This window comes from Silene latifolia, chromosome 4, assembly GCF_048544455.1.
Source record: "Silene latifolia isolate original U9 population chromosome 4, ASM4854445v1, whole genome shotgun sequence".
Taxonomy (NCBI): domain Eukaryota; kingdom Viridiplantae; phylum Streptophyta; class Magnoliopsida; order Caryophyllales; family Caryophyllaceae; genus Silene; species Silene latifolia.
This window is the reverse complement of record NC_133529.1, coordinates 63082097-63154185: the sequence shown is the minus strand read 5'-3', so window position 1 is coordinate 63154185 and position 72089 is coordinate 63082097. Positions and strand designations below refer to the sequence as shown.

The following is a 72089-nucleotide window of genomic DNA, read 5'->3' as shown; positions in this document are numbered from 1 at the left end:
TTGTTGAAGGCTCGTTTGATACGCGCCTGATACGTTTGCACATTATGTAATGCACGTAACCTTCGTTCATCCAGGAGGATGAGTTCTTCATATCTATCCCTCTTCCACTCGGCTTCTGGGATTTGGCTTTCGAGTAAAATACGCAAGGATGGTATTTCTAGCTCGACTGGTTGTACGGCCTCCATGTCGTAGGTCAAATAGAAAGGAGTGGCCCCAGTGGGCGTCCTAACAGACGTACGGTATCCCCATAAAGCAAAGGGTATCTTGCTTGGCCAATCTCTATAGTTGTCAATCATTTTCTTGAGAATCGTGACAACATTTTTGTTTGCTGCCTCTACCGCACCATTGGTTTGTGGTCTATATGGCGAGGAGTGGTGATGCTTGATTTTGTACTTGGCTAGCAATTGTTCAGTCTCAGCTTGGAAATGTGACCCATTGTCACTGATAATCTCATGTGGGCAACCATATCGACAGATAATGTTGGTTTGTATGAACTTTGCCACGTTCTTGGCTGTAAGACTGGTGTAGAAAGCCGCTTCTACCCACTTGGTGAAATAGTCGATTGCTACCAGGATAAAACAGTGACCTCCTGTTTCGGCAGGAGTGATCTTGCCGATGATTTCGATTCCCCGTGCAGAAAATGGCTAGGGAGATGTCATGGTGTAAAGCAACGAAGGAGGAACATGTTGCATGTTCCCGAAGATTTGGCAGTTGTGGCAATGTCTTACATATTTGATGCAATCAGATTCCATCGTGGTCCAATAATACCCTAAACGTGTGATTTTCTTTGCCATCATGGGTCCACTCATGTGAGGGCCACATTCTCCATCATGGACTTCTTCCATCACTTTTCGTGCCTGTGAATGATCAAGACAACGTAGGATTACACCAAGAGATGTTCTTTTGTATAGCTCCCCTTGCATGAGAACGTATTGGGAAGCTAGCAAGCGGATAGCGCGTTGTCCCCTTTTGTCCATTTCTGGTGGATAGGTGCCATTGAGTTTGAAGTTTAAGATTGCTTGGAACCAAGGTTCCTCCGCAATTTCCTCTTCATCGGTGATTTGGTGCACATAAGCTGGTTCTGATCGTCGTTCGATACATAAAGGCATTTCTACCATGCTATCCGGCATATTAATCAAAGATGCGAGTTTTGCAATAGCATCTGCAAATTGATTTTCTTCTCGAGGTAGATGTAGGTAGATCACTTGATCGAAGAATCGGGCAACTTGGTCTATCCTGGCTTGATAAGGTGCCAAGCTTTCGCTTCGGATTTTCCAAGATCCCGTAATTTGGTTGATGATCAAAGATGAATCCCCATGTACTCGAAGATTCTTGATGCCTAAACTTACTGCCGCTTGCAATCCAATGAGACAAAGCCAGATTCTCGCACGTTATTTGTCACCTCGAAGTCGAGTTTGACAGAGATTGGTGTATGCTCGCCTTCAGGAGAAATGAGCAATACTTCTATTCCAAATTCTCTTAAATTCGATGCTCCATCAAAATAGAGGTCCCAGGAGTCTACATCCATTTGGAGTATATCCTCATCCGGAAACGACTAGGTGTCTATCGTTTGTGTATCATTGATGGGATTTTATGCGAAGAATTCGGCAACGGCGCGCCTCTTTATAACTTTCAGAGGCACATACTTGAGATCGAACTCTGAGAGCATCAAAGTCCATCTTGCTAGACGTCCATTTAGGACGGGTTTCTCGAAGAGGTATTTGACAGGATCCATTTTGGAGAATATTTTGACGGAGTAGCTAAGCATGTAATGGCGTAGCTTCTTCGTTGCCCACACAAGAGCGAGGCATGTCTTCTCGAGTGGTGTGTATTTGCACTCGTACTCCAAGAACTTCTTACTGAGGTAGTAGATAGCTCTTTCTTCTATTCCTACGGTTTGAGCTAGCATGGCGCCCATGGCCGTTTCAGTTACCGTGAGATATAAACCAAGAGGTTGATCTCATTGAGGTGGCATGAGCACTGGCGGTTTGGCTAGTATTTCTTTGATTCGATCGAAAGCCTTCTGACAGTCATCATCCCACATGGTGTGATCTGTTTTCTTTAACTTTTTGAAGATAGGTTCGCAGATCATGGTGAGTTTCGATATGAATCGACTTATGTATTGCACCTTGCCTAGGAATCCTCTAACCTCCTTCTCTGTTTGAGGTTGCGGCATTTCGATTAGAGCTTTGATCTTTGAAGGGTCTATTTATATACCTCGTTGGCTAACAAAAAATCCCAGGAGTTTGCCAGATGTTACCCCGAATGCGCATTTCTGAGGATTGAGCCTCATGTTATACTTCCGTAGCCTTGAGAAGAATTTGCGAAGGTTCGCAATGTGTCCCTCTCTTTCCTTGGACTTGACAATCATGTCGTCTACGTATACCTCAACTTCCATATGCATCATGTCATGTAAGAGCGTAGTTGCGGTGCGTTGGTATGTAGCTCCGGCGTTGATTAACCCAAACGGTATAACCGTGTAGCAATAGGTTCCCCATTGAGTGACAAAATCGGTCTTATGCATGTCTTCTAAGGCCATTTTGATCTGGTTATATCCTGCGTACCCATCCATGAAGGACAGTAACGCGTGATCTGCTGTGTTATCCACCAATAATTCGATATGTGGTAGAGGAAAGTCATCCTTAGGACTTGGTTTGTTTAAGTCTCTAAAGTCAACACAAACACGGATTCTCCCATCCTTTTTGGGTACGGGTACTATGTTAGCTACCCAGTCTGAGTACTCGGAAACTTTGATGAACCCGGCTTTGAATTGTTTATCGACTTCTTCTTTGATCTTGAGAGCCCATTCTGTCCTCATTCGACGAAACTTCTGTTTCACGGGTTTGAAACCTGGTTTGATTGGGATTCTATGCTCTGCGATGTCCCTGTCGATCCCTGGCATATCTTTGTAGGACCAAGAAAAAACGTCTTTGAACTCGTGTAGGAGGTCTATGAAATTGGCCCTTTCGGTGGGGCTCAAGGTTGTCCATATCCTAAGTTCTTGGGGTTCTAATTCAGTTCCTACGTTGATGGGTTCAGTATTCTCTATCACTGGTCCCCCTTCCCCCTCTTGTAGTATTTCTTTGGCTATGTAGGGAGGTATTTCGATTGAGTCCGGTCTCTGGTCATCCTCATTATCATCGTAAATAGAATTGCATTCAAGATAACACGAAGAGTAAGTAGAACCCGATTTATTCATATTAAGATTTGAGAAAAGTTGAAAACAAAGAAGCCATCCGATCCGTAGTCGTCGGTGGCGGTAAAGGGACAAATGTTGGGACATTTCCCGAACTACTGTTGCTACTTGACACTAAGCTAGGAGAAACAAGGGGAGTGGGAATGACGACAGAGGAGACTCTCTAGAACTTCTCTAGACTCCGACTCGACTCCGACTCGACTCGACTCGAATTCATCGTCTTCTGGTTCTCCTTTGAACATTTCTCCTTCTCCAGTAGTGAGCTTGAAGAGTCTTCCTTGATTGTTTGTCCACTTGATTGATTTTCTCCATCCTTTCTGCTGATTGGTGTTGGTTTCTGTGTCCAGTGTGGTAATGATCTCATCTATTATGCCTTCGGCGCTCTTGATTAAGGGAAGATCTTGGAGGTAGACATCTTCCTCGCTACCTGTCCATATCCCATTGATCACCTCTTCTTTTGGGGAGATAGGATGTGAGCAATCTAAGGTAGATTCATCACTTGTAATCATCAGAACTCCCAGAGGACTCTGAGTGTTGTTAGGCTTACCTCCAGGTGGTATTGGTAGGCGACCGTCTTCAATCATATCCTGAAGTACATTTTTCAGTTTGTAGCATTTCTCTGTATCATGACCCTTACCTCTATGGTATTCGCAGTACGAATTCTCATCCCAGAACTTGGATTTCTTTTCTGGTTCGGGTGTAGGGCCTATGGGTTGAAGTTACCCAGTTTCATCAATCTTTTCAGAGCGTTGGAATACGTGTCCCCTAGATTTGTGAATTTCCTTGGAGGGGTACTCTTCTTAGATGGCTCGAGGAGGTTAACTTCATCAGTTTTGCTAGTAGAGCCGTAAGAACGACTTGTTGAGCCTTGATATCCACGACCTATTGTTTTGGACAAGAGCCCTTTACGAATGTCATCTTCGATCCTCGTCCCTAGTACGGTTAAATCTTTGAAGGTCTTGATGTTTTGATACCTCAAATGATTTGCATAGATGGGTTTTAGGTTGTCCACGAATTTCTCCACAAGGGTAGCCTCATCCGGACGTTAAACAAGTTGAGTACTAGTCTTCCTCCACCGACTTAGGAAGTCGGTGAAACCTTCTTTGTCATTTTGAGTAAGAATCTCTAAAGTGCGCATATTGACCTGGATTTCAGCATTATCCGCATATTGTTTAGCAAACTCGATTGCGGCATCATTCCAGGTAGCGATTTTCTTGTGCTCTAGCGAATAGAACCATTGTTTTGGGATGGTGTCAAGAGATGAAGGAAAGATCCTTAAGAACATCTCGGGTTTAATGCCTTTGATAGACATGTAATCCTTGAAAGCACGGATATGGTTCAAAGGGTTTTCATGCCCCTTGAATTTAGGGATATCCGTCTTGTTGAAGTTGGTTGGCAACTTGGAACTCACGGCCTCATATTTGCGATTGTTCTCCCTATAAATGTCATCCCCTTTGAGATACATCAATTGCTCCTCCAAGTATTGGAGTCGTTCTCACCGCATCATATACCTATGGGAGGGTTTTCGTCCTCGAAGTTGTTCACAAATCCATCAGCCACTTCGCTTTCTCGAGGAGGCATCCTTGTTTCCACGGCATATATTCGGCCCTCAATGGTGTCAAGGCGATCATACACTTGGTCTTGAGTAACTTGGAGACGAGCTAGCGCGGTTAGGATTTGATCATTACCATTCTGGAGTTGGTTGAAGTTCGTGTCGCTTATTTCAGGCATCTTGGAAACTGGATAAGAGATCGACGACGAATCAAAACACGATCGACCATTCTAGCACACTTACTCGAAAAGAAATGTTTTGACTCGTGAAGTGGGAGTGTGCCACTTGTGTCAAGTGAGTTTTGAAGAAATGACAAAGTTTGAAAAATGTTGGTCCTAGTCAACTTTAGTGCAGTTGTAGGAGTGGACTCGAAGTGAGGTGTTGAAATGGGTTTTAAAGCCCGAATTTTGACTCGACAATTGGACAAAGTTTCGACTGACTTTGCGCTAATATTAGGCCCAAATTTCGAAATTTTACACTTTGAAGAAGGATTTTGATTTTACAAAAAATCGCCATGGTTTGTTTTAGAAATGGTGATCACGTATGGTACAAACAATTATAAGCATTATAACGGGATGCTGAGTGCATTTAAATGGGTTTTGGTTTAAAGGGTGGGTTGCCATACCGAACAATCAAACCCGAAGTCTGTGGAGAGGTTCGTACCAAACAAGAGTAAGTCCGATTCCTAGTCCATTTCCTCAAGTAGTGAAAGTCCTTGATACAAACAAGAGTAAGTACCATGGTATGGATGACGTCAATCGCTATCCATCCTTAGGCCCAAATAAGAATTAGGACCGTTTAGAAGGGAGGATTGGTCGAATGGGTTGGGTTGGGCCTAGGAAGGCCGAATAAAACGATCTAGGAAGACCGAGTTATGAAAACCGACAATTGTCTTGTACAAACTATTCCCTAACCTTGTTCAAGTTTCACCCTTTTGGCTACACATAAGTGTATTATCCCCAGCAGAGTCGCCAAACTGTAGACATGGGCCACGGGGGCGCTTGGGAACAAGCGTTTGCATTTGTGGAGTCGCCACCAATTTATTGTGGAAAATTGGAAACCGTTCGAATACCTCGTGTCATGTCAAGACACAAAGTAGTGACATGAACACCAAGAACTCGTTACCCTTAGCATTCTATGTCTAGAATGACTCTCGTGGATGCCAATAAACATGGATGTTCACAGAGATATGGAGTAAGGGGTGAGGGTACGTATTAGGAAGCTCTTTTGATCGAACACCTAATCCCGCCCGCCTCGATAGCGGCCTCTACTAATTATTAGGGAAAATCGTTTATACTCGATATATTGTCGATTATATGCATGCAATGCAACATCCATTAGATTGATCCTAGCATGTGAGAATTAGACTAAGTCGGTGAACAAGTAATTTAACATACAATTGGGTCGAAGTGGAAATTTAAGATCGATTACATGTGAAGGCATACAAGTGATACAAGAAATACAATAATGAAATTACAATAAAGAAAATACAACAATTACATTGGATTAATGAATTATGTCGAAAATACATTTAAAACGGATAATTTGAGAAAGAATAAACAAATAAATTAACGAACAGGAATTAAGGTGATAATACGAATAATAGTTAATTAAATACGTAATTAATAAACTAGGTCAAAGCAACAACGGAATTCAGAGACAGAAATCGATCAGAACAAAGCAGCAGAGTCAAGTCCCCTTTGAAGAGGCGCAAGACTTGTCGCGTCCATTCCTTGGCTCGATTAAATCCGTGAAGTTTAATTGCGAACCGTTAATATTCGTTGGTGAATTTAATGATCAATTAATATTATTTGACTCGGATGAAAGTGATTAACAGATTATTTACATGCGATTAATGGTCATAAAAGCAATAAACATGGATGAAAACGAATTAGAACGGATTATATACAAGATTAATGGATTATTAATAAATTAAACAAACTAAATTATATTATTTAGGTTAAACAGATTATTAGCGACGAATGAACGATGGTGACGATGAATAACAGATGCAACTATGTCAAAGATCAAATTCCAGAGACTCAATATCAATGAATCGAATCTCTAAATCCCGGATTGACTTTAATGACGAAAACCCGCAAATATTGGTTATAAGGGATTTAAGCCGAATTAATTAGCAATGGATTATGAATAGCATATTACATGTTAGAATTATTATGCTATTATATCAAAGAACCGAAGAACGAACGAATTAAAAGAAACGAATTGACAAAAGACGAAGGAAGAAGAAAGGAAGCAGGAACTGCGGCAGCCTCACGAAGAGGCGCAGCAGTTGCTGCGTCCTTTCTCGACGGTCATCTTCTGGTAGTTCGCAAAAAGGATTTAAAGCATGGTTTTATAAATCGGTTTTAGAAATACTTTCGACATAAACCTTACATTATGATTACAAAAATAAAGAACAATAAATAAAATAGGGATTAAACACCCTCAGACTTACATGTTTGACGAAACGAGATGAACTAAGTTAACGTTTAGTGATGCTCGACTCGAATGTAGACGAAAGTGCCCTCGTAAAAGGAAAACGAATAAGATTGATTAAAGTTGATTATGGTGGAGTTGGTCAAATTGGTCAGTCATGCAAAACGAGGTTGGTACTCAGAAGGATCCGAGCTTACGTGGTCGAAAGTTCAAGCACGTAGACGCCAAAAAGTAAGAACGTGGTCTTAGAATGCAAAGGGAGAAGAGAAGGGCGGACACTCGCGTGAGAAATATGTGAGACCGAAGGTCTCTATTTATACTAATCACGTGGAGGAAATTAGAGTTTTCGGAGAAACTTTGGAAGTGAATCTCGAAAAGATATGAAAAGATACGAAAAATACGCAAAAAAGGACTTGGGAAGAGGCGCAGCAGGCACTGCGTCTCTTGGAAGAGGCGCAGACTGGGCCGCGTCCTTTCCCAAGTGGTTTCCTCCTGCGGAAGAAAGATTTCCGTGTTTTGGTTATGGAATAACGGATTAATCTTGTTTTCCTTAATATTTTGTGTGAATATTACGGGAAATTATTTACCAAAGATTAAAAGATTGCAAAATATGGAATATAAATATACGGAACATTCCAGAACATTCTGACTCGGTTTTAGAAAATGAAGACGGTTTTTTGACCCGGACTCCAAATGTACTCTAATTACTGTCAAAACGACCGTATTGGCGCGTAGATGACAATTAAGAGGTAGACACAAGTGTTTGAGCGATCACTTGACGATAAACTTACGAACTGCCACAAATCGTTCCGCGTACCAAACATGCGGCCCAATCATCACCGGGTGGTTTGCGGGATGTGCAGAAATGAGGTATCTACATAAACATGTACCCAGCAGCCCAGTTCTTGTCATGGCCACTATCCAGATTGCTGAGAAGAGGAGTAGTAGAAGGCCTGACCTTGAAACTTATGCGGCCAGGACTATTGGTCTTGACAAATGAAAGGTGCTTTCAAGTCTTCAAGAGAAAAGGAGATATTATGTTTTTTGCAGAGATATTCAACAGAGCAGACTACTTTCCACACCATAGGCATCAGCTGATAAGAAGGCACACCAATTTCTTTGATGACGTCCACCATAAGTGGAGAGAAAGGAAGCTTGCAACCAGCCCTGAAGGCCCAGTCTGAATACATAACCAACCAGGACATGCCCAGTCAGCCCTGATAGGAGAGTTTTCAGGAATCCAAACTTCAGAATCAACAGGAATAATTCCCTTATCTTTCAACACCTTTTCAAATTCAGGTTTCAGACGATTTGAAAGAGACTGATCTTCTTTCAAAGCTTTTGTGGGTTTGAATTCAAATTCACCATGGAAAATTGAAATCATCTCGAGAGGAGAATCAATCGCTTTTTCAACCACAAGAGGTTGAGCAGCAGAAGATGAAGGGAGATTTTCAGAGGTGGTTTCTTTAGGGTTCTTAACGAATGGAGTTCCAGGAGACATCACTCCTCTGGAAGATTTCTTTTTTGCGGCCATTGTTGGAAGATTATTGAAGAATTATTAAAAATTAAATCAAGGAATTAAGAGAACTCGAAAAAGAAGATTAAATTAGAAGGAAGTGGATTTTGGTGAAGATCAAATCAATGAAGTGAAAGAGTATTTATATTCGGTTAAATTAGGGTTTCAACCGCAACTTGCAAAGATAAATATTAAGGGAGTTGCAGTAATTGCAACACGCGTCATTAAACAAATTACTAGCCGATTCTGAAGCCAATCACCATAATTCAACCGTTGAGCGCTTTACAAAAATTAGAAGTTATCTCCTTATTTCTGCCCGACCCGGCAAGATAAGGAGATAAGGGGCAATTGTTAGGCCTGGAAATCCGCTGACATCCCTGGAAGATATACTACCTCGACCTGACCATCAGGGTGTCAAGACGTCAAGCTACCAGGACACATAAAGACAGGCGCCAGGCCATGGAGAGGACAACGGTCAAAATATCAGGACGATATTTGACCAAGAAGTCATATTATAGAAGAATATACGCACAATAATTAGGAGCATTAACTGGAAAGATTCTGCCATTAAAGACAACAATTAAGGGCGAAATAAAGAGCATTAGTCCGGGTAATTAAGACAGAATATTTGGTATTAATGACGAGATTATTCAGCCGTTCAGCATTGCTATATAAGGAACACTTGGAAATCATTTGAAGTAGAACAAGCCATATACAAGCATACGACACTCTCTTACAATACTCAAGCTAATAACGATCAATTGTGCTGAATATTCAATATTATAGTGAAATCCTCTCCTGGCTTGGTACCCGTGGTTTTTTCCCATTTAAGGGTTTTCCACGTACAAAATTCCTTGTCTTATTGTTATTCTTTCATCGTACTTTATTCTTCAAGTTTTATGCCCTGTCATACTTACCCACAGATTGATTCGAGCTAGTTAACCCTGCCTAGACCTACCCTGACCCGATTTCGCCTTGCGCAAAATCCATACAAAACAATATGTATTCCTTGATGTAACTTTTTATAATATTAATGAAAGCTCACATGTTACCAAAAAAAAACTAAGAGTTTTCTAGGGTTTTTTAGAAGTAAATAAAGCGTAAATTATAATAGGGCACTAATTAGGTATTTATAGTAAACATAAACCGACTTTAGGAAATTCCCCGGAAACTGCCAAATCGATGTATACTTCATCGAGTCCAAGTGCACTCGATCGAGTACACACCCACTCGATCGAGTGTACTCAGACTTGATCGAGTATTCTCCTATTTCAGCTCTTTTTGTAACAGCCTTGAAATTTCATAACCAAAACGATGATACCAGAGATGAAAAATTCACGACTGTCACTCCACACTTAGCTGAAAATGCCAAGTGCAAGATAAATACAGAGTCAACCTTTAAAAACAAAGTACATGTCTCAAAACTTTATCAAATAATTAAAACGTTGCAGCGGAAGACTTAAATCTTACAAAATCTAAAACAATAAATAAAATTCAAATCCAACGATATTATAAAGTTATAAATATATTAAGACGGAGTCTTTATCGAAAATCCTTCCACGCTCGTACTAATCCCCGGATCCAGTATGCACCCATGCAGCATCTCAAGCATTTCAATTGTACCTATCAACTGTACCCAAAACATAAATAGGTACAGTTCCAAAGGGGGGAACGACCCAAAACATAAGGACGTCAGCAAAAGCTGAGTTTTGAGAAAATAAGGAGAAATGATAAATTCATAGAACAATATTATTATAAACTTTACAAGCTCCAAAAACCAGTAAGAAAGAATTATATTTCCAAAACCAACATTATCGTAAATCTAATAACAATTATTAAATCGTTCGAAATCCATAACTTTCACAACCTGTGTGCCAAGTTCCTACCCTTGACACGGTCTAGAGGCACCACCTATGCTTCGTTAGACTCATAAAAGTGCGCACCTCTCACATTTGGACAGTCAGTAGGATGGAACCGCCAAAAGAGAAAGTCTAACTACCTAGCGAGTGGGGGCCGGACAATCCCCACCCAAATGAACTCGGGCCAAGAGTTAAATTTTCGGGACAGAATGCCAGGAGCGTCAAAGACGACCTTAAACCTTCTAGACCAGAAGAAAACCAAATTTTCAAAAGCGGCCTGAATCGAAACCATTCCAATGTGTAATATTCAAAATTTAGAAGTGCAAGTAGAAATTCATGGATGTTAAAATATTATAGATACAGCTTAAAAGTTAATCCGAACATGCTCTTAATTTTAAAAAGGGTAAAAGTCCTTACCTCTTGAGACGGTCAATCCAGCCTAGCTTAATCCAAAAATTCTTTACCTCGAAACCACAAGCTACAAGTATAGAAATTATCCGATTACTACTCCATTCAATATGAAAATAACCCCAACTTTCTACATAGACTCACTATTCTGTAAACTAGCTTAAACACTCATAATGTAGACAGCCCATCTCGAAATCAAGGTAACACAATAATTATTAAATTCCAGCCAAGTCATTTTGCCTCTAGTCTCAACCAAACCCAATGTAAACTACTATGACTTAATGACCACCATTATCTCTTGATTAATATCAATTATCAATTTCCCATTACGCAACTTGATACTCACCAGCCGAAACAAGATATATTAACCCATAGACTTTTCTTGATTAACCAAGTGCATTAGCAATTTCATTAGCATGCCAGCCTAGTAGTTTGTGTGTAACTTTCCATAGTGAATTATATAGTCACTCACCAATGATCACTGAATTCTTTTATGACTAACACCATACTCTGACCGTTGTGACCCCCTGCTAAACGACCCGTTTCAAAGGAGAAAACGGACATACAAACGAAAATATATATAATTACTTCCATAAAGACTAGCACAGCCTTTAATAAAATCAGCACATGTACCCCAAAACCAACAAACACTCCACTCTTACAACCCCGATCAATATTTAGGTAATAGGGGTAGACGATATGTAACTTTTAAAACGAAATTAGGTTATAAAATCAGCCAAACGAATTTTTATGAAACATTTACATGTATGAAAGAGGGAAGACAGAAGTCCGATGGTGAGATATGAGGTCGATAAGCCTTACTCTTCACGGGCAAGACCGATTGTCGAGCAAGAAAGCAAAGGCAAAACAGGAGGTTTATATGTGAGGATGAGGAAGACCAAATTAAGGAAAAGTGTACAATGAATATGAAAGAGTCGTGTATTTGTTTGATTAATAGGGTTTGTAGAATTTTAGGTTTGTATGTTAATTTATTTATTTTTTTCTTGACTTAAAAATTGAGTCAAAGTCGAGTTCAAAATCGAAACAACCGAAACAGGGCTTTTAAAAATAATTTCACTTTCGAAACTAGCCAAACAAATTTTATTTCGCAAAGCTCAAAATGATTTGTTCCATAAAGGTAAGAATAATAATTATTATTTCCAACTCGAAAGCCAAATTTAATAAAGAGTGAGGAAGTAACTCCATATCAATAACTCTAAATATAACGGGGTGTTACAGACTTTCCTCCTTAAAACAAAGCTTCGTCCTCGAAGCTTAAACCCTTCAATAAAACAAAATGACTCCAAATTCACTTATTTCACAATCTCAGGATTTCACCAAGTTTCACTAAAAACGGACCATCTCACTTACTTTACTTATACCAATTTTACAATCATGATGCAACAATATCTCTATGAACTCTCCTCTTCTCTCAAAAGTGGAAATTGTCACTAAGAAAGCTATGAGCATGTCAAATTGTTGGAAAAACCAAGTTTATAAATGAAGTTGGAGAAGTATCATTTTTATTTTTAATTTCAAAACACGTGTTTAAATTGTGATTTTCACGTTTGCAACAAGCACGAGTAAACCAACCACAACTCCATGCGTAAGTGTTCATCATGCACAAAAGTAAGCCAATAACCAACCAATCACCAATACTTGTGCGTTACGACCATATATGTAATGAAAACCAAGATATTAAAAATAAGTATATCCATTCATAAGTATAACCAAGAATTTACCAATAGCATGTGATTAGAGAAGACAGGAAGATACAAAAGGGGTCAATAACACATAATAGATAGTAAAAGTGCAATCTTGTCTACCTCTAAAAGAAACAAGGTTCGTCCTCGAACCTTCGCAAACAAAAGCTCGACCAAACTCAAGGGAGGAATGATGCTTCAATCATTATCTAATAATTTTTTTTTAGTGCACTACAACATTTCATCAATTAGGTACTCACATCCTTATTTAACACATGATTTATCCTTATTTAACACATGATTTATAGATAGTTGATAGTATATATTGTGTAGATAATTTATGTCATGTATACCCATGTATCCTTGCTATGATCGTATCGGCATCAAATCCTTGTATTCCTGTTTAATTGAAACAATTGCTTTGAACCATTAAAAGCAGTCACTATTTTTTTTTATTCACCCAACCCTTATATCATCAATAAAATACTTTTATATAAACATTTCACTACATGATGCACTTAACTTCCACGCAACATTAAACATGAACCATGAACCTGAGCGATTTACCTTAGGATCGTGCTTACTTATAGTCAACCTTCACCTCCACACATACACTAATATTTATACTTGTTCTCTTTTATTCTGTGCATTCTTAACCCACAATTCATTTGACAACCATGCTCTTCATGAAAACAATAGTTTAAAACTTATACTTACTCCTTTTACCTCTTATTAACCCACCGCTAATCGAATTCCACAAGTTGTTCCTATGAAAGACATGTCCGAATCTCACACTTTAACATTATACCTTGAGAGCTTTGCTATAACCGTTGTCATTTTATACACTTCTTCCCTTTGAAAGTTTCACATCCTCACTCTCCTTATCACAATACCCTTTTGACCACTATCTCCGAAATAATTCCACATAACTCTCCACCACAAGTGGTCCTTACAACCTAAAGTTTGCGTTAATTTCTCCCAATTCTCTATACTTTGGAAAAACCTAAAGTTATCATGTACATCTATACTAGTACAAAAATTTCAAAACTTGTCACCCAATATACCAATATATACCTGAAGCATAGTATCATTTTCTTATACTACATAGCAACGAATTAAATCCTTGACCCTTAATATAGTATCTCCCGAAACAACCATAACTCACACCTAAAACCACAGTTCACGGGTAACAAAAAGTTGATGATGCTTCTATTTAGTAAAATAATGCACAGGTGTCCCGTTACCTAGCCTTTTATATCTTTGTATAATCAATATCGTCACAAACGAACTCCGTCACACCTTCCTTGAAAAACCTTAATAATCAAATGTTACCAATTGCTAAACTTTGGATTTACAGAGATTTAGTGTCCTACGATATCGATATTAGTTCTTACTCATATTTCCATTTTCAACTTATGATCTCACCTTGAGTACGTCCTAACATTTCTTTTAGTCAGTAGTCCCATATCTCTATACTACTCTCCAAGTACGCCTGAAGATAATACTTGTTTCATTCCACTCTTCTGTTCTAACTTATATTTATTGTCCGTTTTAATATCTGAACCCTTACGAATGCCTAACGGATTCTTAATTGTACTCATATTGTATTCCTCCGGTTCAGAAATAAGATCGGATGTTAGTCCATCAGATTATACATCAAATTTATTATCCCTGGATTAAAAAGAGTGTGCTTGCAATTTGCATAACCACTCCCATATAAGCTTTAATGACCCGTAAACTCTTTTTAATATGTACACATCTAGAATATATCACTTAATAGCCTCATCCCCTTATCATATTAAGGTCCAAACATTATATATTTTTTTTGTCACATTCCATTCCAAGTGGGGATGCGTACCACAAACACATATAACTTGTACTAGCTCAAAAACTACATTCCTCATTCACTAAGGACCCCTAAATTGGCTAATGTAATACCATAACTTTTCTCACTTAATATAGAATCACATCCAACAGTTAGTAGTGTGTTCTAATGTTCCACCCAGCATAAATGGGATTAAAATGTATGATAGACCTAACCAACACTATTGTTATTGTTATCATCAGTATTTTAAGTATTTTCGGACTTTCCAACTTTGGCCTCATCTCTAATCATAAAATGCGCAGTATGTGTGTTTGGTCTTATATTGCTCGCTCTAACTCATCAAATGTTCCCTTATTTCACGTATCTCAAGGTTATTCTTTACCACATTTCTCTTATAACCCCAAAAGTGTATGTTAGGTTCATCTATACACTAAAGTCTTGTAGCTTGATGTATACATTATGCACTCTTGAGAGAATTGAACTCCTTAAATACCTTGAAGATACTTCATTACTTCTCACTTACTCTAATTTAATTGAAATAAGCGTTTGAGCTTCCTGGCTCAGTTGAATTAGAAGTCCCTAGGTATCCGACTCTAGATATGATACCATATCCATTGCGATGATTTTAAGAGGTGTCCAATATCAACTCACTTCATCTAACATTATACTATAAATTTTATAGTCTTGTCCCAATGTGCCTAATCCTTTTTATAACTCGTTGTCATCAGTCAAGTATGATACATCCCTTTTTTTCTGTTTTTTTTTTTCCTAAAGGTTTTTCCACAAAATCATTCTAGCATTCACTGGTTTATGGTCCCTAAAACTATTCTTGTCCCAATATTTCTATCTCAATATCATTTCTAAACTCATAATATATAACTCAATAACCTTGGCCACTCTGAACCGTACTAAGATAACTTGGCACACCAATATCCACCTCAATATCAATATCATATTGTCAAATGTTCTTTAAAGAACTACTTAATGCTTGGAGTACAAGACTGGCTCTAAACTACTCACCCACTTACCCAGGTCGAAGGGAAAGAGTATTCGATAACAATACTAACCAACTTTCAAAGTAAATAACACAAGCAATGTCAATGCGTAAAACGTGATTCTATTTTCTACGTTACATCTCTCATTTTTACACCACAATTTCCAACTGTCAACCATGATGATATCAACCTAATGAATGCAATCCCTTTTTTTTCCACCATAACACTACCCGTATCATCTCACTTGTCGTTTTATGTTGGCGTAATTCAATGAACACCCCATGTACTCTCAAGTATCACCAACAATCAATTTCTTTTATAACTAACAACCAATCTAGCATAGTGCTATCCTATCAGCTTCACAACCATGATTTATCATTGCCCTAATTGTATAAGCAAACTCATTCGTACCCCATCTTTTACTCATACCACAACTAACATGATTTTCCAGCCATTGTTACATTACAATAAGCCTCACCACAATGTCACAGTGCAATGCATAAAATAATTCATAATCCAATTACTCATCAAAAGAGTAGACAAAACGAGTCATATTCACTATCTCGTGTGGATGGGGTCATTCAGTGGCAAAAATATAACTTGTAAGACTTCGTCTTAACAATAGCTGAACACTTAAATAGTAAAGCAAGCTGATCAACCCACTTTCAGAGAGCATGAACCATATAGGTGCATACTAAAAACAAATTATTTATACCTTACATGACAACATCAGGATTACAATCCAAATTCAATGCCAATTTATTGAAAAACAAACTGAACCTATATTGATCAACCAAAAAAAAAAAAAAATTCAAAAAATTCTTTACCATGATTCATCAATATATAACATTTTTTTTATATAGTATCTTATCAAACATACCAGATGGAACGATCAACGAAATAGCTGACACTCATGAGACAACCCAAACGACATCAAAGTACCATAATCTTTTAGTTTAGTTTAGTCACCATACATTGTTGTATATCATTCTTATCGCATGTATGTTCTCGTGCTCCACATCACTAACTTATACTCCACATCGCTTATCTCATTCTATTTTCCATCAAGCTCGGCTAAAACCTATACTCAAGTTGAGTATTCAAAGTAAAATATAGGAAAAGCTCTTATAACTTGTTTATTGCCTCCATAAGGTCCAAAATAATTACAGCTCCCGTATACATCTACACCCTTTTTTTTCGATCTTACTCTTCATTATACAGAACACTAAGGGTCTTAACTCCCATTTCATTCTTTATTTAAATACTCTAAGGTAATCCCAAGTTGTGTAATTATCTCCACTATCAGATGCATTTAATTGAAGGGTGCGATTAAGGTGGTTTCACAACCTAACCACTCCTTACCACACATAACAAGGTTCGAGAACCCTAAGTAAATGTAATATGTAAGATTAGTTAATCATAAGCTCACTTACTCACCTCATATATGATATTATTTCTCCGTACATAATCATATCATTTCTAATAACATTCCAAGCGGGTAGGTAGGAAATCAACACGTATTTCACCTTCGTAATCTCCGTAATGATTGACTATATATAGACTTATATACCCAAACTAAAGCATTTACCTCAGGGGTCTTTTATAACCCAAATTTTCAAATTCCCCCTAAATCAGAATATCTATAAAACCTCAATGTAACTTGGTATAAAAAGTCTTGGGTATATAAACTCCACCACAATTAATATATCTCACCTTTATGAAAGGGAAAAAAAAAAGTACACTCAATTAGTCTTTATATACAAGACAATCCTGTTGGAGCTTGTGTCCTCCACAAATTAGTGTGATAACATTTGTAAATCTCTTACAGGTTCACAAGGGTATACTTCGTATATTTAATCAGTTGATTAACGTTTACCTAATAACGGTTGGCTTGCTAGAAAGTTTGACGTTATTATCATACAGATGGCGGTGATCAACTGGTCCCTAAAGGTCACACCTATAGGATGTGTTTGAGAAATGTGGTTATAGAAATATAATCACATTGATGCCCAAAATGACTAAAAAGTTAGTCGATGTGTTGATGAGATAATTATTTAATGAAAATTAAATAATATTAGTTGAGACGAATTAACTGTCATAATTAAATATAATAAGTTATATTTAATTAAATATATACAATGTTAGCTTGGACGAATTAATCTGTTAATTCGTAATTAAATATAATCAGTTGTATTTAATATCAACAAGATGAATGTGTCATAGTGGTAATAGTGAGGGTACACATACCAAGAGGTCATGGGTTCGATCCTCACTAGATGACAATTCAACACATATTATATATTTTTGGAAAGACCAAAAATAAGGATAATACACTCCTTATTTCGGTTTACTTGGCCGAAAATTAGGAGAGTTTTTTCTTTCCTAATTGACTCCAAGTTTCGGTCTGTATAAAAAGAAAGGTAGAGAATTATTTCTACCCTAATGCTTTTTCTTGACCTTGCCTCTCTCTCTCATCACAAGAACACAAAAACAACTAAATTTTACAGAAAATTTTAGATCGATTTCTAGCATAATCAAGGGGCATATCTCAGATCGTCTTTGGTGCAACTAATAGGCGAATATAAATTTTGATATTGTTCTTAGGCCGTTTTGCTAGGACCGAAGGTTAATTCTAAATCCTTATACTTTGTTTATGTATTTTGTTTATGACCTTTAATCATCATTGTTAAATTCGTTATAATCCTTCTAGTTTAAGGGAAGTATACAGATTATTTCCCACAAGTGGTATCAGAGCACTAGGCTACGATTTTAATCTTGATGATTTTCATAAAATTTGTATGTGAACAATAGGATTTTCAAAAAAAAAAAAAATAGGGTTTCGAATTTTTTTTTATGGTTCGAAAATTTTTGTGCCGTTTTTTCTGCCGTTTTTTTCTTTCAGTTTGATGATTTTTTTTTTCCATTCTATTTTTCATATTATAGTTTATAATCGGTTAAAATTATCATATGAAGAATTGGTAGTTTTTGATTTAATGCAGATTAAGTTAAAATTAAATGGAATCGTCATATTTATGATAAAAAGATTGTTTTTGCTATATAGTTTTTGGCATATAAATTGATCATGTTTATTATTTCATATGCTAATCATGTTCTAATAGCAAAGGTAAACAATTTAGTCATCAAATCTTGTTTTAGGGCATATTGCCGCAAAAGAAAAAAAGGGGGATGACGATTTAGGGTTTGCCGCATAAAAAAAAAAATTGGTTTTGTTTTTTTTGGTAAACCGAGAAAAGAAAAAAAATAGGAAAGTTTTTTTTTATTGCCTTTTTTGCCGAAAAAGAAAGAGAAAAAAAATTTTATGGAAAGTTTTTCCTTGTTTTTCTTATTTACCGAATAAAAAAAAAAGGAAGGGGGCTGTTTTTTTTTTTAAAATTCAGTCGTGACAGCTGAAATAAAATAAAAAAAAAAAAAAATTCAGCCGAGACCAATTTAAATAAAATTGGTTTTTGTTTTTTTATTTTGGCCAATTAGTTATTGTGAATCGGTTCACAATTTAAAGATACCGAGTTATTTTAAAGCAGTTTAAAATTTTGACGGATAGAATTCATATTACAAGTTTAATATGGATTGAGAATGAAATTAATGTGATTAAATTGCGGAATTGTCACTTAATTTAATTTAAATAGGTGGTTTGGATAAATTAATCAACATAATTAATGAATTGTGTAATGCATGTTTAATTTATTTTTAGTTGATGCTTTTAATTTTGTTGAATGAATTGAATGAATCGAATGAATGAATTTTATTTACGTATTTATTTTTGCAATCGGTTGTAATATGTAATACTTAGTGTGGCCTTAGTCAAATTATGTTTTCGTAATGAAGGAAACATGATTTTTTATGTAATTATGAGATCTCGAATCTCCTTTATTTTAGTTTTGGGTTTTTGAAATTAGAATGTAATTAATAGGTCAATTATGTAATTTTATTTATTGTAATTTCAAAGAAGACTAAAGATGAAGATTCAAGCTCACTCTCGCTACATGGATCAAGATGGAACATCAAGACAAGCTTCTCGGGTCCAAGGATGGATTCCAAACTTGTATTTATTGTTCATTTTGATAGGATAGGCCACACTAGGATTTTTACTGTTTTTACGTTTTTTCATTCTTATTGCTTTTCATTCACATGTTAGTAATTGCATCATATTCCGCCTAAAACCAAACCACCTACTACTAAAATGCATGAAAATTGACTCATATAGGTTGTATGTTAGTTTTCATGGACATGCGATGTCACGATCTTTAAGCCATCACCTTAGTTTAATCATTCTCGCATGCTAGATTATAGTTCACTTAAAATGAATTAAAATTAAGTTGATGGGATCTTCCTCTAAAACGGAAATTGAGATTAGTCTTTATAAGGGCAAACATCTATGAATCCCTTCTTCGTCGGTAGGCCTAATATGACCCCTTCTACGTTGGGTAAGTATTTGTGTTGACTTAGTTTAGCTCAACATCATAGTCCGAAGAGTTTCTCGTGATTATGATGGACTATAGATAGAATTTACAGAAATTTATCGACCAAGAATTCTAACGGTAGAATTAGCTAAAAGGTTAGCTTATCAATTTACAGATAATTGAGTCTTGGGGTCATTTATATAATTCTTGAGGGAGGTCAATTGTATAAATGTTTTTGAGTCTTCGCGTTATGACATTAGTTCATTAGACTTAAAATAAAAACGATGCACATGCTTATTATTTTATTCTTCTTTCGCAGTGTAGAACACGTTTATTATCAATAATACTGTTACAACAAATGGCTGGAAATAACGCAATCCCAATGCCTAGTGCCACACTAGATCGTTCGTCTGGCTAAAAATGTTTATGGACCAAATGAATCACCCACTCGATCAAGAATGATGGGTCCAATTTTGCGGATCGGGAGGCGGCACTACGGAATGTTGTCACTCGCCGACGGTAAGCTCGGGTATTTAATCGAGCCAATACCGGCCAACCCAGTGCCCAAATGCAGGAGTCGACGAGTCATTCGCTTATAGTGACTTCGTTATGGAAGCGGGTGCGATAAAGAACGTACTCATCTTTGCAATGGAAACCAATTTGCAGAGACGCTTCATTGCCCAAGGTGCAAACAAGATTTTCACCACGCTCACTAACGAGTTCTCAAAGGCACCGAGAATCGTTACATATGAGCATACCGTCGCTTCTTTGATGCGAAACTCCGAAGGGCCAACCGTTAGCCCCACACATTCTTCACATGATTGAGAATGTCGAGAAGTCGGAGGCACCGAATTGTAAAATCGGTGAGAGCATTGTCATTGACCGAATGCTTCATTCTCTTCACGATGGTTTTGCCCTTTTCGGGCGAACTACTACATGAATGACTTGAAAAAGAGTCCTCATGAGCTACACTCCTTCTCGTACGACCGAGAAAGATATGAAATTGAGTGGGAGCATGAAGCTGGATGTTCTCACGATTTACAACAAAGGTAAAGGTAAGGGCAAGGCTCATGGCGACCTAGCCGTAGGTAAGCCAAAGTTTAAGAAGCCGAGAAACGGTAAGAGTGCGCCCGTGAGACTAGTGGCTCACGGGGCAAGACAAAGAGCAAGGGCGGTGACATAGAGTGCCATCATTGTCACAAGATCGACATTGGAGGAGGAAATGTCCCGCTACCGTGAGGACATCAAGGCAGCCGCGTCGTTCTGTTGGTATGTCATCTTATATTCATATGATTGAGATTAACCATGCAAGTTTGAACTTGGGTACTAGATACCGGTTGTGGTTCTCATCTCATGTAATCATTTGCATAGGCCTAAAGAACATCATACCTCTCGAAAAAGGTGATGTGGACTGCGAGTCGGAATGGAGCACGAGTTGCTGCTGCCTCGAAGGGAACATATGTAATCCAACTCCCTAGTGGTTTTGAGTTATCTTTAAATAATCACATTACTATGTACCCAGTTTATCTAAAGAATATTATTTCTGTTTCCGTACTTGCTAAAGACGGTTTTACATTTTCAATAAAGGATAATAGTTGTATTTTCTCTTTTAATGAAATGATTTATGGCAAAGTAGTTTCCATGAATGGAATTTATATCTTAGATCAAACCACGGAAGTATTACACATGAATAATAAGAAATTAAAGGTTGGTGACAAAGATCAAACCTATCTATGGCATTGTCGAATGGGACACATAAATGAGAAACGCGTGAAGAAACTCGTCGATAATGGGACTATCCCCACATTCGGATTTTCTACATATGGCACGTGTGAATCATGTCTCATTGGCAAGATGACTCGAATTTCCTTCAAAGGTGTTGGAATGCGCGCTAGTGACCTATTAGGACTCATACATACGGACGTATGTGGACCTATGTCAATTACCGCTAGAGATGGCTATAGATATTTTATCACTTTCACGGACGATTTGAGTAGATACGGATATGTCTACTTAATGAAGCATAAAAGTGAGTCCTTTGAGAAATTCAAGGAATACCAGAATAGGGTACAGAACCAACTGGGTAGAAAGATTAAAGCACTCCGTTCAGATCGGGGTGGCGAATATCTTTCAAATGAGTTTGATCAACACCGAAAGATCGTGGAATCGTTTTGCAGCTTAACTCCACCGAACACCTCAATTGAATGGTGTGTCCGAACGGAGAAATCGAACCTTACTTGATATGGTTCGATCCATGATGAGTCACATGGTAGTGCCCGATTCATTATGGGGTTATGCTCTTTTGTCGCCGCTCTTATACTTAACCGAAGTCCGTCTAAAGTCAAGCGACAAGACTCCATATGACATGTGGAAGGGAACGGTCCCTAACTTGTCCTTTATTCGGGTTTAGGGCTGCGAGGCTTATGTCAAGTGGAGACACGAGGATAAACTCGGCCCGCGATCGGTCAAGACATACTTTATAGGTTATCCAAAAGGAACATTTGGTCATTACTTCTATTCGCCTACCGAACATCGAGTTTTTGTTGCGGCTAGTGCGATGTTCTTAGAGAAAGAATTTCTCGAGAACAAGACGAGTAATAGAACCTTCGAGCTGTCGGAGATTCCAGAACCAACAACCGAGGAACAGATGGAGGAAGTTGTACCTCCAACTGATGATACGGTTAATATTCCTGAGGAACCTAGGAGGTCGGGTAGAGTCTCTCATCCTCCGGACAGATAGATTGGTATGGTCGAGGAGAATGACGTTTTACTTCTAAAAAGTAATGAACCCGCAACCTATAAAGGTGCTATGGCCTGTTCCGACTCAAAGCTATGGCTCGAAGCCATACAATCCGAGATGGACTCCATGTATGAGAATAACGTATGGGATCTAGTTGATTTACCTAATAAGGTAAAACCTCTACAGTGCAAATGGCTTTACAAAATAAAGCGTTCTGTAGACGCGCAACCAGATATCTATAAGACACGACTTGTGGCAAAAGGTTTCACTCAAGTGCAAGGATTGCATTATGATGAGATTTTTGCACCTGTAGTTATGCTACGTTCCATTCGGATAATCTTAGCGATTGCCGCATTTCATGATTATGAGAATTGGCAAATGGATGTGAAAACCGCCTTCTTAAACGGTTATTTGGAGGAAGAGTTGTACAGGGTGCAACCCGAAGGTTTCATAGATCCTGAGCATCCTAAGAAAGTATGCAAGCTTAAGCGTTCCATTTATGGACTTAAGCAAGCTTCTCGGAGTTGGAATCATCGTTTCGACCAAGTGATAAAAGAGTATGGTTTCACTCGATCAGTCGAGGAACCATGCTTATATATCAAGTCGAGTGGGAGCAAGATTGCATTCTTGATATTGTATGTCGATGGCATACTCTTGATTGGGAATGACATTCCTCTCCTTTCTTCGGTTAAAGAATGGTTGAAGAACCATTTCCAGATGAAAGATCTGGGTGAGGCACAGCGTATATTGGGAATCCGTATCTACCGAGATAGATCACGACGGACGTTATCACTTAGTCGAGTCTTATTTGGATAAGGTTCTTGAGAGGTTCAAAGATGACCAACTCCAAGAAGGGGAGCCTTCCTATGACGACCGGGATGCGGTTGAGCAAGTCTCGCCCCCCACGACGCTGAAGGGATAGAGCGCATGAGTCGTGTTCCTTATGCATTTGCAATAGGATCGATCATGTATGCCATGATATGCACACGCCCGGCGTGGCATATGCATTGAGTATGACGAGTCGGTACCAAAAGACTCCGGTGAAACACACTCGGATAACGATCAAAAATATCCTCAAGTACCTACGGAGGACTAAGGATTGGGTATTGACTTATCGAGGCGATACTAAACTATCGCGAACCGGTTACGCAGATGCTAGCTTCCAAACGGATCGAGATGATTCAAAATCTCGGTCCGGGTTCGTCTTCACTCTTAATGGTGCTTGCGGTCACCGGAAGAGTTCCAAACAGAGTGTTGAGCGCATTCTACTACCGAATCCGAGTACTATGCCGCTCGGAGGCAAAGAAAGGAAGCGATATGGATGCGTCAATTCTTACAAGGGCTTTCGGTAGTTCCTAGTTCGAATGACCCGATCACCATCTATTGTGACAATAGAGGTGCCATCTTCCAGGCTAAGGAGCCAAAGTCTAGCAACAAATCTAGACATGTACTTCGGAAAGCTCACCTGATCCGTGATTACGTGGAGCAAGAAGAGATAGTGATTGACAAGATTGCGACGGATGATAACATCGCGGATCCTCTCACCAAACCGTTGAATTATGATAAGCATGTAGGGCATGTTAATTCCATGGGAATTAAATATGTTCCTGAGTTGTAGTACTTGATTATGGATTTGATACATTATCTTTTTCATATATTATTTATAACTTCATCATTTTATATATATTATATTTTGTTTTTCATGTGGATTGTACTGACAACATTGAACGCCACAAAGTGAACTGAATTACATTATATTTTTTTTGGTCCGTAATCGCCAATGTGAGCTGATAACTCCGGCTATTATATTGTGCGTCGATTGATGGTGGGTTCAACGAGCCATAAGTCAAACGGTTGATCGATCGATCACGAGATACGAGATTATGACGATACCTCGTAGGACAACTTTTTGTGACAACGTAATGGAGTCCTAAATGTTTAAAAACATTCGGTGCCACGTCGTGGATAGGACATCCATTGTGTTCCTAGAGTCGATTCTTTTGACTATCGACTTCTCTCTTGAGATTAAGGCGCTTTTGGGTGACTTTGGTTTCTTTCTCACGGTCTCACCGTGAATCGGGGCTAAGTAGATTTTTTCTCGGTCATTTCATATTGTGCTTATATCTGCAGGATTCGAGTTGAGGAAAATATCCAACCCTTATCGGTATAGTTATTTCTCGGGGCCACTCGAGGAGTTGAATCGAAATGCATGGCCATGCTCGAATGTTGATTCGTTTATCGGTTAAGTTACTCTCTAGTCGGGAAAACCACTCTTGATACTGATCGCTTGTAAAATACGACCTTTGTGAATTCGGATTTGCAAATTGTTTTACATTGAGTGGGAGAAATTTTATAGGATATGAGAATCGGTTATCGCACATACACTTGTGAGGACAAGTGGGAGTTTGTTGGAGCTTGTGTCCTCCACAAATTAGTGTGATAACATTTGTAAATCTCTTACAGGTTCACAAGGGTATACTTCGTATATTTAATCAGTTGATTAACGTTTACCTAATAACGGTTGGCTTGCTAGAAAGTTTGACGTTATTATCATACAGATGGCGGTGATCAACTGGTCCCTAAAGGTCACACCTATAGGATGTGTTTGAGAAATGTGGTTATAGAAATATAATCACATTGATGCCCAAAATGACTAAAAAGTTAGTCGATGTGTTGATGAGATAATTATTTAAAGAAAATTAAATAATATTAGTTGAGACGAATTAACTGTCAATTCGTAAATTAAATATAATAAGTTATATTTAATTAAATATATACAATGTTAGCTTGGACGAATTAATCTGTTAATTCGTAATTAAATATAATCAGTTGTATTTAATATCAACAAGATAAATGTGTCATAGTGGTAATAGTGAGGGTACACATACCAAGAGGTCATGGGTTCGATCCTCACTAGATGACAATTCAACACATATTATATATTTTTGGAAAGACCAAAAATAAGGATAATACACTCCTTATTTCGGTTTACTTGGCCGAAAATTAGGAGAGTTTTTTCTTTCCTAATTGACTCCAAGTTTCGGTCTGTATAAAAAGAAAAGTAGAGAATTATTTCTACCCTAATGCTTTTTCTTGACCTTGCCTCTCTCTCTCTCATCACAAGAACACAAAAACAACTAAATTTTACAGAAAATTTTAGATCGATTTCTAGCATAATCAAGGGGCATATCTCAGATCGTCTTGGGTGCAACTAATAGGCGAATATCAATTTTGATATTGTTCTTAGGCCGTTTTGCTAGGACCGAAGGTTAATTCTAAATCCTTATACTTTGTTTATGTATTTTGTTTATGACCTTTAATCATCATTGTTAAATTCGTTATAATCCTTCTAGTTTAAGGGAAGTATACAGATTATTTCCCACAAATCCTTCTAACCACTTGTTCTTTCAAAACCAACCAATGGTAACAACAATTCTGAAAGACAACTAGCCTGATTCGATGGAATAGGTATCATGTAATTTTACTTAGCTAGCTAGCAGTAATAATACAATAGTGAACCGAATTCATATATAAAACAAATTCATGCATATGCAATGCTACCCATCCTACCCTCGCTCATACATTTAGTTTAATTTTTTTTTTTTTTGAAAATTTAAAAAGAGATTCTTTTTTTTTTACTCGTTTCAAATTTTGTAAAACTTATTGTGGGAAATCTTGGCTTTGATACCAATTGTAACAGCCCTGAATTTTCATAACCAAAACGATGATACCAGAGATGGAAAATTCACGACTGTCACTCCACACTTAGCTGAAAATGCCAAGTGCAAGATAAATACAGAGTCAACCTTTAAAAAAAAAAGTAAATGTCTCAAAACTTTATCAAATAATTAAAACGTTGCAGCGGAAGACTTAAGTCTTACAAAATCTAAAACAATAAATAAAATTCAAATCCAACGATATTATAAAGTTATAAATATATTAAGACGGGGTCTTTATTCAAAATCCTTCCACGCTCGTACTAATCCCGGATCCAAAGATGCACCCATGCAAAGATCTCAAGCATTTCAATTGTACCTATCACCACCCAAAACATAAATAGGTACAGGTTCCAAAGGGGAACGACCCAAAACATAAGGACGTCAGCAAAAGCTGAGTTTTGAGAAAATAAGGAGAAATGATAAATTCATAGAACAATATTATTATAAACTTTACAAGCTCCAAAAACCAGTAAGAAAGAATTATATTTCCAAAACCAACATTATCGTAAATCCAATAACAATTATTAAATCGTTTGAAATCCATAACTTTCACCACCTGTGTGCCAAGGTCCTACCCTTGACACGGTCTAGAGGCACCACATGTGCTTTGTTAGACTCATAAAAGTGTGCACCTCTCACATTTGGACAGTCAGTAGGATGGAACCGCCAAAGGAGAAAGTCTAACTACCTAGCGAGTGGGGCCTGACAATACCCACCCGATGAACTCGGGCCAAGAGTTAAATTTTCGGACAATCCCGGGAGCGTCAAAGACGACCTTAAACCTTCTAGACCAAGAAAACCAAATTTTCAAAAGCAGCCTGAGCCGAAACCATTCCAATGTGTAATATTCAAAATTTAGAAGTGCAAGTAGAAATTCATGGATGTTAAAATATTATAGAAACAGCTTAAAAGTTAATCCGAACATGCTCTTAATTTTAAAAAGGGTAAAAGTCCTTACCTCTTGAGACGGTCAATCCAGCCTAGCTTAATTTCTACTCCATTCAATATGAAAATAACCCCAACTTTCTACATAGACTCACTATTCTGTAAACTAGCTCAAAACACTCATAGTGTAGACAGCCCATCTCGAAATCAAGGTAACACAATAATTATTAAATTCCAGCCAAGTCATTTTGCCTCTAGTCTTAACCAAACCCAATGTAAACTACTATGACTTAATAACCACCATTATCTCTTGATTAATATCAATTATCAATTTCCCATTACGCAACTTGATAGTCACCAGCCGAAACAAGATATATTAACCCATAGACTTTTCTTGATTAACCAAGTGCATTAGCAATTTCATTAGCATGTCAGCCTAGTAGTTTGTGTGTAACTTTCCATAGTGAATTATATAGTCACTCACCAATGAACACTGAATTCTTTTATGACTAACACCATACTCTGACCCTTGTGACCCCCTGCTAAACGACCCGTTTCAAAGGAGAAAACGGACATACCAACGAAAATATATATAATTACTTCCATAAAGACTAGCACAACCTTTAATAAAATCAGCACATGTACCCCAAAACCAACAAACACTCCACTCTTACAACCCCGATCAATATTTAGGTAATAGGGGTAGACGATATGTAACTTTTAAAACGAAATTAGATTATAAAATCAGCCAAACGAATTTGTATGAAACACTTACATGTATGAAAGAGGGAAGACAAAAATCTGATGGTGAGATATGAGGTCGATAAGCCTTACTCTTCACGGGCAAGACCGATTGTCGAGCAAGAAAGCAAAGGCAAAACAGAAGGTTTATATGTGAGGATGAGGAAGACCAAATTAAGGAAAAGTGTACAATGAATATGAAAGAGTCGTGTATTTGTTTGATTAATAGGGTTTGTAGAATTGTAGGTTTGTATGTTAATTTATTTATTTTTTTCTTGACTTAAAAATTGAGTCAAAGTCGAGTTCAAAACCGAAACAACCGAAACAGGGCTTTTAAAAATAATTTCACTTTCGAAACAAGCCAAACAAATTTTATTTCGCAAAGCTCAAAATGATTTGTTCCATAAAGGTAAGAATAATTATTATTATTTCCAACTCGAAAGCCAAATTTAATAAAGAGTGAGGATGTAACTCCATATCAATAACTAAATATAACGGGGTGTTACACTTTTCTTCGTGTTGTCTTCTTCACTTCTCTTCCTTTAATCTTCTAGATTGCCGTGCCATGCTCCGTGTATTCCTTCATGCCCACTCCGCGGTGCTCATTTACTCCATAAATACATCTTTCCTGCATTAAACACCAAATAGCGGAAGTAACAACATTCTAGCATAAAAGGCATATAATTAATATAAAATAGCACGAAAACCGTATCAAAAGTAACTAAAGGGAGGCATATAAATGTATATAAACATGACTCATCAATACTAACCAGATAATCCCCGTGACACGGTTCATTATGGTTGAGATGTTAGTACACGTGGAGAATACGTATGTCAGTTAATTATGCATAGATTACAAGTGCTTGAGGTCTTATTAGCATGGGTGATGCATTGACTCAAGTCTAATTGCCATTTTACGTTGTGTTTTTAACAAAACAAACCATGGAGCTTTGATGTAAGATGACTGAAAGTTTAAGCACAAAGCATGTGTAGTTATGTGGAGTTTATCTGTCGAAGTCAATAAGTTTCTTTGTAGAAATAATTAATCTCAATTCTCTCATTCCAAACACTGAACAAGTGTCTATCAAGTGAAACTGGTTTAGGCAACAAGTGATCACTCTCTCACAAAGGAAATTTCTTTTGGGATATTGGCATCCTTGAGATTGTACCTCCAGTAGTTGAGCCTTGGTACCAAAGCACGTGTGCTTGAGGTGTCTTTTGTTGTTATTTTTAGACCTTGTTGCAATGTATTGTCTTTGAAAGAAAATAGTGTATTTGTCTTTGAGTTGGTGTTTCCTGAAAAAACGATTTAACAAGCATCTTTGTGTATATTGATGCAAACTATTTTTTAGCTTGGTGCTTTCTTCTCTAGATTTATGTCTTCATATCTTTTCAGGGGAGGGGGACTCATATTTTACATGTAGCATAAGGTAGTAGTATATATGTCAGAGTATTAAATAGGTGTGATTCTTGAAAGTCTCGGTTGAGTTTGTCTCAATTTACATGTCATGTCGGTGGTATAATGAGTTGTGTTTTGGTACATTAGCATCTTTCTTTTCTTGATTTGTAGGATTCAAATTGTTAAACTTGGGGAATTCGCCAAGAGGTTTTATCGGACTTATCATAGTGGATCTCAGATTCTCAACGGCCTCTATGTAGCTAGCCAACATGCCTTTAATGACTTGAAAGCAATAAGCGGGATCGAGTGATGCAGGTTGATGTAATTGAGTCTAGCCATCCATATCTATTTAGCATGTAACTAGACTTTCTATCTTTAACATTAATTCAATGATGGGCCACAAATCCTCTATTTATAAACTGTAAATTGTACTCTTGGTGCTTGTTTCGGGTACTGGAGATTCATAATCATGTGGGATTCTAAAAAAGTAAATAAATAAATCACACTAGAACTCTAGAATATTTGCCATTATTTTTAAACGAGAAGTCCGAAAATGATTAATGGTGACAATCGGGTCAACTTAACGGAGATAGAGTTGAAAGTGGACGACAATACGACATGTTAAAATAAGATTTAAAAATGCTAAAAAGAAAACATGAAACATAAGTGTAATACCTCGTAATAATTTTGTTTACAAACTTCGAATAATGTTTTTGTTTTGAATGGAAAAGTTAAGGAATGGGAAAGTAATGATAAATAAAGTGTGATTAGAAGGAGAAGTAATATGATTTAGAATCTGTTTAGACCTTCTTCATTACCCCATCCTCTCTTTTTCTTCTCAACAACTAAGACTTTACCAGTTCTGAGTAAACCTTTGCAATTGTTACCCCGTCTCTTGCTTTCGTTTGCATAATGTATCTTTTTCAAGGAAAAAAAATGCCTTAATGCTCTATAAGTATTTTACAATCCTATTTTTTTTTCACGCCCGTATCTTGTATGTAGTATATTCCCCATTCCGTTAAATGGTTTACACTACTCTATTTTGTAAGGGGAAATAAAGTAAGTGTAAACTATTGACTAGGACGGGGAGTAGTGCTCAATGTGTGCTCTATACAAATTTTGGGTAAGATGAAAGGCAATATTCATTTTTAGTGCGATTCTTTCTAATGAGATCGCCTACACGATTAGCCAAATTGGGCACCTCGCCCGGTAGGGCGCGGAGCAACGACTAGTGGTGGTAAACATGAGACGATACTTTGGCAATCCAATTTCTATCATTAGCCGTGAAAGTTAAAAATAAGTATCTCTTAAGATAGCTATATCTTAAGTTTAAAACGGGTCAAATACCATACAACTTACATAGATAAGAAATTTTTTTTTGTTATCTAAACATTTTAATTTTGTCTTATTTATATAAATGGTATGATATTTGACCTGTCTTAACCTTAAAAGAAATACTCTCTCCTATTCACCATTTTCTTCCTCTTTCCTTTTTGCACAAGAAATAAGAAATTGAATTTGGACCACATAAAACACACTACCCCACATGCTATTGAATTTGGACCACGCAAATCAACCCAAAAAAGGAAATAGGGAAGAAAACGTGAATAATCCGTAAAAGGAAATAGGGAATAAAATGGTGAATAGGAGGGAGTATATACCTTAGATGAGAATTTGTCAAGGTAATTTAATTAGTGATAAAAACACGTTTAATCCGTTTCGCATTTACAACCGCCTTCGCCTTACTAAACTTGTCTCGCTGAGCATTGAACGATCATCTCCGGTAGCGCAGGTTTCAGCTGAGAGAAACGCGTCAATGGTGGCGACGCCATGTATATTCTGCCAAATTGCTCGATCAGATACCTCCACTCACCTCCTCCACGTTGTACGCTTCTTCTCCTCTCTCTTCTCGTCCTTTCTACCTCCACGGTTTCGCATTTTCTCTATTTTTTAAATTTGTAATTTATTTTTTTGTTATTATTATTTTAATCAGGATGATAAGGTCGTTGCTTTTCGGGACATTAAACCTTCAGCCTTCAGGTTTATACATCATTAATTCGTCAATGCTATTGTTAATTAATTGATTAAGCAATTTAGCATTGTTCTTAGCAGATTCTTTTGTGAGGAGTATTTTAATCGAAGGTAAATAATCTATTGAATGGGAGGGAATGTTAATTGCGGCATGATTCAGTTTAATGTAACTGACTAGTTGATGTAACAACGGTGACTGTTGATAACCTTTGGCAACGCTGTTATGCATAGGATTAGGAATATGTTTGGCTTGATTGAGTAGCAATTCGGAATGTGTTGTATGTCTCGTGTTTCACGAGGTTTGTTCTTGAGCTAATTCACATGTATGTGTTGTATGTTTGATCAATTTGGAGTGCTATTAGGATTAGGGAAGATGTTATGGTTATAGACATTATGACTAGTAAGGATGAGAACTTATTTGTTAGAGTGAGCTAATTGGAAAAGTTGTGGTCGTTTTATTTGCAATTAAATGAGCTATAGTGATAACGTAAATACTAGGTCGCTAAATACTAGAATTAAACTACCAAATTAACAATTTATAAGCCAAACTATACTCTAGATTACTCCAATTGATAAAGCAATATAGTGCAAGTAAGGGTCAATCCCAAGAGAAGGTCTTTTAAGCTAAATACTTGAATTGTAAACTATTGAATACTAATGACAAGTGTATAAACAAATAATGGTTATCAACAATGACAAACAATAGGTGAACATAGATAAAGGAGGGGTTTTGAGTTGATTGGCAACATGAAAACCAAGTAAAGTTGCAATCTTTTCTAACAAACAATATAACAAACACTTGGTGAGTAAGAAATTCAATATTAAAGAGGACTTGATGTAATCCTTCCTTAGTAACCAACAATGATAAAGTTTGACTCTTTTGTTACTCTCTTCTCATTATCCACCCAATACTCTCAAATCAAGATGTTAACATACACAAATTAAACCATCCATGTATATCCTTCAAGTTTAATCAACAATTCATTAAACCATGAGTGTAAATCAAACATGAGCATTAAGAGTTGTGCCAAGATAAGAAGCTAGGATCAATTCTCACAAGATTAAACCATACAAATGAGAAAAGACATGAAATTTCCTACTTATTGCATGAATCCTTTAAACCAAATCAACATACAACAAGCTTGCTCCAAACAATCCTAGATAGATTAAACCATTTCTCTAGAATTTGCAATAGTTGAACAAATAACAAGCATGGATGGCCAACCTAAACATAAACTCATTCAACATAAGACATTAAGCATAAGGAAAGATCAATGGATAAATAAAAAGAGATTAAAAGAGTCTTACAATACCAAAGTTGGAAACTTTGGATGAATTACACCAAGTAAGGAAGGATTTAGCCTTCCATAGTCTTCAAAACCCAAAATAATAAGGAAAGCTTACAACTTGGATGAGAAAATCCTCTAAATTATTACAAGATTAAAACCCTAAATGATGAGATTAGATGAGATGATATTAGGTTGTATCATGTTCTCAGGTCTACTCTTGGGTACTCTTGGGTATATATAGGGCTTCACGAAAACCTAAAAAGATTTCCACTTAAGAAGCCCAAAAGAAGATTAGAAGGCCCCGTAAAACAGAGCTGCGCAGGCTGTGCAGCCTGCGCCAAAAACGTTCTTGCCTGCGCAAGCTGCGCACCCTGTTTGCGCAGCTTGCGCCTGGGCTCGCATTTGTGGACTTCTAAATTCCAAGAGCTAGACCTCTTCAAATGTTCTCATTTCTTCTAATCTTCACTCCTACTTCTCCCAGCTGGATCTTAGGCTACATGTGAGCCGCTTGTGCCTTGTCTTGATCTTTGAAAGGTCCTCTTTGACCCTCGGGTTCCGTGCATCAAGATCAATTGTAAAACCGAGGTAAAACACACAAGTTATCACATCATACCCGATTAACAAATACTAGGAAAAGCATACTTAACGACCCATATTAAAAGACACGAGGGTGATAAAATCACCCTCTTAGACCGACACAAAACATTACTATCATATAGTCACGAGACTAGTCGAAGAAAAATCTAATTGAGCTTCCGGATTCCAATTTGTGTTTTTGATGATGATGATGATTGTTCTAGTGACTGCTGAATGCTCCGTAACTTGACATCCCCTACACGTCTAGAGGGCCTAAATAGGAGGCTTTGGAAAGAGAGAATATGGCAACATTTCCCATTGTTTGGACTTGATGTTGAGGGAATGGTAAGGAACAAAAATGGAGTGATTCGTTTTCCTCCTCCTTGAATATATATGGTCGTAAAGATTTGGGAAGTAAAATGCATTTTCTTCTCTTCTCTTCCCTCTCCTTCCCCTCCCTTTCTTCTTCTTTCATCCCTTTCCTTCCTCGTTTGCTATCCAACCGGAGTACTAGTTCCTACGCTTCGCTCTGCTGAGTTGTTGCAATTACTATTTGGATATTAACATGTCACATTTCAAAATTAGAGGTTCATTATTATTCTCTATACAACAAAGGAGAATAGTAGTCCTCAGTACTCTAAATAAACCCTGACCTTGACGTCAACACATTATTTAACACGTAAACACGCAATACAATATTTTTAGTTTTATGAAGTAAGATGCAGCACAATCAATTTGTTAGCTTATTATGCGGACGTCTAGTATGGAGCGAGGTAGCTATTGCCTTTTATTTCCCAATTATATGAACTAGACTACAGTATTCTGATTGTTTCATGTCATTTATATCTACTTTTGGATGGATGGTTTTGCAGACACTATCTGGTCATCCCGATCAAACACATACCAACTGTGAAAGAACTCCAAAGAGTACATGAGGACTCTGCTTTAGGTAAGGGTAGTGTTGATACTGACAATGCATTGTACTGAGCTTCAAACCTAGATTTAAGTGATCTAACAAGTATTTTTATTTTCTACAGTGAGTCACATGCTCGATGTAGGTAAAATGCTGTTACAACGAGATGCCCCTCAGTCTACTGATTATAGGTATTGCTCCTTGCATACAACGGTTTAGCTCCCTTGATTGAAATTTTGAATTCCGCTTCTTCCCCTACCCCACCCAAAAAAAGCCTTAATTGTTCTTCGACAACGGAAGAACATATGTATTGCATAGCATTAGCAACTGTTTTATGCTTTAGTTATGTAGCATTATTCTACATTCATGAACTGTCAAGTGAGAGGAAGATTTGTATTGTTTGCATTTACATAGTTTCTGCTTCTTTGAAGTCTCTAAAAACATACTCTGTATATAGAAAATAAGTGTGTGCTGAAGCAATCTCATGTTTTTTTCGTAAAATTTGTAAAACAGTTTCGTGTGCTACATTTAAGATGAGAAGATTAGTAAGAACAACAGACACCATAAAGTTTACTTACAAATACGAAAAGTGTTGCGACATGGAACAATGATAATTGGTGTACTGAATCAACCGTATACAATAACGTTTTTTGCACATAGTTTTCATGCAGCTTGCCATCAAATGAAATATTTGCAGCCAGTCTGAACTTATAACAGAGTTTATTTTAACAATAAGAAGTTGAGAGAGCAACAACACCAACCAAAACCGTAGTCTGTAATCAGTTTGCATCCCATTAACATAAACTGTTGCTTGAACAAAGAAAAAAAATGTTGACTCCCGCCTAAGGCAAGTGAAGCCGGGGGGGGGGGGGTGGATGTGCACCTTTCCCTAGAGACAATTTTTTGACAGTTTTTGAATGGCCTATAATGAAAAATGTGTTGAGATTTGCATGAAATGATTGATACTTCACAATAAGAAGCAAACACTTTAGTGTCATTTTAGTTTATCACATCATATTTTTGATGTCAAAGAATAATAGGAGTAACTATTTGACTCCAAAGGAAATGGAAATAGAAAGCTATTTCAAGAGGTTAAGTTGAGATTTAAATATTTAAATGGGGCTAATAAGTGTGAAAGAAATATCCAGCGAAAATTAAATCAAAATATTGGAAAGTTAAAAGAAGAGTTTCAAATGGCAGATTAACATAACGAAAAGTCTATTATGAAAATCTACTCACATGCATGATCTTATAGATATAACATAGGAATATAAAGCATTCTTATTTTACTTGCCAAACCAGAGGTAGGGTTTGTTTTTGTATCTTAACTTGGTGTTTGATCTAAGAGATTTCCTGGAAGTCTCTAACAGCACGGAAAATTACCTTCAAATTAAATGCATAAGGAATTATTAAGCATGAGGCAATTAAGGTTTCCATCTGCCATGTAATCTCACTTTCTCTTTTGGGAAATTGATACCCTGCATCCCGTTATTTTTGTTTCAGTGCTTGTGAGTATAGCTGTCAGTCTGCCACTGTGTTGGATGCTTCTTTAAACCCTCTCGTCTAGATCATATTAATGGCAATCATTCTCTGGTAGGCTTCTAAATATTCAGATGACCCTAGAAATCTAGAATGCGAATCTAAAGGTTGATTTGTTGTTACACATGAAATCTATTCTCTGCAAGTGTGAAGTAAATTTGTTTTTTAAACTATCACAAGCCAGTTTACAGTCTCTGTGATCATCCTTCAGTTTTTGTTATCTTATATTCTTTTGCTTATGCGTTCTTCACACTAAATGATGCTTCAGGGGTGACCCTTAATGTGGCAGGTTTGGCTTTCACCAACCTCCATTTAACAGTGTTGACCATCTTCACCTTCATTGCTTAGCGCTTCCCTTTATTCCAAGGTAGACCAGATAATTTCTTGCTCATTAAAAAAATAGAATCGTTACGTCTTTTTTGGTTGCTTTTCAGTTACCTCTCAACTTAGGAATATGTAACAAATGTGGAATCGGTTTTTTGCAGATGGAAACATCTCAAGTACATGTCCTTGGGGCCACTTGGTGCCTTCATTGAGGCAGAGAAACTATTGGCAAAACTCAATCCTGTACAAACATCTCATATATAGGTATGCTTATATTTTCACAAATAGTCATATTGAGAATTATGATCTATCAAATGCCAGAAGAAATCGGCTGAATTGTGTACGAAATATGTAGGACATGGTCCATTGTATGTGCTTCTGATATAAAATTTGTCAGACTTTCTGAGGCAAAAAATAAAGTTCACTAACAGTTCCACTAGTCTTGGAGAGGGTTCCCATGTGATATTGTGTATCTACTTGGTTTGTTTGATGTTTTTGCCTTATTTATGTTCTGTAATTGATATATAAATTGCCGGTCGTCGTTAAATACTAGAATTAACTATCAAATTAACAATTTATAGACCTAACTAGACTCTACTAACTACTAACAATAATGGTAGTAAAATGGCAAGCTAGGGTCGAACCCAAGGGAAGGACCTTTAACTAAGACTCGAATTGTAAACTATTTGATGCAGGAGCATGCTCGGAACAAGCAAATGAAATTCTTATTAGTCGAAATGTGACTCAACTAGTAAAAGGGTTTGAGCTTGGATCGAGTAATGTGTTAATGCTAAAATGGGAAGGCGTTGGAGCTGCATATCACGGCTCCGGAGCTGCATATCACGGCTCCTAGGACGGCTAGGATACACGGTTTCCTAGATCAAGTAGGAATAATTAATTAAGTTTAGTTACTATTTCCAAATAAAGTTAGGAAAGCTAGATTTTCCTAATCCTAGTTTAATTAGAATACCCTAAAATCTGATTGTATTCTAAATATTAGTATTTTAATAACTTTCCTAGTTAATTTAGGAAAGGGGAATAACTTTCCTAGTTAGTTTAGGAAAAGGGAAGATAGCTTGGTTTTGCAAGCTGAGGAATTAGAACTCGGGTCGAATTGTGACCTCGATTAGGAGTATAAGTAGGACCGTGTGTAATCAGAAACACACATCGAACTTTCAGAAATAAGATTGTTTACAATTGTGAGCATCGTTTGATTAGGTTTGCGAGCTTAATCTTTAGGTCTTCCTTGCGAGGTTGATTGCGTGAATCTGCGTTTGATACCTTGCGAGGTTAGGACTAGGAATTCACCATACTATCCGGTTACTTCAATAATCACGACATAAACAGTCCAAACAATTCAATTTCCGCTGCAATTTTACTTATTACATCGACATACACATTCACAGAACTAGCAAACTCGAACGAACAGTTCCACGACCTGTTCAATCTCGTTTTTCCATACAGTTTTACATCAAATTGGTTACCAGAGCTAAGTTCAGATTTATTCCTTAATAGATCTGTCTTGGGACGTTGCTAATCATGGTTAAAGACGGTGATGAGGGTCCGAAAACATGGGAAGATGGTCATAACGAGCTGAAGATAGAGATGGCTCAGATGGCTTATGTGTTAAAAAACATAGCAAGCATGTTGAAGGCTAAGGAGAAGAAAAAGGAATCGGACACTCCATCCGAATCTGAAGAAGAAGACGAGCAGCCAAAGAGAAAGTCGAGAAATAAGAACGATGATGATCGGGGTTTAAAACTCGATATTCCAGACTTTGATGGCGAGATGGATCCGGAAAAGTTTCTGGATTGGGTAAGACAAGCCGAGAGGGTTTTCGAGTATAAAGAGTATGATGACAAGAAGCAATTTAAAGTTGCAATCTTGAGCTTACAAAGTATGCATCTTTATGGTACGAGAATCTGAAAAAACAGAGAAAAAGAGAAGGCAAAGACAAGATCGAATCTTGGATCAAATTAAAGAAGCACCTGATGAGACGATTCCTGCCAAGGGATTATGAACAAGATAACTACTTAAAGCTCCAATCTTTAGAGCAAGGAAGCATGTCCGTGACTGATTATATCAAAGAATTCGAAAAGATGTCAATCGTGTGCGATCTTGAGGAGAAAGAAGAGCTAAGAGTGGCGAGATTCATCAAGGGCCTAACACCCGCAATTGCAACGAAGGTAGAAATCCAGAATTATGACGGGTTTAGCGACGTTTGCAGATTGGCATTAAAATTTGAAAAACATGATAAGGCACGAAAACCTTATGCTTACTCCAAGGGACAAAGTTCGGGAACAAGCTCTTATTCCAGGCCAGCTCCCAGCAAGCCTAAAGAAACCCCGAAAGAAGAACCTAAAGACAAAGGAAAGGGTGTTGCCGAGCCAAAAGGGAATTCTTTGAGGCGTTGTTTCAAGTGTCAAGGCTATGGTCATATAGCAAACGAGTGTCCTCAAAAACGAGCCCTAACAGCTCAAGAATTGTATGATATGATTCCTGTATTTGTCACGCCGGAGGAAGAAACGGTTCAAGAGAACGTTGAAGCTGATGGTGAAGGAATAGTCTATGATTTGGATCCGTTGAGTGAAGAGGAGTGTTTAGTGCTGCGTAATTTGCATATGGAAACGGGTTCAGCTGAGAATGAGCAACGAGAACAAATCTTCCACACTCGGTGCAAGGTAAACCGTAAAATTTGCAATCTTATTATTGATAGTGGATCATGTGCTAATGTAGTAGCAAGGGACCTTGTTGATGAACTGAAATTGCAAACTAGAGACCGAGTTAAACCATATAAATTACATTGGCTGAATGGGGAGAATGGGATTCAAGTAAAGAAGCAGGCCTTAATTTCGTTAAGTTTAGGACCCTATACTGATGAGGTGTGGTGCGATATAATTCCTATGAATGCATGCCACATTCTGTTGGGTAGACCTTGGCAATTCGATAGAAGGGTTGAACATGACGGGAGATCCAATGTGTATAGCGTGACGAAGGGTAATGTGAAATATAATCTGAAACCTATGTCACCTAATAAGATTAAAGAGTCTAAAATAACGAAAGGGAGTATGTTTATGGAAGCTCGGGAGGTTGAGGAAGTTTTAGCTCGTGGAGAACGAACCTATGTACTGGTGGTTCGTGAATTGGGGTCCGTTGGTGTGAGTGATAACCGTGGAGTACAGGGGCTGTTAGAAGAGTTTTGGGATGTGTTTCCGGATGAATTACCAGAGGTTGCCTCCTTTACGTGGTATTGAACACCAAATAGATCTGATTCCAGGGGCGGCATTGCCTAATAAGCCGGCCTATCGTTGTAATCCGGAGGAAGCAAAGGAGTTACAGAGACAAGTCCAAGAATTGATAGATAGGGGATATGTTCAAGAGAGCTTAAGTCCGTGTGCGGTGCCTGCATTATTAGTGCCAAAGAAGGAAGGGACTTGGCGAATGTGCATTGATAGTAGAGCGGTAAACAACATTACAATCAAATATCGCTTTCCTATGCCAAGACTTGATGATATGCTTGACGAACTTTCTGGTTCAAGTGTCTTTTCTAAACTGGATTTGAGGAGTGGTTACCATCAAATGAGGATTCGAGAAGGGGATGAGTGGAAGACCGCGTTTAAAACGAAGCAGGGGTTATATGAATGGCTCGTAATGCCATTTGGTCTTTGCAACGCTCCTAGTTCGTTTATGAGGCTGATGAATGAAGTGTTAAGGCCTTTCCTTAACAAATTTGTGGTGGTCTATCTTGACGACATCCTAATTTATAGCAAAGATGAAGAGTCGCACAAACGACATTTGCGAGCTGTGTTTGAAGTTTTGCGAAATCAGAAGCTCTATGGTAAGCTAGAAAAATGTACTTTTATGGTGTCAAGTGTTGTTTTTCTTGGTTATATTGTGGGTGAAGACGGAGTAAGTATGGACCCATCCAAGGTCGATGCTATTCAAGCCTGGCCAGTTCCGAAATCAACTACAGAAGTGCGAAGCTTTCATGGTTTAGCATCATTTTATAGACGATTCATCCAGGGATTTAGCTCGATTATGGCTCCAATTACAGAGCTAACCAAGAAAGGAGAGTTCATGTGGACTAACAGTGCCCAAAAGGCGTTTGAAGATGTGAAGCGCAAGCTGTGTTCCGGACCTGTTTTAGCACTACCCGATTTTAATAAATTGTTTGAAGTCGAGTGGGATGCAAGTGGTGTTGGAATTGGTGCCGTGTTAGTACAAGAGAAGAGACCTATTGCATACTTTAGCGAGAAATGAAACGGTGCAAGGCTGACCTATTCAACCTACGACAAGGAGTTTTATGCAATCGTGAGAGCATTGGACCATTGGAGTCATTATCTGCGTCCGAAGCCGTTTATTTTACATTCTGATCACGAGGCTCTTAAACACATTCATGGGCAGCAAAAGTTAAATCAAAGACATGCTAAATGGGTTGAATTTTTACAATCCTTCACATTTTCTTCAAAATACAAGACGGGAAGTTCTAATATCGTGGCTGATGCATTATCACGAAGACATTCATTGTTAATTGAGATGGATGCAAGAATTCTTGGTTTCGAACATATCAAGGAACTGTACAAATCTGATCCAGAATTCTCGAAGGAGATTATTGATCCGACAGGTTTGTATACTGTTCAAGATGGCTATCTTTTCAAAGGTAATCGGCTATGCATTCCACATGGGTCGATTAGGGAGCTGTTGGTACGTGAAGCTCATGGCGGGGCTATTGCTGGACACTTTGGAGTTAATAAGACGAGTGACATCCTAAGTGAACACTTCTACGGCGAAAATGAATAAGGACGTGCAAGAAATCGTGGCGAAGTGCGTGGTATGTCAAAAGGCTAAAAGCACGTTCAACAAAGGCTTGTATACACCTCTGCCCGTGCACTGCAGCCGTGAACGAGGTAAGCATGGATTTTATCCTTGGTTTCTTTGAGAACTCGGAGGGGTAAGGACTCCATTATGGTGGTAGTTGATCGATTCTCGAAGATGGCGCATTTTATTCCGTGTCACAAGACCGATGATGCAAGTAAAGTGGCCGATTTGTACTACGGAGAGATCGTTCGGTTACATGGAATACCTCTTACTATTGTTTCAGATCGAGATGTGAAGTTTCTTAGTTACTTATGGAAAACGTTATGGCGTTTGATGGGAACTAAGCTTCTTTTCAAGACATCACACCATCCACAAACAGATGGTCGGACCGAGGTAACCAACCGTACTCTGGGGAGTCTATTGCGGGGATTGGTTAGTAAAAGCACGAAGGATTGGGATATCAAACTAGCGCATCTTTGAATTCGCTTATAATCGTACACCATCGATGACGACAGACGAGCTCCATTCGAGATTGTCTATGGCGTGAATCCATATCCGCCATCGATTTAGTGCCCATTCCAAAGAAAGATGTGTTGAGTTTTGAAGCGAAGGAGAGGCAAGACGGATTTCTCCGAGTATGTGAACAAGTTCGAGCTCAAATTGAAAAGGCAAATGCTAAATACAAGGAGAAGGCTAATAAACATCGTAAGCAGCCTGTTTTCAAGGAAGGTGATCTTGTGTGGTTACATTTAAGGAAGGAACGATTTCCGTCCAAAAGGAAGAACAAGTTGATGCCACGAGCAGATGGTCCATTCAAGATCCTCGAATGTTATGGCTCTAATGCATACAAGCTGGAATTGGCGAGTGAATATGGTGGGGTGAGCGCGACGTTCAATGTAGGCGACCTGTCACCGTATTTAGAAGACGAGGATTTGAGGGCAAATTCTCAAAAAGAAGGAGAGAATGATGCAGGAGCATGCTCGGAACAAGCAAATGAAATTCTTATTAGTCGAAATGTGACTCAACTAGTAAAAGGGTTTGTAAAAGGGTTTGAGCTTGGATCGAGTAATGTGTTAAATGCTAAAATGGGAAGGCGTTGGAGCTGCATATCACGGCTCCGGAGCTACATATCACGGCTCCTAGGACGGCTAGGATACACGGTTTCCTAGATCAAGTAGGAATAATTAATTAAGTTTAGTTACTATTTCCAAATAAAGTTAGGAAAGCTAGATTTTCCTAATCCTAGTTTAATTAGAATACCCTAAAATCTGATTGTATTCTAAATATTAGTATTTTAATAACTTTCCTAGTTAGTTTAGGAAAGGGGAATAACTTTCCTAGTTAGTTTAGGAAAAGGGAAGATAGCTTGGTTTGCAAGCTGAGGAATTAGAACTCGGGTCGAATTGTGACCTCGATTAGGAGTATAAGTAGGACCGTGTGTAATCAGAAACACACATCGAACTTTCAGAAATAAGATTGTTTACAATTGTGAGCATCGTTGAATTAGGTTTGCGAGCTTAATCTTTAGGTCTTCCTTGCGAGGTTGATTGCGTGAATCTGCGTTTGATACCTTGCGAGGTTAGGACTAGGAATTCACCATACTATCCGGTTACTTCAATAATCACGACATAAACAGTCCAAACAATTCAATTTCCGCTGCAATTTTACTTATTACATCGACATACACATTCACAGAACTAGCAAACTCGAACGAACAGTTCCACGACCTGTTCAATCTCGTTTTTCCATACAGTTTTACATCACTATTGACCAACAATCACTGACTAAGACTCCTCTTTACTAATTAAGACACTAATGACAATTTAGACTCAACAATTTAAACTAATTACAAACAATGGGTATTCACAATGTTCAACTTGTAGGAAACATAGATGGAAAAAGCATTTGGTTGGAAACAACATGAAAAAGAGTAAAAATGGAGATTTTTCTATTGAGACAATTCAACAAACAACTAGTATGCAAGAATCAATATAAGGGAGAAACTTGGTGTAACAAGGCTCAACAACTACTTCCTAACCTTAAAGATCCTCTCTTTTCTTCCCTCAACAATCACTCAACAACTTTCATAAGATGGTGATTACTTGCTCCTAAGCTAAAGTAGTTAATCCTACCTATATGATCACCCAATTGAAAACTACAAAAGGGCTTACACACACGAGCATTAAGATCAATTCCAAACAAAAGAAGTCAAGATTAATCCTTTAGGAGGCTTAATCCAACTAACCCAAGGATCAACATGCAAATTCCACTCAGAAAGATACAAACTTTAAACCAAATTTATAAAGATGCAAGCTTGCTACAAGGATTGCAATAGTAAGATGATTAACATGCAAGGTTGATCATACCTAACACAATAACATCCAACATAAACATGAATATCAAGGAATATGCAATAATTATTGAGGAAAGATTAAGAGATTCTTACAAGGCTTAAGGAAAGTAGTGTCTACCAAATTACACCAAGCAAAAGGTCTAGCCTTCCATAACCATAGATGAATCTAAGATTAATGGAAAGATTGACATCAAAATCCAACCAAAGATTACAAATTTTCTCCAAAATACCAAATTCTTCCTTAACATACAAGTTTTGAGATTATTCAATAATGATGTGATAAACTAGGTCTTCAAACCATGAACTATATATATGGCTGCACTCCCCTCTAGGTTAAACCTGATTTGGGCTTCCACGAAATGGTTTAAGATGGATGATCAACTCCAGGCTGAGGAGAACGCAGGCTGCGTCATCCACCGCAGGCCTGTGTTAAACGGCGCAGGCTGCGTCAACAGAAACAGGCTGCGTCCTGGACTGATCTCCGCTCCAAATTCTTCATCTTGTAAAGCTTCTTTCACCATTTTGGCCTTCATGCTTGTTCACCAAGGGATGACAACTTCTATGCTAGCTCGTTTGGAGTCCGTCTTCACTTGATTGCTTGCTTCGGGGTGTGGTTAGAGGCACTTGCTCGGGATTCCGAACTCTCCTCTCAAAACCACGCTCCATATATGCATTAAAACACGTTAATCATAACAACCAATGGGACTCATTATTCCGACAAAAGACCCTTAAATGAAACCAAACTAGGCCTAAGAAGGCCTTATTGACTCGACACTTTTGACTCTATCAGTAATCTATGTATATTCCCCACTTCATGTGTTGTGAACTTTGTGATGCATGTTCAACTGAAACTATTATGTTAGTATCTTTCCTACTTTAGGGTTTCACCATATGGTATAAACTGATCGAATCTTGTTGTTTGGAGAGTTTTTTTAGCTGATTTGGTAAGTTGACTTTGTTCTATTGTACTTAAGATCAAGTTCATATACCTGCTTTGGTTACTTTTTTGCATTGGATTTGGTAATCGAAGCATATTTCATAGAAAGCCTAGTTGGTTTTAAAAATGTCTGCATGAGCCAGGCTAGGGGTGTAAACTTGATCCCAGATTCCAGTTGCATCTAATTACTAATTTCGGACTGGATTTTTGGAATTTGAACAATATATTTCAATCCAAATCTGATTTAAGTGAAACTGTTATCTTACGAATTAATTTCATCTTTTGAAGCCAAGGCCTAATACTTGTATCTTTTGTAATGCCAAGCTGATAATTAGAGCATGTATTGCATTAGAGTTATCATATTATGTGTATATATATTGTCATTCCAGGTTAGTGATTTAAGTTATTATTTGGATTGCGATAAAATGTTTTTGACAGGATAGGACGCGCTATTGAAAGTAAATTTGGATTTGAAATTTGAGTCTAAGGTGTTTTGAATTGCATATTTCATCAATCCATTTTACATCTTTAGATCAGATTGAGAAACTCTTTTATCGTTTGGAAGTTATATCCTTTCTAGTTTCTACTACAATAGTAGAGATTATCGGTTCTACTGGGTACCCGGACTGTTTTTCTGTAGTAAACTACCGAAAAATTAATGTTGTGGAATCATATCCAAAAGGCTTGGCAGTAACCTTCGCCTATTATGGGAGAATGATGTTGTGGATGCTCTAAGGCTAAATATTCTACTTCTTGCATCTTATTTTGAGCACAAACATCTTTGTTTGGGAGGATTCGCAGTGTTTTAACCTCATTGAACCTATGATGCTACATCTATTGTTTGAAAAGCAATGTAGAACGCTATGTTTGGTACGAAGTATTATTTAAGCAACATGTGAGATTGTTCATATTTTCTGTTGTGCAGGGATTGCGTTGGCTTGATGTGCTACAACTACAACATTACTCTTCAACCAACTAATTCTAGGTATGAAGGTCCTCATTGCTGTAATTTACTGCTGATATACATAGTGTGCACACCCTTCATAATTATTTATATAACCAAGAACATTACTATAATTGATAGCAAGATTGGTTAGTCAGGAACATTTGTGACCTTCAGCTTGAAGGAGTGTTTTTTCTATTTCTTAATTGCTAGGTTACCAAACTGATTCGGGGTTTACTTGTGCATTTTCATGTTACCCCTGCGTTGTATGGGCTACGGAGTTTTAATCGGAAAAATAAACGGGTGTCGACATTTTAAAAAGCCTGCAGAAGCTTCCAATTATTTGTTGTTACTGTTCCATCACTTCATGACCTTTAGCTGGGCCTGATATATGGCTACTATATAGAACCTGCTCCCTACCCATTCTTATCTTTATCTTAGCCTTGATTGATAATATCAAAACATCCACCCACTCGAATCAAAATATCTATATTTTCTACCAAACTTGTTTCTTTTTCTTTGTTTTTTGTATAATTAAATATAAGGATTAGAGCACTATTGTCTATTTTGAGTTTTATAGCACAAAACGAGCCAAACACCCCCCTTTTAAATTACTTGAGATATGATTCTGCGCCTCCGTCCCATCTATTAATCAAATAAATTAAAACTTTACGGTTTATAGCGCGACTTTTGCTTAAAATACTCGCCTATACTTCCGACCCGCGAAGTTTTAAATAATCCAGCAACTACTATAGTCTTCACCCCTTAAAGCTTAATCTAAACAATTTATAATCATCTTTTTGAGGTGATTATGAAAAATGGGTCCACGTAGGACAGAAAGAAAGTCGCTTATGCGACTTCAGAAACCTGTCGCTTAGCCAAAGGGCGACTTGGCCGTAAATCACAACTGGAAATTTTTTTTGTAACAAGGCTCAAGTCTCTCGCTAAGCAACTGGGCTCTGAAGTCGCTGTGCGGCCGAGTGACTTTCTTTCTATCCTACATGGACCATTTTCAATAATTTGTTTCACTCACCTCACCATTTAATAACAATGTTCCGTCTTTTTGCTATGTTAGGTAGTAAAAAATGGAAATTCTTTTAAAGTACATTATGGACAAGTTGATAGGTGTTTGGTGAGCCCTATAGCAGCTGTTTTTGTTTGGAAGCTGCCATAGCTGAAATACAGTAAACCTTGAAAGTGACAAGACAAGTAGAGGATACCATGGGAGTTTCTTTTTTCTTGCTATAGTTATGGGGATTAGTGATTTGTTTTCTGGTAAATTTGTCTGCTATTGACATTTCCATACCGTACCACAAGTCCATAATCCATGCGTCAAGTATTTTAAAACGTGTCTTTTTCATTGTACAGTAATATCTTATTCTTCATTCTTGGGTGTCAAACGTCAGGTACAGCTGGGGTTTTCCTGTATGATTAAAAACAGTGATGTTTACTGAATTAGAACCAAAGAGCCAAAGAGGTGTGGGTGGAGGAATATGCCATAAGGCACTCCTAGAGCTTTCGAGTGATCTAACATTATAGTATTAAATCTCAGTTTCGGTCGTTACCGCGGTATCGGTTATCACGGCCTACTCTAGCTAAATGCAGCCAATTTCGCTTTGAAGTGCGGTAAAACGTGGTCGCGCTAAACTCTATACCCTTTAGAACTCGGTCGCGTATTGGACTATTGGTGTCGCGACCGATTTTCAAAACTGTGCCCAACATAGCTAATACACTTTTGGAGCATATTCCTTAGGTAAAGGAGAGTCCCTTAAAATGTTTGTGGTGAAGGAGCATTGTTATGGAAACATATTCTAGATTGTGGTGTCCAGTTATAATGAAAATAACCTTTTGTATTGAAGCTAATGTTGTTTTCAAGTGTTTTTATGACCTTTTGTTTAGTAGTATAGGCCTAGAAGGGTCCTTGGTCGAGCACAGTGCTCCACAGTGACACTGAAATTTACTGGATCCTTAGTCGAACACAGTGCTCCACAGCAACACACCAGAATATATGGGTGAATAGAAGATAGGAGTGTGACCATATGGTGAGAACCCCAGACTGACCAATGCGACCATGCGGTCGCTAATTCTATGTTCATTTGTAATCTTAAGTCCCATTTTAAATGTGAGCTGACTGCTGAGTGGGTTGATCATCTGGTTATCGGGATGGACCTTATGCTATCTCACTTGTACAGTTGTACTACTGATGTACATGGGATACTGAAGTTGTTTAGTTTTCAAGAAATTGTATCAGTCTTTTATCGTTTTACCTGTTTCATATTTGGGTTTTCTAGACCATGTCCTCCTCCACGGACCTCGGTTCATCCTTGTCATATTAGATTTGAACATTTCCCCTTTGGTTCGATGCCAGTTAAGAAGTGAAGAGCAGTGACAAATTTCTAACCAAATCTTTCTTAAGTTAAAAACATTTTTTGTGCAACTCAAAAGCCAGGAAATTGAGCTTTCCATTTCTCTTTAAGCCAACATACTAAACAAACAATGAAACTTGTCCTCCATTTTCCCAGTTCCAAATCCCTTTTAATCAAACCCCTTTTAATCTTTTACCCCATAATTTGCGTGAACCATTGAGTTAGTGCCGTTACTAGGAAATGTTGTATGACTCATGAGCTGAGATAGCTGGACTTGTCTGATAAGAGAAGCATTGAGAGAGACACACGCAAAAATGCGTGTATAGAAAGAACTATAGTTCAAGTAGGCAAGTGCAAAATTGAGGCATTCCTTTGGTGCTGTATGATTCAGGAGTAATTGAGTTTGTAGTAAAGGTGTAGTAACTAAGTCATTGACGTTGGAAATAAGAAGTCTGAAGCAAGTGTAATTAGTGTCCGTATTTGGTAATAATGCCCTGGTGGCCGTACCAGACGATGATGAGGCAGAGAAGTTGGGCCGACGATGCCGCTACACGCCAAGAGTAAGAGTACGTGGGCTTTACGCTTGTTGGAGTCTAGTAATCATTTGTTAGGCCCCACTATCTACCATCTACCACTTTTGGACGGCTTTGCCCTTTTTTTATCACTATACTTTCCCAAGTCAATCATGGTTGGCTAGCTAGCTAGGACTCCCTTATTTTCTTCTTATTATAAAAGTTATAGAATAAGAGCCTTATAATTAGGGGTGTTCATTCGCGGTTCGGTTCACCGAACCTCTAATTTAATTCTTGTCAAGACACCTGCCTTGGCTTCAAAAAATCAACCTAAACCGCACCGTTAGAAACGGTTATAAACGGTTCGGTTAACCACTTTAAACGGTTATTAGCGGTTCGATTACCGGTTAACCGATAATCGTTCTATATTTTTTTTTTTCAGTTTTCGTTAATTTTTGGGAATTTTTTCTAATAGTTTAATTTAATTTTCATTATATATTATACCCAACAATAAAGTTAATAAGCTAAACTTTAGCATTAATCAATTTAAGAAATTTTAAATTTGGATTCACTAAGAACATTAAACGAACGAACAGTTTTTTATATAATATTTTAATTTTTTGTTTAATTTTTTGTGAAACGGTTCGGTTCGCGGTTAACCGGTTATCTAAAATTGCGAACCTTAACCGAACCTTTTCCATAATAAAGTTAACGGTTCGGTTCAAAGAACCGCTTTGTCGAAACGGTTCGGTTAATCGAACCTTAAAAATGGACGGTTTTTCGGTTTTGCGGTTCGGTTATTGCGGTTCGGTTTATTCTGAACACCCCTACTTATAGGGACATGCTAAATCCCGCACAACATTTTACTAAATCCCGCACAATTATTTCCCTTTTACCAAATATACCCCCTTCATTTCTCATACTCCACCGAGAGGAAAAAAACCCCAAAAATTATCACCATTCTCGTCCCAATCGCCAACCCCTCTCCCCCACCCCCTCCCTGCACCGGCCACCATCCCTCACCCCCTACCTCTACCGGCCACGCCTTCCAACAACCGAACAGACGAATACCACGCCAACAGTCAAACACTATACTCTGCAATGGTGGTCGACGATGATGAATATTGGCAGCACCCATGTTCTTTAATCGAAATCGAAATCGAAATCGGAAGTGTTTGCTTTTGTCTGCTTTGCTTTGCTTTGCTTCACTGTCACCTGATTGCTCGAGCATCAATTTAATCGAAATCGGAATCGAAAGTGTTTCATACTTGCTGGCTGCAGCAACTACAATCGCACATGATTTATTTGGTAAAAAAGCATTTGTCATTTCAATTAAATCGACCTTAATTGTAAAAAAAAACCTTTTCTAAAAAAAAAGAAAAAGTAATTACATCAATTTAAAGACTGTATTAATAAAATCGTTGATAAGACGGAGAAATTACGTGTAATATGTGCAAATTACGATCCATAATTATCAATTTGCTAATGAATTGATTAGGGCTGTGAGAGGGAAGGAGATAACTCATTTTAGGTTTTTCTATGATGAAGGGTAATTATGGCATATAAGGTCAAAGTGTGTGGGATTTAGTAAAAGGGTGTGCGGGATTTAGCAATTGCGTACTTATAATACTACTCCGTAGTTTCTATTTATTAGACACTTATTTATATATATATTACGGAAAATTGACATGGTACCCTTAAAGTTTACCACTTTTCACGTGGTATCCAACTTTTTAGGTTTGTAATCATAATACCCTTAAGATTTACATTTTGTGCCCAAATTGCCCAAAAGTCTGACTTTTTATAATCTTCTTATAACGACGTTAACAATATCCCTTTACCAATTTATTTAGTACTAATTTCAATACTATAACTTTAAAAACCAAAACCTTAATTACACCCATCCTTCCACCAAACTCATTCTATCATCCTCAACCCACTGTACATAGATAACCTTAATTAACCAGGCCACCACCATCAAGTAAGCACGCCTTTCTGTCCCTACTCACCGCACTCAACACCTCTAATACGCAGACCCACATCAATAATCAACACTGTACTCCAGCCCCACCAAACCAAACATCGTCACCCGTTCAATTACATCCTACTCCACCAACCTAATCCTAACAACAACTGAAAATATAGTTGTGAATCAACTCTTGAAATTCTCACCACCACCCATAATTAAAATCGAATACCTTCAATCAAGGGCAAATAGAATGCAAATAGGAGTAGTAAATGTTGTTCTACAAAAGTGCATAAATCAAAGCAATAACAAGTGTCATTTTGTTCAATTACCAAAAACGATTTGAATATCAAACAACATGGGTAGTAGAGTCAGAGAGGCCGGCAATGAGAATTGGGGTTTCTATCGAAAATAGTACAGATGGGAATTAATTGGGGTTTTAGGGGAAGGGTTAGGTTTTACTAGGTAGGGTGGGACGGTGGGTGTAAATGGAATTAGATTTTCAAGGGAGGTTGACTTATATGGGTATATATAGGAATAGATCAAAGAGGTTTTGTGGGTGGGTGGAGAAATTTATAAGTTATGTTTAGGGTGGTGAGAGTTTTTACGCTGGTGTATCTGTGGTGATCACTGATCACTGATGGTCGTAGATGGTAAATGTGGAATGGGTTTGGCTGGTGGTCTAATTATTGGTGGGTTAAGGGCTTTAAGCTAGGTGGAGGGGTGTATAAAATCACCAATTCTTATTTCAGACCAAGGTATCCGTCTTATTAATAAGACGGATACCATATTCTCTCACAAAATACCCATTTAGGGTGAGTGGAGAAGCACATGGGGGGTCCCACCTTTGTCCCCTCTACCCATTTCCTCTCACACAACGACCCGTCTTAAAATCCGACCCGTTTTAAGCAAGACTTACTCGTATAAAATATAATTAACATTGTTCATTTTCTTCCTCAAAGACACAAATTATGGATTTATAGTTAATTTGTGATAATACATCAACTTTTCCGTTAAAAAGTTAACGGAAGTTAGTCAATTGGGCATATTAGGCAAAGTTTTGAAGCTTAGGGGCATGTTGTACACAAACTTAAAAAGTTGGATGCCACAGGAAAAGTGGCAAACTTCGAGGGTACCATGTGAATTTTCCGTATATATTATGATTATTATCAGCAAATGAGTCAAGGATATTGTTATTGGTGTGGGAAATGAGTTTCCAAGTTTGAAATTAGGGCATGTTTTAAATACTCATCTAAAATTAGGGGTTGTTCATTGGTCCGGGACCGGATTAAACTTACTGGACCGAAGACTAAACAAGGGTAAAAAGTTGAACCGTAGTTATACTGGTACGGACCATAGAAATGTATGGGACTGTACTGGACCATATAAACCAAATAATATATTGCATGTTATTGTATTATTTGTACGATTACTTTAATTTATATTAATGACTTAGGTTTATTATTGTAGGGTAGTAGAATATGTGAAAATAATATATAAGAAAGTAATATTATCAAATTAGGAGAAATATTTGTAAGTTATACAATTTTAAAGATCTTTATTACAATAGTTTGGTCTATGGTTCGGTCTGCGGTCCGTTCGGTTTGCTACACACGACCAGACCAAACCAAAACCAAACTTATGTAAATAAGTGGACCATAAACCGAACTAAATAAAGTCTGGTCCAAACCAAATTGCATGGTCCAATCCGGTCCTTGATCCGGACTATTGAATGAACATCCCTATCTACAATTGCTAGGTATTATCATAACTCAAGTTGAAATTAAGATGAATCATGACTTTGTTAGAGCATGTTTTAACATATGATTGTGAATTGTAGGGGTAAATTGATACTCTCTCCGTTTAGGTTATTATTTATATTTATTTTTGATACAAAGACGAAGAAACAAGGATTTGGAAGTAGAATTATTCAACGACAGGATTACTATTTGGAAGTGGTTCAATAAGCAACCAAATTTCTTTCAAATAATTGTCAAAAAAATGCGAAATATTACAACAATGATCTAGATAATTTTTTTTTATTATTAGGAAAAGAAACTAAGTTGATCCTACCGAGTAGGACCAACCTATTTCATTCTTTCGAATGAGGGGGGAGAGTGAAAGCCAACGACTTTCAACCCACCTCGAAGAAGAAGGACAAGAATGTCCTAAATTAGCCATAAAGTCTGCTACTTTATTGGCCTCACGAAAACAATGAGTGTACTTAACTTCCGTGAAAAAAGAAAGTTCGACCCTAATATCGGCGATTAGAGAAGAAATTTCCCAATGTACCTTCCACGTTCCACGAATAAAGTTAATAACACAAGTCCTTCAATAGCTAAAATATTAAAACCCAAAGTTTTAGCTGCAATTATACTTTCTCTAAGAGCTAGGGTTTCAGCTAAAAGAACACAAACTTGACTGCAAGATTTAGCACCTAATAACAATAGTTTACCATCATGATCTCTAATACTGAACCCTACAACTGCATTTGTATCATCTCGTTTAGAGCCATCGAAGTTGATCTTAATAAAATTATTTGGTGGCTTCTGCCAAACAATATTATTATTACAATTACTAAGTGTTCATGCAATGGATTCATGTCTTTGTTATCCAAATCTTTATGCTTAAGAGTAAACCATACGAAAAGTGAACTCGATATGGCTTGTGTAATTTTATTTACATCTATTATAATGTTGTCAAAGATAAATTTATTTTTGTTAAACCACAAATTCCACCAAATAAAAGTGGTCTTTAGAAAAGACTTAAGGAAAATAGAGTTCTTAAAAGCGTTAAATTTTTCCACAAAGTTTGAGAATTGATCACTATTGTGACTGTGATAGAAACTAACATCACCCATAGCAACAGATTGAGAAATAATATGTAAAACAGGGCAATTAAAGAGAAGGTGATCTCGATCTTTTGTGTGATAATTACAAAGGGTACAATGTATAGGTACAGAAACATGAGACCGCTGGAGTCGCTTCCTCGTAAGAAGTCCATCCATAAATTTTCCATAAAAATAACTTAATCTTAGGGGGAAGGTCACATTTCCAAATCCAAGTAAATTTACATTCATTAGGATTGTGATTAAAGACCCCTTCAACTAGCCAAGTAGCTGACTTAATAGAAAATGATCCATCGGGAGAGAAACCCCATTCCATTTTACACGGAATATCATTCCGAAAGATAGGGATATCCAGAATTTGTTGAACAATACCCAAATCAAGAATAAATTTTAATTTAGTACAATTCCATTGTTAATCAGGTGTGATAAAATCACTAACCAGTAAGTTTTCTTGAACAAAACTTGTATTAGTAATATGAGAGCTAAGAGGTTTTGGGAAAACCCAATTATCTATCCAAAATTTAATATTTTTTCCGTTACCAACCTGCCATTTAAGACCTTTTCTAAAAATCTCTCGAAAGACATAAGTTTAAGCCACTGCCAAGAACTCCTTCGTAGGGATGTCAATGGATCGGGTTCGGGTCGGGTGAAGCCTCATCCGTCATCCATCCGTCTTTTTAAAATCTCATCCAACCCGTCCGTCATCCGTGAAACATATCATCCGTCATCCATCCATCCATCATCCATGGATGAAACGGGTGGATCGGGTGATAAACGGGTGTTGTGCATTTATAATTTCAAGTTTAAAAAAATGATGATTTTTTTTTCTCTACAAAAATAAAGTTAGATAATTAATTTAGTTTAACTTTCTAGTGGGTAGGCTTACAAAATATTTATATTGAGAGTAGAAAAATATGAAAATTTAAATATTTTATATCTTAATAGTGTGTTATATGTAAAAAAAATTAAATAAAAAATAATAAAATCGGGTGATGGATGGATGGCGGGTGGAATTTCTTCATCCAACCCATCCGTCATCCACATCCGTTTTATCCGTCATCCATCCACCATCCATTTAAATCGGGTTTTCATCCATCTTTTAGGATCGGGTGGATCGGGTTTTGATGGATGCGGGTGAAATTGACATCCCTACTTAGAGTAGGCAATGGGCCGTGCTGGACCGGCCCGCGTGCCGGCCCACCGTGCCTTCCCCAAAAATTGGCCCGACCCAGGCACGGATATTGGGCTCCTCGGGCGTGTCTTCAGTGCCCACCGATCAAACCTACGCCACGGCCCCGCTCAAGGCACGGCCATTTTCGTGCTTTTCGGCCGTGCCTGGCCCATGGGCTTTCCGTGCCTTGTCCGTGGGCCGGCCCATGTGCTTTAATATTTTTTTTATTTAAATAAAAACGTTATATAATTGATATATTTTTAGTACTTTTTGTTTAATAAATGATGATTAATGGTTTAAATATATATTTTATTAAATATTAGTGTACTTTTAGTTTCATAAATGATGATTAATGACTTAAATATATATTTTGTTAAATGTTACTGTACTTTTTATTTAATAAATAATAATAAACGGGCCATTCTTCGTGCGGGCGTGCCAAGCCCGTCGTCGTGGTGCGTGCGTCTTGCTCCACCGTGCCCGTCTTTTAGCCGTGCCGTGCTGAAAGACGGATTTTTGATGAAAATCGCGTCGGAGCCCGTCCAAAGCCCATTCGTGCCGTGCCCGTGCTTCCTCGATTTTCTCGTCGGGCCGTGCCGTGCCGTGTTGTGGGCCGTGCCTGGCCGTGCCGCCCACCGGCCCGCGGCCCTTTATGCCAACTCTATCCCTACTCCTTCGTGGAGGCGAATGCTCAAACAGAGACTTATTCTTTAAATATATTTTTTTAACCAACGTAACCCAAATGTTATTATCTTCTCTAAGAATTTTCAATAAAAGTTTCATTTAAGATGCTTTTTCTTTGCGCTCACGTTATCCTTTGCCTTTATCTTTTTTGTGATCATTATTTATCAGATATACTTGCATTAATGTCGCATCCGGACGTCCTTGGTTCCACAGAATATATAGTAGCAATAGAGTTTGGTGGTCGTGGAAGTGCCAACAAAAAGAGAAATGAAAGATAATAGCGTAGACTAGTGGAATTGAGTAAAAAAAAAAACGTTTACAATTTTTTTTTTTTTTTGCCAGGTCTAGTCACAAGCTTGTGACGGGTCAAGTATCATCCATATGGTAGATAAAACAAAAGTAGAAGTGGTTAGATAATCACAAAAGGCTTGTCTTTATTTTCCCAAGTGGGTTTTATTTAACCCGTCGTCACAAATAATAATTTGTGTTTCACAAATCGGATACTCATGTTCAATTAGTTAACTCTATACTTTTTTTTTTTTGATAAGGTAAGAAAACTAGGTTGATTCTCTAGGTAGGACCAACCTATCTCATCCTTTCGAATGAGAGAGGTAAGTTGAAGCCAACGACTTTCAAACCACCTCGAAAGAGTTGAACATGAATGTCCAATAGAAACCATGAAGTCAGCAACCTTGTTGGCTTTACGAAAGTAATGTTTAATAATTACTTCATCAAAGAAATGAAGGTCTAATTTCACATCCTTGATAATACTAGAGATTTCTCAAGTAATACGAAGTGAGTTAATAACACATAAATTATCACTCTCCACAATTAACTTAGGAATTTGCCAAGGTATTTTAGCCGCAAAATACTTAGAAATCTCAAAATTAACTCTATACTTGTTGCAAGTTGCAACCTGCCTCGCCCGTGCGGTATCCTTTATGGGTTTACTACTTCCTAACCATTATCCAGTTGTACATGTACTCCGTGAAATGTAAGACCATCCTATATTCCTATCTTAGTTACTTCATAACTTTAGATATTTTCTCATCCTCTATTAAGGCGTCTCAGTAAGACTAACTATCGACTCTCTATTGTAAGAGACTGTTTTACGATGAGATTGTTTTATAAAGATTTTTGTAGCGCTTTACTAATACTACTCCGTAGTCCGTACTACTTACTAGCTGTTTTTTCCGACTTGTTTTCTTTCCTTGTTAATATGCTGAAGAATTTGTATGAGATAATTTTACACGTGATGACGTGAACTCTCTGCCATTACGGGAGATTATGTCGGTAAATTCTCGATTATGAACCGTAATAAAGAAGTATAATGTTACAAATCCTCGAGGGCGGGTAGTTCACTTAGCTAATGGAAGAGTTTAAAGCTAATATTATATTCAATTAGTCTTACTATAGACGGATATAGAAGTAGGTTTCAGTGATGATTAAGGTAATGGATAGACACTAATTGACTTTGTGAGGCAAGATATATCTTCCCTTAAAAGCTTAAACCTGAAGACCAAATAATGAAGTGACTCTATAATCTATATAGGCGGCTACGTTGAGAGTTGAATAAGACGTACGGAGTATACTTCTATTAAAATGGTTTGAATTGGTGGAGGTATTATGTGTATTACGTGTGACTGTAAGACACTTGGCTTACTCATTTTGGACCAGTTTAGGAATAAGTCCATGCATACAGCTTGCAATTACCAATTACCATGATGCTTCTATTCTTTTAGGTTGCTTTCGATACTTGAAAATTTTATATCTTTATTTAAGGTTTGAAATTTTGATTAATTATTAGATAGCTTAATTAATTACGTTGAACCATTTAATTTGCATGTGTTGCTTCTAAACGGACATTGTTCCCAATAATGGATTAATGGAAAGGGCGAGGCATTTCACCACTTGCTTACAAATATCCTACATTTTTAGTTGAATATGAGTTGTACGAAAGATTTATTCAACACAATCACTTTTAAGGTGGTTCATTAACTTTGTGTTAGGTACCGATAATATCGCTATACTTTGAGAAGGGTTTCAATAGTTTCAAGACACATTCCAATCAGCTGAGATTACTACATCCACACGGAGTATAATATTTTGACACTTTATTTTGCGTAAAAAACACGAGGAATTTAAATTCATGTATTGGAGTTAAACAACTTAGATGCATCCGTATTGAACGCTTTAAAACGGATATGTGGGTTGTAGAGCACCTGTTTTCTAGATTACCTGGTTCTTTTGGGTTTAGTTTTGGCTACATTAAGGATATTGGATCAGATTAATTCGGGGTACAAGATTATTCTGAACTAGAAGGGTTATCTAACTGAGCCGAGTTGGAGTGGTGGTGGAAATATTGGCTAGAAGATCCCTTGTATACATGTCTAATCTAAGTAGTCTTAAAATTTAAGAGACTTGAATTTGTGTCTGCAAAACTTAAATAACTACTGCACCAACATTTACGATCTTTGGTTGGTTGACATGCATATGACAGTAGTAGTTTAGTTGATACAATTCAAGGGGCTAAATATACAAAGTACTACAATGTATTTAGTGAGATGGGACCGTTTTTATAAAAATGAAAGAAAAGTGGTAACCATATTTGCCTGATTAAGACTTCATTTAATTACTCTACATTATTAACAAGCTAGATGCTGTGCATTGTATTCATATCACTCTGGTTCCAAATTCATGTGTTATTTAGTACTCGTGGAATTTATGTCTTTGTCATTACAATTTTGATGTTGATGCTTCTTTACTTTTGAGTTTGGAGTTTCCTGGTCTATTCCGTGTTGTTTAACGGGTTCGATTGTCAAACATGGTAGACTTCGAGTTTTTGATAGAGCACGGGATTAATGAGGATAGTCATTTTCTCTCGACTCTATATAATTATGGAATACATCTTATGACTAATTGAGAATCTAAAAAAAATCAAAAAAAATCTCGTATTTTTGACATTTTCTTCCTTTAAACTCAAACTTTATCGTTCTCCCTAAACATTTTTTTCTTGGCTTTGTCAGTATTGTGAATTGTGATTGCTCAAGTTTTGCTTTTTAGATAAATCGAATGAGTTATCGAATCGTTTATTAACTACTGGCATGATTACAAATTTACAATGGGTTGCCTCTATCAAATTCAGGGTTTATCGGATCAGTGTATATTAGAATTATAAAGTTATATTAGCAACAACCATTCCATCTTGTGTTTTTCAAATTGGAAAATAGTTTTATCTTTACACTATGGTCCCTTAAATATCGAGTTAAGGCCGCTCAATTATGATTAGAGGGAAATAGCTTGTAATTAATTACATCTAATGGCCTAACAGTGCTTTATGCTTGCATGAATTGGGTTGAACAATAGCATTACATGGTTGATTTGTTGGTAATCTCATTACATGGTTGATTTGTTATAAGATTTACATACCGCCAAAATTATTTTCCCTTTCTCCTCGACCACTAATTATACTAAGGGGTTGTTTGATTGACACTTGAAAAACATAGGAATTGAAAAATCCCATGAATTGCAAAAACATGAGTTGTTTGGTTGCCATATTTTTTGGAAAATGGAGGAATTAGAAGTTCCTAGGAACTTTCAATACCTATATGATGTAGGAATTGACTTACCTACTCCTCCTTGGTCATTGGAAGTTCCCATGAAATTTAATTCCTACATGAGCAACCAAACACTTTTGCCAAATTCACCCGAATTGGATGCAGGAACTTAATTCCCATGAAATTGAATTTCCTAGGAAAATTAAGTTCCTTGATCAACCAAACGACTCCTAACACAAATTCTCATTATAGACGGACACTATCCGTCTATAGTTATAGACGGATAGTCTCTCTCTCACAAATTAAAGTGGGTAGTACAAGTGGGTGGGAAATGGATATGTTGAGATATCGTAATATTGTTAATTTCCTTATTCTGTATTTATTGTCGATTTCCTTATTCTAGTCGTTAATTGTCGTGCAAGTCTCATGTATATATATATATATATATATACATGCACATATTGTAATTACCAAACAAATTAATCAATAATATCAAAATATTCTCCACATAATATTTTACATGGTATCAGAGCTAGGTTTTTCTAGCGTCGTGTGAGTAATAACGGAGACGGTGAAGACGTTTTGCCTGGGCACAGTATTCACAATTCCCAGTCGGTTCTCTAGTCAATTCCTCTGATTCCGATTCCTCTGATTCCGAAATAGAGGACATGGCGAAGGATTTAAAGCCAAAAGTCAGTCCGTATTTCCTCTCAACATCTGACAAGGCCGGAGACAAATTAATTCTTGTCACATTGAAGGGAGACAATTACGATGAATGGGCGCTCAAGATGCGTGGTGCCTTGCGCGCAAAGAAGAAGACAGGTTTCATTGACGGGACGATTGAGAAACCCGCTGATGATTCAGACGAGATAGACGATTGGTACATGTTAATGCCATGGTTGTCAATTGGATTTTTAACACCATCGAACCTGATCTCGGTTCAACAATTTCTTATGTCGATGAAGCTAAGGAATTATGAGATGATATTGAGCAACGTTTCAGCGTTGGTAATGGTCCGAAGTTGCATAGGACGAAGGGATCATGGCTTGTAAGCAAGGCGAAAAGGAGACAATCACTGAATATTATGGTCGTCTTAAGAAGCTTTGGGATGAACTTGACAAGTTTGATCGACAACCGACTTGTACCTGTGGTGGTTGTAAGTGTGGTTTAAATAAACAACTTGACAAGAAACGAGATGAAGATAAACTTCATGACTTTTTACTGGGCATCGATACTTCTTATTCCACTGTGGCATCAAATTTGCTATTACAAGAGCCTCTACCTTCTCTGAATCGAGCCTATTCTACGCTCATCCAAGAAGAAGGAGTCAAAGGAAAGGTTGTCCAAGTCACGGGGGCCAGAAGAGGTGATAATAGGGCTGCTCCGGTTGGTGGATTCGTTGCTTGTTCTGTACCCAGCGTCAATACTGCGCGACCACAAGAGGGAGATGACAAAGAGAATGAAGGTCGTCCCAAATGTGATCACTGCAACAAATGGGGACATTATCGTAAGTCACGCTTCGACATCATTGGCTAGACGTGATAAAGGCAGAGGGAATGAAGGTGCTTATGGTCGTGGACGTGGAGGAAGCAGCAGTATGCAAGCCCATGGTAGGGGCGCTGCCAGTGCATCACGAGTCGGTGATGAAGTAGTCGATAATAAAGAACAGTTCGTCAGCGTTCCCACGGAGCAATGGGATGCTTATGTCAATCATGCTAAAGCATCGTCTTCTAAAGTGTGAATGAATGGTAAGGCGGATAATAATGATTTATGGTTACTCGATTCGGGTGCAACACACCATATGACAGGATGTTTTCACATATTAAAGGATGTACAGGATATTAATCCTTGTATGGTGGCTCTTCCTAATGGGAAACATTCCAAGGCCTCTAAAGAAGGACGTGTTGTTCTTGGAAGCAAATTGGTTTTACAAAATGTTCTTTTTATTTCTGATTTCAATTTTAATCTCATTTCTATTTATCAATTGTCTAAGGATATTGATTGTGAGATTAACTTCACAAATAATACTTGTGTCATACAGGACCGCATGTCGAAGAAGACGATTGGCACGGGTGAGCAGCGGGGAAGGCTATATCTTATGGAAGGGGAATCAAGCTCTGATGTTCACGCAGCATCCAAAGGATCGGATAATATGGAGGTTTGACATCGTAGATTAGGGCACCCTTCGAAGAGAGTAGTTAGTCTTTTACCGTTTATTAATAGTACTAGTAATAATAGACAAGATACGGAACTTTGTGATATTTGCTTGCGTGCTAAACAGACGAGGGAAAAGTTTATTATTAGTGAAAATAAAGCCAAGTCGATTTTTGAACTCATTTATTGTGACTTATGGGGCGATTATCGTGTGGCGTCTTCTTGTGGTAGTCGATATTTTCTCACTGTGGTTGATGATTTTTCTCGTGCTGTATGGGTCTATTTAATTAAAACAAAGGATGAAGTTTCTCAACTATTACAAAATTTTGTAATTATGGTAAAACGACAATTTAATGTTGATGTTAAGATTGTTCGTTCTGATAATGGGACGGAATTCACATGCCTGCGTAATTATTTCGACACTCATGGTATTATACATCAAACCACTTGTGTTGGTACTTTACAACAGAATGGACGGGTGGAGAGAAAACACCGTCACATCCTTAATGTCGCAAGGGCATTGCGTTTTCAGGCGGGTTTACCGGTCGAATTTTGGGGAGAGTGTGCACTAACGGCCAGTTACTTGATTAATAGGACCCCATCTTTTTTACTTCAAGGCAAGTCACCGTAAGAAGTTTTATTTAATAAACAACTTGCATATGATAATTTGCGTATTTTTGGTTGCTTGTGTTACGCTAAACACACTCGAAAAGATGGAGACAAATTTGCGTCACGTAGTCGGCGATGTATCTTTGTTGGTTACCCATTTGGTAAAAAGGGATGAGAAGTTTACGATTTGGAGTCTAAAGATTTTTTTATATCTCGTTATGTGGTATTTGATGAATTTGTATTCCCATATCTCGACGCTTCTCGTGACGGAACTAGTCCTGTTCATACGGACAGAGGAGGTGCTCTTATTCCTCTTGGTGACTTTGTGGATGGAGAGATTATTTTAGGAGATGTGCCGAGTGGTATGACAGAAGAAAATGGCGAAGAGGAGTTAGGTGTCATGGAAGAGCCTGGTGATCTCGTGGATATTGTCGAACCTGGTATAGAAGGTGCAGGTACTGATGGTGTAGGTAATAGTGATAATATTTCAGAACTTGGACCTTCTCATCCGTCTGGTTCTCATGACACGGAATTAGGGAAAGGAAAACGTCCTCATATACCTTGGTCCAAGTACAGTGAAGATGAGTATGTGACAGGAGGAGCTCGAGTCCTTAACGATATTGAAGATTATAGCCTTCCCTCTAGTGAGCCCGTCAAATCGCCTTCTTCAGGTATGCCATATCCTTTAGCACACGTTATTACTTGTGATAAATTTTCTATGCGACATCGTGCTTTTGTAGCTGCAGTAGATAGTTGTGTTGAGCCAACTTCCTTTGGTGAGGCAGTAAAAGACATACGGTGGTGCGAAGCTATGATTCTTGAAATTGATGCTCTACTTCGAAATGGCACCCGGGATGTCGTGGACTTACCTGCCGGGAAGAAAGCGATTGGTAATAAATGGGTTTATAAAGTTAAATTACGTGCTGATGGTTCCGTTGAGAGGTTCAAAGCTCGGCTCGTTGTACTTGGCAATCGCCAAGAAGCAGGGATTGATTTTTTTGAGACCTTTGCTCCTACTGCTAAAATGGTCACAGTTCGTGTTTTTTTAGCAGTTGCAGCGGCGCGGAATTGGGAATTGCATCAGATGGATGTCCACAATGCTTTCCTTCATGGTGATCTGGAAGAAGAGGTATACATGAAATTGCCTCTTGGTTATTCTGTCGATACACCCGGTAAAGTATGTCGTCTTAAGAAGTCATTATATGGCCTCCGTCAAGCTTCTCGGTGTTGGTTCGAGAAATTGTCAAATTCTCTGCTTGCTTACGGTTTTCAGTAGTGTATGTCCGACTATTCTTTGTTTTGTTACCATATACCTCTGATGTTGAGGTATATGTTCTAGTCTATGTGGACGATTTAATCATTGGAGGTAATGATTCAGAGGGGATTCGTCGTGTTAAAGATTATCTTAGTACATGTTTTTATATGAAGGATTTGGGTCCATTAAAATATTTCTTACGCCTTGAGGTAGCCAGGAGCTCGCATGGAATTTTTCTTAGCAAGAGAAAATACGCTCTTGATATTCTCAGTGAAACGGGTCTACTCTGAGTACGTTCGGGTAACATTCCTATTGAGCAAAATCATAAATTAGCCGAGGCTGCCCATGCTTTAGTCACGGACCCAGAGAGGTATCGTCGTTTGGTTGGTCGTTTAATTTATTTGACCAATACCCGACCCGATTTATCCTACAGCGTACACATTTTGTCTTGTTTTATGCACGCACCGCGGGAGTCACATTGGCATGCTGCATTACGCGTGGTTCGATATATTAAGAGTCATCTCGGCCAAGGTTTGTTATTTAAGTCTGGGACGCCTCTTATTATGTCTGTTTACTGTGACGCTGATTGGGCTAGTTGTCCATTAACACGTCGGTCTCTGACTGCATATTTTGTTTTGTTGGGTGGTGCACCTGTTTCCTGGAAAACAAAAAAATAACCCACTGTTTCTCTTTCTTCCGCTGAAGCTGAATACCGTGCTATGGCAGCAGCGACGTGTGAGGTCAAATGGTTGCAAGGTATTTTGCGTTTCCTTCATGTTTCTGTCAAATCCCCCGCTCGTCTTCATTGGGATAATACTGCAGCGTTGCATCTTGCGCGTAACCCCGTTTTTCATGAGCGAACTAAGCATATTGAGCTCGATTGTCATTTTGTGCGGGATGCGATTCAGGATGGGTCTTATTTCCCCAGCTTATGTTCATACATCTGACCAAGTTGCAGACATTTTAACTAAGGCGTTGGGAGCACGTCAGTTCGTGCATTTATTATCCAAGTTGTGCGTTGTTGATCCCCACGCTCCACCTGGGGGGAGAGATATCGTAATATTGTTAATTTCCTTATTCTGTATTTATTGTCGGTTTCCTTATTCTAGTCGTTAATTGTCGTGAACAAGTCTCATGTATATATATACATGCACATATTGTAATTACCAAACACATTAATCAATAATATCAAAATATTCTCCACATAATATTTTACAAGATACCCCCATGGCCTAACTTGCACTACCCACTTTAATTTGTGAGAGGGACACTATCCGTTTATAGCTATAGACGGATATTGTCCGTCTATAATGAGACAGGCTCTTATACTAATTACCTTATACTCCTTACCTAAAATCTCCTTAAGAGTTTGGTGGTACTAAAGGCATCTTCTTTTCGGTTAAAAGGAGTTAAAATTGAACTGAATGAAGTTGGGCTGAGCTGAGCTAAATAAAGCCAAATTAAGAATTAATTTGTAAAGTGATGAGTTTAACTGAACTACGATCAAGTAAGAAAGACCAACATTAGCCATTTTTCGTAGTTGTTTTCAATTCACATATTTCAAAATTGAGGAATGCAACCGTCCTTTTCTTTTGCATTGGCTTATAATAATATTTGTTTTCCTAAGGTAAATGTCAAATAAGTGGGTAAAGTAAATATTTTAATTGTGTATTAGAGGAGCAGGTTATAGATAAGACTCAAAGAAGAAGGCAGATAGTATTTCTCGTCAAACTTTATTAAGTACTGTACCTCAACAGTTTAACTTGAAAGGCAAAAATATCTGTAACACCCCCATTTATTTAAGGGCCTGAACTAGGACTCCTCAGATAAATGACGGTGTTACCATCTCGGAAACCCGAGGCAGTAGATAACAAAGGAAAGAAACACAGTACTTTTATTAAAATGTTTATAGTGAGATTACAACTGGAATTAAAACAAAGCCTCCAAAAATATGACCAAAAGATAAAGTCTGATAAAACTAGTAATAAACTAAGGTGGGCTAGGCACTAAGTCAGTCATCCAAGCTCTCTTCCCGCCAGCTCCCATCGATCTCGAAATACACTGTCAAACCGCTCCCAATAATTGGATCATCACAGCGTACACGAATACACAGGTCACCGACCAAGCCGAGTAGAGAAAACAATGAAACAATAAAATATGATATGCATGCTCCTCCGTCACCTCCATCTCCATCTCAACTCATATCTCATATCTCATACCCCGGACAACCCACCATACCGATCCCCAGACTATATATATCGACCGTAGCCGATCTCGCACTCGCACTGAGGACACCAGGGCAAGTCTGCGAACCCGCCCGGGCCTTATCACAACTCACATCATATCTCAACATCGTCACTCCTACACCATCCTCCAACTCCAATGCATATGAAATGCTCAATAGAAATTAATGCAACACAATATATATATTAATGAATGAAATCATGCCAGCTACCGAATGTTGTGATAACAAACTCAACACGATCAATTCAGTCAATCACCTTCCCGTATATGAATCATAACGTAACTCAACAACCACGAATCAAGTCAACACAATTCAACAACAACGATAATAGGTCAAGTGTATTTCCCTACCTCAAAGTGCCAAAAATCCAATTAAGCGATTAAAGCAAGTCCGAGAAAACAAAGCAATGCATTTGATTATCGATCCTTCACGAATCCGTCACCTAAAACAATTATAATATTTATAATTACTAACTACTAAATATAGACATCTCTCAAAATAGAAACTTTCCCGATATAGTAACTTTCCACTTTAATCACCCACTCAAAACCCGACTTGAATTATTTAACCGACTCGGGAACTAAATTAAATAACTAATATGATAAATAAAATATTGAACGAATTAAACGTTTTAAGAAAACCCGATTCAAACATTTGAACAACTCACAACCCAACTTAACCCGTCTTTAATTATTTAAATGACTCGGAAACAAATTAATTAATTAAGGATACGATAACTTAAATAATAAGGACACGAATCAAACCCGCTAAATAACACGCCCCAACCACGGTTTCCAGCCCATTTCCCGACTCCACACGCTACCTAACCACCGTGACAACCACCACCGTGTCCCCCACTTCGACCCACCACCAAAGAACCACCCCCACTGGGTCGACTCCCAGCCGGCGAGTCAAACCAACGCCGCTAATTGGCCTGGTTCACCACCACGCCTCACCAAACACCCCATTTCCACGACTCACCACCACCGCAACCAATAACTACCCCCTGCCAAACAACCACCATTCTACTCACCGCCAAACCACGCACACAGACACCATAGCACCACCGTTTCGACCTCCCCTAGTCCACGGTGGTGCCACCCAAAACCTACCCGTCTCAAACTCCCCCGAAACCGCATTTAAAACCCGTTTGCTACCCCCTGTCAATGCCGCCTTTCACCACCACTATCACCACCCAAAACCACCCCAACAACCACCACGTCACTCGTCTCTCACCACACTACCCTTATACCCTGTCAACAACTACCATAGACGCCAATATAAGACACGAAACAATCAACCAAAACCCGACATCAATACTAAAACAGAGGAAATGGGTTGAGTACTTACCTTTCCGCCGCCACAACACCACCACGGCCACCCACAAATCGTCGACAATAGCCCCTACCCCTTCCTCGTCATGCCGTCAACAACCCAGGCTCACTCTCTCTCTCTCTCTATGCGTGAAAGCAGGTGAATGGTGTTGATGAAGAAGGGAGGCGGGTTGAGGGAGATGGAAAGGAGGGAGGCGGGTTAGGGTAGTGTCCTCTTAGGGTTAGGGTTATTAGGGTTTAGGGTTAATTGGGCTGGGCATGTTATTGGGCCAGCCCAAATGGGTCGAGGGTAACTTGTTTAGCTCGCAAAACGAATTCCATATAAACCCGTCTTTATTAACTTGCGATAGTTTAACGTAATTATCGACTCAACTATTACTCGATATAATTAGTACTATAAAATGTATAATAATAATATTTAATAATATCCATTTAATTTATTATATAAAAAATACGGGGTATTACAATATCTTTTATATATTATGATTTCACATATAAAATAATTAGGATATTCTCCCGTGTACCCATCAACTTTTTTTATTTTCTAAGATGTACCATTCTTTTCTTGCAAAAAAATTTTGACCGTCAATAACTCTTGGCTACAAGTTCAAAATACGATGAACTTTTTTTTTTTCAAATTGACCGTCTTTAAGAGGTCCTCATTTTGAAAAAGAATTCATCGACGTCTCAACTCGTAACATAGAATTATTGCTGGTCAAAATTGTTTTTGTAAAAAATAAGGGGTAAACCTTAGAAAACGAAAAAATTTAGGGGTACATGAGAAAATATCCCAAAATAATTTAAATTTACATATTCATCACTCTTGTTAAATTAGGAGGTTTACTACATACTCCCTTCTATTCCGAATAACTGTCTCATTTGCCATTTCCGTCTATTCACATAATTATCCCATTTGTCATATTTGGACATGTTTTTTGACTTTCCTACCCTTGACTTTTTTCTTTATTTACCACCCCAACCACCCCTAAACCATCATATTCAATACTTTTCATTATTTAACTTCTATATTCTTACCCCTATACAATATTTTTCATTATTTTAACTTTATTCCTTAATTTTCGTGCCATTGTTCAAATAGAACAGTTATTCAGAATAAGAGGGAGTACTATCTTTATCCCATATAACACAATTAGACAAAATTACTAATTAACCACCTCCCTACAAAGCCAATCAAATTCAGATTACTTTCTTTAACAAATTACTTAAGAGTTTTCTCAAAGTGACACAAACTCACTATCTGTCTGTTATCCACCTACACAGAATGTCTCTGTTCTCAGTTCAATATTAGAATACTTCTACTACCTATTCACCAACTCACTTTCTAATTATTTATACCCCCGTTAATTCATTAGATGGCATCCTTAGTTAGTATAGAATCTCGATACCACCCTCTCGTATCACATATAAGCAGTAATTCATTAGATGTGTTGGAGTATAAATCCACTTGTGAGTCCCACATCGGTGAAAAAGAGAGAGATTGTCTATCTTATAAGGCCTAGGGGTGTTTCTCCCATTGCCAATTGGTTTTGGGAGATAAGAGCATTCTTGGGCTTGTGAGTTAGACTTCTCTCCTCCACCGCGGGTAAGGCCAGACCCATCTCGTGTTTATTAAGATGCATGACATCCTCAGTTAGTAATCTCGATACCACCCTCTCGTATTACATATAAACAGTTTATTATTTCTTCCGTTCTTATCATTTGTTTACCTTTAGTTTTAACATAAAGACCAAAAAAAAGAAAATGAGCCCAATTGTGATAGTTATTAGTGCATGACAAGTGGACATTAATAGTTGTGTATGAGCAAATTTCTCATAAAAAACCTACCTAATATAGAAAGATAAACAAATGATTAAGACTAGGTAAACAAATGACCGAGACAGATAGAGTAAAATAATAAAACTCTACTTCATCTGTTCCAATAAGTTTTATACGTTTGCTTTATACACGTACGTCAATGCACGTTTTCTTTTGCTCATATCTTCGACTACAAATTACTAAAAATTATAAAAATTTGATATTTATAACATACTCAATAAGACAATTCTTACATGACTATGTTTTATGTTATATATTAAAAATTATAATAAAAATTCTCCTCATTTATAAATAGTACCCAAAAAGCAAATGTATACAACTCATTGAAACGGAGAAAGTATATTATAAACACATGTAAGCGGATGGTATTAAGCCTCAACTCTCGGTACCATTCAGTAACGCCGTATCATTATCCTTTCGATAATATTATTACTAACCCTGTTTCCACTAGAAACTTCCTCTCACCCTCTCATTCCCTTCTTAAACCCCTCTTCTCCCCTTCACTTCCTCACCAACTCCACTTTCAAAATCACCAAATTTTCTCTCATTTTCTCCTCTCAAACACTCTGTTCTTTAACGCACACAAAAACAGAGTGCTTTGTTATTTTCCAAAAATCCATGGCTTCCACTTCTTACACACAACTCTTCTTCCTTCTTTTTCCACTCTTACTAATATCATCCTTAACCCAATCCCTCCACCTCCCACTAACCCACTCACTTTCCGCCACCACCTTCACCTCTCCACACCACCTCCTCAAGGCTACCACGGTCGCCTCCGCCACCCGCCACCACCTCCGAAAACAAAAACAAAAACAACAACAGCAACAGCAAATCTCCCTTCCTCTATCACCAGGAAGTGACTACACCCTAACCTTCACCTTAAACTCCCAAACCCTTTCGGTTTACATGGACACCGGAAGCGACGTCGTTTGGTTCCCTTGTTCCCCTTTCGAGTGCATCCTTTGCGACGATAAATACCCACCTGGCACACTCAAACTTCTCCACGTCACCAACTCTTCCCTTCTCTCGTGCAAGTCACGTGCTTGTTCCTCAGCACACTCCTCTCTTCCCTCCTCCGACCTATGTGCTATCGCCGCGTGTCCTCTTGCCGATATCGAAACCTCGGACTGTCGTAACTTCGCGTGTCCGCCGTTTTACTACGCGTATGGTGACGGAAGCTTGATTGCGCAACTTCATAAACATGATTTAACTATGCCATCAAATTCTAAAACACCATTAATGTTAAAAAACTTTACGTTTGGTTGTTCTAATACTGCTTTAGGTGAGCCAATTGGTGTAGCGGGATTTGGTAGAGGTCCGCTTTCTTTACCAGCTCAGCTAGCTGACATGTCACCTGAATTAGGTAACCAGTTCTCTTATTGTCTTGTTTCTCACTCGTTCGACTCGGACAAGCTACGTCATCCTAGTCCACTCATCCTAGGAAAACACAAACAAAAAGTTGACTTTAGTCAAAATGAAGTCATGACGTCATTGCCATCGTTTGTTTACACCCCAATGTTGGATAATCCGAAACATCCGTATTTCTACTCGGTCGGGTTAGATGCTATTTCGGTAGGAAGCCGGAGGATTGATTCCCCGAAGAATTTGAAAAGAGTCGATCATAATGGAGACGGCGGGGTTGTGGTGGATAGTGGAACTACGTACACAATGATGCCTACAGGGTTTTATAACTCGGTGGCAAGTGAATTGGATAGGCGAGTTGGAAAGGTGTTTAAGAGGACGAAGGAGACGGAGTTGAGGACCGGCTTAAGCCCGTGTTACGAGCTGGATACTAGGAAGGGGAGTGTAGGGTTGGTAGTGCCAAGCATGGTGTTGCATTTTGGAGGGAATGGTGATAATTCAAGTGTGGTGTTGCCTAGGAGAAATTACTTTTACGAGTTTGTCGACGGTGGAGATGAGGGTAAGAAGGGGAAGAAGGTAGGGTGTTTGATGATGATGAATGGTGGAGATGATGGTGAGACCGGTAGTGGGCCCGGGTTAACGTTGGGGAATTATCAACAACAGGGTTTTGAGGTGGTTTATGATTTGGAAGAGATGAGGGTTGGATTTGCAAGGAGGAAATGTGCTTCTTTGTGGGAGGACCTTAACAGGCATTAAAACTCGATATTACCCTCTCACATATGTACAGTGTACTATGTATATGGTAGTGTGCACTGGTACTCAGATTCGGTATCACCCAGCGAGGTGGTCTCATTTTGCTTTTAAGTTAAGGGAGTTGACTTATGATGGTAAGTCAATGAAGTCAACGGGGGTGTGCACTTGAAAAAACTTGGGTGTGGAGGATTGACCGCACGTGAGTTGAGGTTATCCTTGCAGTTAAGTTTGGGTTGGTGGATGGATTAATGGTGAATATATGTATGTAAATATTAGGTGGTGGGGTAAAAAATGTAAAAATATGAGTTAATGAGTCTCTAATTACTCAGTCAGTAGTCAGATACTAGAACAAAAAAAAAGGACTGTAAAAAGATCAAATTGTAGCTATTGTGTATGTATAGAATTTTTTTTCCATTTCTTTTTTTTTTTAATCATGTGTTTTTAAGTGTACATTTCTGCTTAGTTTGTGCATTTTAATTAATTAATTAATTAAGCCATATTCAAAGTTCATTATTGGTGAATAGAGTATCATCTTCAATCATTTTTTCTTACTGTTTATTCAAATCGTATGTGTTTGAGCTTAGCTTTATCTCTTTGTTTCAATAATTTATTCGAGTGAGAAATTATATTCAAAATTTATTACGGTTAGTTATGCATGTAAATTTGGAGGTAAAAATTGTTTTCTAACAAGGGACTTAGGTGTGGACGTTGTGTAAAATAGCGCCTTTTAGGATCAACTCTTTCACTAGTTGAACATAACATTCCGGAGTAAGTCTTGCTTAAAACGGGTCGGATTTTAAGACGGGTCGTTGTGTGAGAGGAAATGGGTAGAGGGGACAAAGGTGGGACCCCCCATGTGCTTCTCCACTCACCCTAAATGGGTATTTTGTGAGAGAATATGGTATCCGTCTTATTAATAAGACGGATACCTTGGTCTGAAATAAGAATTGGTGAACATTCCGAGTAGCGCAAATGATAACTTCTACGAAAAAACATACAATGGTGTTGCGGTCATGTCGACTTACAGTCTCGTAGGCTTTATTAGATGCCTTATTGATTCAACTTCTAGTAATCCTGTAGCAGATTGGAAAATTGATGTTGTACCATCAACATGCATGGCTCAAACCTTTGGGATCATAAAAAAAGGAATCTTAACAATCACTTCATCTCAATTCTCAAGCAAACATAATACACATCTCGTACACCCCAAGCTTAGCCCGAGCTTTCGTGTTCGTTCATGCATGGTTAGTTGATTAGTATAATCAGTCACAATTCGATGAACTTGCTTGGATTAAAATAGAACACCAGAAAGATTTGATAGACGATGTAGATAGATAAAGAACCTTTGAAAAAAACAAAAGGCAAATTTTTGTTCAAGACAAAGGTATCCATCTTAAACCTTAAGACGAGGCTAATAGATACTAGATCACATAATAAGTCGCAATCGGCTTGTAATAGTGGGGTAATGGACCACTAAGATCGATATGGTACTACAGTACTAGTCTTTGGTTATTTGGCATGGCCAACTACTCGTGTGAAGTATATTATGGAGGATTAATAATGCACTGTCATCCAGTATCTTTGTTCTGGGAAAATTTCCCATCACATTTTCACTCTCACGAATGTTCTTAGAAGACCTTTTCAAGAAATTGTAGAGGAATTGTGTCAAAATCAAAACCGCCGGAGGGCGTTAAAACTTGCTTGTTTTTCTGTTACAATACTCTTGAGTTGTGATAATTGAAACCCTTTTCTTTTAGGCTGAAATGGAGCAAAGTTAAGCTAAACTGATGAATTTATTGAACCGAACAAAATTGAATTTAATGGAGTTGGACTAAACTATATATCTAAGTTAAATTGAGCTGAATTGAACTTAACATAACTAAATTTAGCTTAATAGGGTTGAACTGAAATTAAGCCCAAAATAACATGGCCTTAGTCGTGTAAAAGTTTGCCAGTTGTCTCGAATTCACTTCTTCAAATGGTATCTATTAAATCCTTCAAAGGATGTTTCCGACTTTGATTTTACTCTCCCGCTGCTGCTATTCCGACATAAAAATTATTCCTTATGTTTAAGCGTTTTTTTAATAGAGAACAAAGAAAAAACAATGTGTCTATCTTAAAACAGATTTATTAAAAAAAAGTGTTAAACGAGAGAGATTCATTGCAAGTATGGCAAATAGCTGGCATACTCGTAAATCTGATTCGTTCAAAAAATAAGACGATGAGACCCAAAAATTTGATTCTGTCAAAGGGTGTGTGGGGATCATATATCAATGCCGCAGTTAAATGCGCGGAGATCCAAAGAGAAGGCAAAGT

General features: G+C 37.8%; 3 protein-coding genes across 5 annotated transcripts; all 3 read left to right on the top strand.

Annotated features, from left to right (window-relative positions):
- The first annotated feature begins 31088 nt into the window (after positions 1-31088).
- LOC141653535 (bifunctional adenosine 5'-phosphosulfate phosphorylase/adenylylsulfatase HINT4-like) lies at positions 31089-46981 on the top strand. Of its 3 annotated transcripts, none has more exons than XR_012547450.1 (8): positions 31131-31283; positions 31392-31438; positions 34167-34243; positions 34332-34398; positions 36036-36113; positions 36232-36334; positions 45104-45163; positions 46528-46981. XR_012547450.1 is itself a non-coding variant. In XM_074461331.1 (7 exons), the coding sequence occupies exons 1-6, from the start codon at positions 31215-31217 to the stop codon at positions 36332-36334; spliced, it is 441 nt and encodes a 146-aa protein (XP_074317432.1). In that variant the 5' UTR covers positions 31089-31214; the 3' UTR covers positions 45104-45421. The 3 variants fall into 3 exon arrangements, 1 of the variants encoding a protein (XP_074317432.1); XR_012547451.1 differs by lacking the exon at positions 46528-46981 and adding an exon at positions 46197-46288; XM_074461331.1 differs by lacking the exon at positions 46528-46981 and having other exon boundaries at positions 31089-31283; positions 45104-45421.
- LOC141651581 (uncharacterized) lies at positions 41063-62264 on the top strand. Its single transcript, XM_074459286.1, has 10 exons — positions 41063-41320; positions 41404-41826; positions 58822-59163; positions 59255-59591; positions 59644-59960; positions 60063-60149; positions 60267-60383; positions 60507-60650; positions 60747-60807; positions 61168-62264. Exons 1-10 carry the CDS (start codon positions 41063-41065, stop codon positions 62262-62264), a joined length of 3183 nt encoding a protein of 1060 aa, XP_074315387.1.
- A 5737-nt stretch (positions 62265-68001) lies between these two features.
- Positions 68002-70151, top strand: LOC141653534 (putative aspartyl protease At4g16563). Its single transcript, XM_074461330.1, has one exon. It carries the CDS (start codon positions 68277-68279, stop codon positions 69774-69776), a length of 1500 nt encoding a protein of 499 aa, XP_074317431.1. The 5' UTR covers positions 68002-68276; the 3' UTR covers positions 69777-70151.
- The last annotated feature ends 1938 nt before the right edge of the window (positions 70152-72089 follow it).

Coding starts and splice junctions, on each gene's coding strand:
- LOC141653535 (XM_074461331.1), top strand. CDS start 31,215: ATGGTGGCGACGCCATGTATATTCTGCCAAATTGCTCGATCAGATACC. Junction 34,244..34,331: donor ACATGAGGACTCTGCTTTAG/GTAAGGGTAGTG, acceptor TATTTTCTACAG/TGAGTCACATGCTCGATGTA. Junction 34,399..36,035: donor CCTCAGTCTACTGATTATAG/GTATTGCTCCTT, acceptor TTAATGTGGCAG/GTTTGGCTTTCACCAACCTC.
- LOC141651581 (XM_074459286.1), top strand. CDS start 41,063: ATGGCGCATTTTATTCCGTGTCACAAGACCGATGATGCAAGTAAAGTG. Junction 60,150..60,266: donor TTGTTCTTGGAAGCAAATTG/GTTTTACAAAAT, acceptor TGTGTCATACAG/GACCGCATGTCGAAGAAGAC. Junction 60,808..61,167: donor TAATTATTTCGACACTCATG/GTATTATACATC, acceptor AGGGATGAGAAG/TTTACGATTTGGAGTCTAAA.
- LOC141653534 (XM_074461330.1), top strand. CDS start 68,277: ATGGCTTCCACTTCTTACACACAACTCTTCTTCCTTCTTTTTCCACTC.